The 72,089-nt window shown below is 39.0% G+C and overlaps 1 protein-coding gene across 1 annotated transcript; it reads right to left on the minus strand.

The window, feature by feature from the left end:
• Positions 1 to 945: 945 nt before the first annotated feature.
• On the minus strand, positions 946 to 57,649 carry SEL1L (SEL1L adaptor subunit of SYVN1 ubiquitin ligase). The gene is made up of 21 exons (XM_081226905.1): positions 57,465 to 57,649; positions 52,298 to 52,335; positions 51,225 to 51,456; positions 34,799 to 34,966; positions 33,305 to 33,410; positions 32,119 to 32,281; positions 29,302 to 29,355; positions 29,152 to 29,211; positions 26,782 to 26,863; positions 26,261 to 26,415; positions 23,012 to 23,068; positions 20,639 to 20,707; positions 17,830 to 17,907; positions 16,716 to 16,778; positions 15,314 to 15,401; positions 14,842 to 14,990; positions 13,582 to 13,747; positions 12,979 to 13,053; positions 11,717 to 11,889; positions 7,966 to 8,094; positions 946 to 5,144 (listed from the first exon to the last, which is right to left on the minus strand). The coding sequence occupies exons 1-21, from the start codon at positions 57,532 to 57,534 to the stop codon at positions 4,935 to 4,937; spliced, it is 2,385 nt and encodes a 794-aa protein (XP_081083031.1). The 5' UTR covers positions 57,535 to 57,649; the 3' UTR covers positions 946 to 4,934.
• Positions 57,650 to 72,089: the final 14,440 nt, after the last annotated feature.

Genomic DNA, 72,089 nt, shown 5'->3' on the forward strand with positions numbered 1-72,089 from the left:
TGCTCCCAGAAGTAAAATTTGAGACCCAATTTCTCCACTTGCCACAATCTGCATCATCCAAACTTTTTCAAGGATCTGATGCTTCTAAGATGAACATTTTAGCTTGATTTCTTTTGAGTTGGCTGCTAGGAAGTTAGGGCCAGATTTGTAGCCTGGTTCTAACATGCATTTTGTGTACAAAGTTCACTCCTGATTTAACACTATTTTCTCCTTTGTTTCCCCTTTACTTACTTATCCTACATAAATTTCGTCGTGTTGCACTGTTATGTAGCTCTGTAAGCCCTCCTAAAAACTTTATGGGAAAAGGCAATGCACAAACAAACTTTAGCTAAGTTTTACCATCATCAGGATAAAAGTGAATACGCATACTATATATCACAGGCTGATTCAGGTCAAAGATTTCAGAGATTTAAAAAGGGAAACATTGGGGGCTTCCCTGGTGGCACAGTGGTTGAGAGTCCGCCTGCCAATGCAGGACACATGGGTTCGAGCCCTGGTCTGGGAGGATCCCACATGCCGCGGAGCGTCTGGCCCCGTGAGCCACAACTGCTGAGCCTGGGCGTCTGGAGCCTGTGCTCCGCAGCGGGAGAGGCCGCGATAGTGAGAGGCCCACGCACCGCGATGAGGAGTGGCCCCCACTTGCCACGGCTAGAGAAAGCCCTCGCACAGAAACGAAGACCCAACACAGCCATAAATTAAATAAATAAATAAATGGGAAACATTTCTTAGCAAATTCATATTCTGTAGGATAAAATTCAACTTACAGAAATCTGAATTTCAATAGTTAAAAGTAAATGTAAGATGGATTCAAACTTCCCCTAATGAATGCTTTCCAGAAGTTTCTGAATTTCCAAAAAGGTTCAGGAAAAAATTGAATGATTCAGGTTTTTAAAGAAGTCTGCCTGGAGAGGTGCCTGGCTATGGTACGTTATAGCATACAGGATAACCAGAGGTGGAATCTTTATTTCACAGGTTTCAAGATACAGTACAAAACGAATCTGTACATCTCTCTATTAACAGGATTTGTTTACACAATTATATTACACTTCACCAGCCTTTATACTGAATTTAATTAAATACAAAATAAATTTACAAAAAGTCTACCATGGCGTTCTTTCCAATGCCAGCTTACGGTCTTTTAAAACGTCTCCTAAATATCGATAGTGGTTACACCTTGATCGTATCAATATTATGATTTTTTTTTAAATCAAAGAGAATAGTGTCATCTTGTTATTCCAAACGGGAAAGCCGGTGCATGCGAGGTGACTCCCTGCACACAACCGAGACATCCTTTTCACGCACACATCAGGTTTTTACTTGTGCAAATAGTCACTTTAAAAATACGAATCATTTTTACTTGGAATATTTTCAATTTTCTTGAAATACCAAGTGGAAGGAGAAATTTAGCTTCTTCTCGAGGACTACTACACATTTAAAAATCAGGTAGTGCCTCTGACAATAGGATATTCAGAAATTTTGTATTTTCATTTATATTTGAGAGCAATGACTGATGAAAAGTATTTTCGTGAAAATAGAAGTTTCTTTTGCTTTATTTCTTGCACAGTTGTAGTCATAATATTGTATAACATAATTAAATTCACTTTCAAAACAAACACTAGCTGTTATTGGGACAAATGTAGCCCACGTTGCTCTTCTTGGTAGGTAAAGGGACTGTTTCTCTGAAGCATTTTTTGTTTTGAAATGTGCATGTGAAATGTTAGTCCAAACCTCTGAAAAAGGTTTTTTGCAGATGTAGCTAGACAATATAATACACATGCTACACACATGAAGAGCTGTGGTCTTCATTTATAGGCTCGCATGCATACTTCCGAAACACTGGTTTGAAGAACAAACATGAGGAGCAAAGAAAGGGAGGAAAAAAAAAGCTTATACAAAATACTTAAGTTTCCTGGAGGCAACAGCAGCTCCTTAATTAAATAAAGCAACAGATCATGGCCAGATCACCAGCAGAAGTTTCTACAACTTCCCAATGGTACAGAGATAAAATGGTTTAGCAGTAAAACTCTCACAAATTAACCTTATATGCAGAAGGGTAACACATCCTCAACAGTATTAAGATAAATGACTCACAAGTTCATCTAAATGCTAAATAATAATGAATTTTGAAAAAAAGAAACCTTTTGGTTTATTTTTCTGTGCCATTGGATATTAACCAAAAATAAGATAAGCCTTACCCAGAATACAGAAACAAAAGCTCCAAAAACAAAAAGGAAAAAAAAAAAAAAAACCCAAACCCCAAACCCCAACGCTACCTTTGTTAACATAAAGCAAAACAGTCTCAAGACTCTGGAACAGTTGACTAACCAAGAAACCAAATGCACAAGAGCATAGAAGCTAAGTAGAGTACTATTGTCATCACCTTGGGAGGCAGGAAGACAGACTATAAAAGGGATCGGGAGAGAAGGGCTACCACGGAGAAACGAAGCCGTACTCTATCTGCTAGCTCTAAATTCTAACATTAAAACTCCTGAATCCTGGAGTTAGTTTAATGTCACTGACATTAACTAGCTTTAGTTACTGTCATTTTATTCAAATGGATGCCATTTGATTAGGTAGGTATTGAGCATTATTTTAGGAGAAACACCAAACCCAGTTCCTATTTGCTTAGGTATCATGTCCCTTGTACAGAATGAAAAAGGGAGCAAAGTATTTTGAGACAGTCTTTAAATGAAGCCATAGGAACGAAGTTATTTTAAATTTACCATTCAAATTTCCAGTAGCAAATGACCCAGGGTAAAACAGGAGGTGGACAAAAGCCAAGAAAAAGATCTATTTGGGAGATTAATAAAAAGGACATGCCTAGTGGTACACTAACGGGAAGTTATTGCCTGGAGAACAAGACCACACTTTCCCATCTGCCTCTGGGTAGTGCACACTGCTTTAAGAAATGTTTTTTCAAAGTACTAACAGAAGGAAGTAAAGATAGAGATAAGAATGCTGCTAAAGGAAAAATTAGGTGGATGGTAGAAAAACATGGAAGTTTAGTTGTTCAAGTTTTAAATAAATTAAAACAGTTCCTTCGAAATGAAGCGTGGCTGCTACTGTGGATCATACTTATTTTGAAGGTTGGGGGAGAACAGGCAGGGGTGAAGACACCAACGTACTGTACCGACTGTACTCAAATCTCTAATGTAAGAGATCAAACAAGTCTTAATATTTACATGAGCTGCCCAAAGCAACATTACACTTCTGAGGGTAAAATTTCTTACCTTTCAGATCTGCATTTATACATATGGTTCTCGCTGTCACCACCTCTTCCTATTTAGAAGCAATTATCTAGGAGGAAAGTTTGCTTACCAGGTTTCTCATAATACTCTAAACACCAAAAAAGAACACTACTTCACATTTAGAGCCTTCATGTTCATTACAGACTAATTCACTCTAGTTCTAAATACAATCTCTACTTCAAAAACCAAAGTCTTACAACTCTTCAAGTTTTCTGGCAGATAAGGGGTTATGGAAAAAGAGTATAAAGATTAATATAAACAGATGAGGTCAGCAGGCACGGAAAGCCTGCTCACACACTAAGAGAGCCTCACACCAGATACAGGCTGGTGAATGCTACCATCCGACAACAAAAAGGAAGACAATTTGGTTGAAGTTTTAATTTTGTCATTTGTGGTATGTGACCTTCTCTGTTTTCTTTGTTGTTGCTGTCGTTGTTGTTTTCTGTAGTACTTAACCAGACAATTCTGAAGTGTTATAGCCTTGATTTTCCCGATGTTACCAGTGGGAGGGTGGTGAATACGAAAGCTAAGCAAGTAGTTGATCTTCTACTGTAACATCAAACTGCAGAAATAAAAATCTCCCTGAACAGTACAAACAGGCTTTGGCTTTCCTCAACCACTGATTTTAATGCATCTCAGATTCTCTGAGTGTTAGTATTGCAATGGTAGTCACTGTATGCCATAGCTTGGCAACAATATTTCATATTTTAAAAATTCAGGAGGGTGGTCTGTTCTTTTGCAATAAGAAATGCAAAGTAAAATAAATCCTGGGAACAAATGCTTCAACTTTTGGGAAAGTGTGTCTGTGTTCTTGGTACCCCACCCAGAGTTCTTCAATATTGTTTTCTAATCTCTCCCCTTTAGTCCATCCTCTGGCTTCCAGATAAAGGCTCTGTATACTCAAAACAAGCAAGCAAATTACATTGAGTAATTTGGGGCAAGTTCACGTGTTAGCTCAAGAAGTCAGTTCACAATGTTTTCTATATATTCCATTCCGAGGAAATGAAGTTCACATAAAACTCTTTAACATGGCCTTTCAGTCTTTGAAGGAGAGAAGTATGGTGTAAAGTATGACAATCACCAACAGTAAGAAACCTCCCAACCTTGCCTTTTAACGTAACAAATATGCTGAATATGTACTTGCATGTGGCCTGGTAAAAATTCCTCGGTTATCGCAGCTCTGAAACACTTTGAAGATTTTTTTTTTAACTTAAAAGGCAAGTTCTATTTTCAGACTTTCAAACATGTTAAGGTTAATTTTGCAACTAACTGGGTTTTCCTTTTTACATCGATCAGTTTTTAGTGTCGACGCATGAGACCTTAGAGGTGGTTGACAGAACTTATGCACATTGAAAGAATGACCAAAAGGACCCAAGAAAGACAGCTGGACAGAGCAGACATTACCTTGAGTGTCTCACATGTTTCCAGGAAAAAAAAAAGTGGGGGCAGGGGAGCCACTGAGAGTTGTTATTCCATACGGCACTGAAACGGACATTCAACTCAGTTTAGGTAAGAGTTACTTATCCCTGAAAATAAAGGCATCAGATTCTAAGCAGCTTTAGGAATTCAATGCTTCCTTGTGCCTCTTCCAGGAGGTGGCCACTGATCCAAAGTCCTAAATCAAATGCAAGTGTTCTTGGTAAACGATTTCCTTGTTTGTCACTGGTCAAGGCTGGCCACCGTGGGTCACTGTGGTGGCTGCTGCTCGGGCGGCCCCTCCTGCTGTGGTGGTGCTGGCCGTGGCCCGGGAGGCCTGGGGACAGGCATGTCCTGGTGCTGTCTCTGCCTGTAAGCGATAACTGTCCCCAACAGCAATGCAATGATGGTCATGAGGTAAAGGTCCCACTCAGGTCCCAAAAGCTGGTCCATATCAAGCTGGGTGAACAGATCTCGAAGCTTAATGAGAAAAGTATAAAAATCATTATGATCATTAAAATGTAATAGAAGGAGCTAGGAAAGTTACATCAGAGATTAGAGATAAATACAGAATTTATTAAATCAATTGGCTTTAGTAACGTTTTGCAATGTGTTCCAAAAAAAAAGGGTTTTACTAAACACAGAACTACCATATGACCCAGCAATTCCACTCCAGGGTATATATCCGAAAAAACAGAAACACTAATTCTAAAAGATACCATGCACCTCAATGTTCATAGCAGCATTATTCATAATTGCCAAGATGTGGAAGCAACCTAAGTGTCCATCAACAGATGAATGGATAAAGAAGACCTGGTACATATATACACAATGGAACATTACTCAGCCATAAATAAGAATGAAATTTTGCCATCTGCAGCAAAATGGATGGACTTGGAGGGCATTATGTTAAGTGAAATAAGTCAGACAGAGAAAGACAAATAGTGTACGATATCACTTATATGCAGAATCTAAAAAATACAACAAACTAGTGAACATAACAAAAAAGAAGCAGGCTCAGATACAGAGAACAAACTAGTGGTCATCAGTGGGGAGAGGGAAGAGGCGGAGGGGCAATATAGGGGTAGGAGACTAAGAGGTACAAACTATTAGGTACAAAATAAGCTACAAGGATGTATCATACAACAGGGGAATTATAGCCACTATTTTATAACTATAAATGGAGTATAACCTATAAAAATTGTGAATCACTACATTGTACACCCGTAACTCTATAGTATTGTATATCAACTATACTTCAATTAAAAAAATAAAACCCACCAGACTTTAACAAAGGATCCAATCTAATAAAATTAAGGACAAAACAGGACAAAAATATAAAGACAATGAGTTCAACTGAAAAAAAAGAAAGTTTTAAAAGCCTTCAACTGAAACTCAAAATAATGTCTGAGGACCAGAGCTATGGTTCCTTTCCATTAGTAACCTAATGCACTGATTTCCAACCATTTTTCACAGGAAATATTTGAAACAAACACTGGGGACAATGGAGGACCAAGGGGGAGCAGAAATCAGTATCTTGGCCTCACCTATAACCTATTTTTAGTGATGACACACTAGCTAAAAAGCTCTCTTCTAATGAAAGCAGGGCTGTTTTACTACTTCTCGCATGTAATTGAAGATGACAGGAATTCAGAAGTTTAATAGCTGAACAAATAATGCTTTTTAGTTAGGATTTAACTAAATATTTAACAACTGAAATTGAACTTAAAAGTTATTTTCTTCATCTATGATATTTTAATTGTTTTAGTGTCACTTAAGTTATTCCTGGTATTTTCTGACTGCTACTTACCCACAAAGAAAGTAAATATGGGGCATAATCCTTTATGTTTAAATAAAATTACATTTAAAAGGTCCCCATAATATAATATTTGTAGGTACAGGTGCTAAAATTTTTCTGGAAAAAAAATTATAACAAACTATTAACTGTGTTCCCTGGGGTGGGACCCGCAATAGGAGACTTTGTTTTTCTGTATTTTTTTACTTTCTTACCATCAATACTTATTACTCTTTTTTTTTTTTAAGTTGGAATATCTAGGTGGTAGGATTATGGGGCATTTTATTGTTTTCTTGAAACTTCTGTATAAAACACAACAACTTAACATGGTGTATTACATGACCAAATCCTAGACTGTAATCAGTAGTTTATTAGTAATAAAAACTGTGAGAGACAAGGGTCTGAAATAGTCCTGAGAGAAAAAGAGCAGGCGGCTACACTATTAGTTTTTCAGTTAAAGGAACAAAGATCCTTTGAGTTAATGGAGCGTACAGCATATCCTGGCTCATGCTATTGAACAATTATAAATTTGACATTACAGATGTATAAGCAATCGAGAGGACAGAGGCCAACATCTCCAGCCCTCTGGAGCCCTATACGTGGAGGACCTCAGTGCATGGGCTAGGGTTGCAAAAGGGAGAAGTTGTCGAATTTCTCTTTATAGATGCTGAAGCATTTACATCTGTGTAACAAAGAGGAAAAGCCCCTTCCGGAATCTAGTGCTGAAATGGTGCATCAACTTGTTCTAAAAGATATTAACAAAAGGTTGAAACATCATCCTTTTCTGGTCTGGTGTGAATTAAAGTTAAATAGCCCTTCTTTCTGCATACATTTTAGGACTTTCAGAGTTAAATGCTGCACCAGTGAATCCATTAGGAGGAATGACAGGTACTGTAAACAAAACAGAAAACTGGAGAACCCAAGAGCACCAACACTGTGTTGGTAACTAGAGTTGGTAGTTTTGAAGAGAATGGGTAACCCACCCATCTCCTAGCAAAGTTCTACCATTAAGCATATTTAAATAATTCAAGGTATTTTTAGAAAATATAGTTCCAGTGGTATTTTTAACATGTTCCACTATCAGAAGAACCTGAAGTACAAGAGCCTGGGCAGGTTCTCCTTCTTCCCATGTCTTAAATTCTCTTTTTAAGGGGCTGGTCTGAGTCACTGCTAGGCAGTCATCTGATTTAATGTTTACTGGAATTAGTTAACTACTATTTCAAATTGCCATGGTTTAGTCTCAGTTTTCCCTAAACCAGAAAACATCTGCACCAATGAAAAATGCTTTAGCACTGGGAACCATTGTCAAATGTTACCTGGGAACTGTTAAGTGCTTCGTGGCTATACTCATCCCTCACCTGATGAGGTCCCTTCATCTGGGAAGAAGGAAAGAGACCAGACAGTTGCAGGTCCTTCCTCCCCTCCCCCAACTTTGCAAAAACGAAACTGTGTACTGAGAAGGTTACATCATTTGTATTTTAGTTAAAAGAGACATGGACCACTTACATTTGTTTCCCGTATGTACTGCAAGAAATAGACAATACCCAATTTGCAGAGTGCTAGGAAGACTGGTACTTGAGCATCTGGGCTGGCTTCCGCTGCCATGTCATAAAAACGTTTTGCAAGGTGAATATCCTATAATACGGGCAGTAAACCAAAGTTCATTTCTTGCTAAACTAAGTAAAAATAATTACTATTTATATATTAGGAAAGTTTATTTTACCTTTCAAGTTTCATTTTAAAATTTCCCTTACCTAAAGAAAAAACCCCAAGCTTTAATTAGGTAAAATTTGTTTAATTATCTAACTGCTTAATTTTGAAAAACTTAGTTGAAAAATTTTAAAGTTAACTTGTGTTCCCCTGATCTGACATCCCACTTGCTGCGCAGATACGGTGGACACAGCTATATACCTATGCATAACACTGCTAACCTGGAGACTTCCAGGGGTGACCTGTAAGTCTCAAGTTAATATTTTCCTACTTATAACCAGTCAGTGTAAGCAATTCCTGGTTTCAGTCTGCAACAGTGATCTTCAAACTGGGGTAGACATACTCAAAGTTTTCCAAGGGGTGCATGCACGGACAGTGTTAAGGGACTTGCATCCTGTGTTCTCCTGTCTTAGATGTATTTCTATAAAGGGCGAAACAAGTCTTTACTAATTTTGGCCCAGGTTGGCGTGCTCTGCATTCAGATAAGTGGTGGAATGGGATGGTGGGAGGTGCAAAATCCTCACTTAACAACCGCACTTCTCCCATCCCCTGACTACTGTCAAAGAATACCAAACTCATAGGTAAGAAGTCCATGAGACATGGGAAAGAAAGGCTAAACATCAAGACTGACTTTTTCTACATATTTAAATATAAGCAGTTACTTTCAGCTATTCTCTATACTTGTCCCTAAGGTGAATCTTTTTAGTTAAAAAGAAGAGCACCTTCAGATAAAAGTAACAGTATGGTCAGTGTCTTTGACTTTTTAAAAAATGTAATAAATTTTATTTGTAGTAATATTTCAGAAGACTGCCCTGCATCTCTCTCATCCTCGAGCACATACACATACTGATATCTACACTGTTATATTTAGGATATTGAGCCAAAGACAGACTCATGAAAATGGAAAAGTATATTTTTCAAGATCATGCATCAAACTTTATGTGATCCGCAGACTCTGTGTGGATGATTCAATAGGGTAATTAAATCTTATCTATCAATCAAATCCTGAATTATTTATTCCAATTATAACCAATCCCCATCTTGTTTAATACTTAATATTTTTCTATCTATACTGGATGCTGGACTGATTAGCTTTTAGAGTATGAGTATCTCTTTTATTTAAAAAAACAGAAAACAAATAAGAAAAGGTGATCATAATATCTTATAAAAACTAATGAAATTATTGATTTTTATACATGATTAATTATTCTTAAAAGCTGAATCCCAGGGTTCCCTCCCCTAATGCTAATCAAAGGAATTCTATCCCTTTTATCAGTCTTTATTCATAAGAATTTGTATAAGCTTTACATTACAAATTAAATTATGATGAGAAAAGCACACTGATTAATTTTCTTGTTTTACAGCCTATTATAAAAACAGACTGATATTACTTTAATTGATTGTCTTTAGCAAATTATTACTAAGCATATAAAAACCATAACTTATGGGTAATCTTTACATTAGGCATCAAACCCATATTACTTTTATTTGAATTAACAAAGTCAGACTTTCTGATAGAAACTAAGTCTGATTTGGCTGACTGATCTGACAATGCAGGGAGGCTTCAACAACTATGTTACATGGCAGAGATTGTCCATGAACTGAACGCACTCAGCCTGCAGCTCCAGATTCTTGATAAAACTATATTCAAGTATCTAATATTAATATAAATGTAAAATACCAAAACTTACATATTGGAATTAAAATACTGAAGTGTAATAAAATAAAAAAGCACTTTGACAAAAAACAGTGCATTGACAAAATGAAATGAACAACCTTCTAGATTTAAAAGCACATAAGGTCACAAAGTGTCTCTAAGTGACTGAATGAGCAAGGAGTGTCATTAGCTATTGGTAAGCCTTGGGAAAGCCTTTTAGACATTACTCCCAGAAACTGAGAAAGTATGAGTCCAATGATCAGGGAACACCTTCTTTTGCAAGTCTCTAGTTTCCAAATCTTTGCTTTCAACAGAACTGAAGAGAGGCTTAACCAAGTTATCAAGTGACAGATCATTAGAAATAATTTTAATGACAGATCAGTCTGATTTTTGGCCTATGTTATGGACTAAATGTTTATGTCTCCCCAAAGCTCATATGTGAAACCCTACTCCCTAATGTGATGGTATGAGGAAGTGAGGCCTTTGAGAGGGAATTAGGATTGGATGAGGTCACAAGGGTAGAGCTCTCATGAACGGAGTTAGTGTCCTTATCAGAATCCCTAAAGGGCTTGCTGCTTCTCTCTCGCTTTTTTCCTCTTGAGAGGACACAGAGAGAAGAGGGCCTTCACCAGACACCAAATCTGCTGGCACCTTGATCTTCAACTTCCCAGTCTCCAGAACTGTGAGAAATAAATGTCTGTTGTTCAAGCCACTGTGCTATAGTATTGTCACAGCAGCCCAAACTACCAAGACAGCATATAACTCTAAAGCAGTTTAAAGAATTAGGTGACCTTACTATAATAAAATTCTTCCCATTCCCATATACTTATTTATGTGAACAAGGTTCCAGTCATATATTTATAAAATGAAAACAAGAATTAATGGTAAACCTGTTCCATGATACTTAGGCTAATTTTTAAAAATGCTCTATTCAACTCATTAAAAGATACATTTTCAATAATTACCACAAAAAGTAAAATTTTATCAAATTTTACAATATCATGAGGTTGATGAGAACAATAGTATATTAATAACTGACCAACTATGGCTAATAATATCTCGAGAATTTTTCTTAATACTTAAGAGCCTATCATCACAGGAAATAAAATTCAAATTTGAATTTATACACTTTTTTGTTTCAGATAAGCATGATCAGTGATCAGTACATTACACTGGTATACAATTCTGTGGGAATAATGGACTAAAATATAAATTCAGGGAGAAAAGGAAAAGATACTGTTTTCATTTAATGAATTTGCTGTGTATTTTTAAAAAATTAATAATGGGGTTATCAAATTATTTTGGTATTTAGAGTAATTTAGTCATTTTATTTATAAAAATGTTAGTGGTTAAAATAGCTAGGACTTAGACCCTTTGAAACTTATGATGAGATATTTTAAATGTCAAATTAAAAATGTGCAAGAGGATACACAGTTTTTCAAAATTATTTTAAGGGTACACAGGCAAAAGCTTAAGACTGTGGGTCTAAAGAATGTTAGACTTCATTAGGAAGGTAAAAGAATGAAGATAAGTTCATCAGTAGCAAACATTAAATTCATTTCAAAATAATCTAGAAATGATAGAATTTGGCTGTTGATGGACAGTTTCTCAAACAGCAGTTATCAACAGAGGCAGCACTGCTTTTCCGATTTCATGAATCTGTCTTTGGCTTAATATCCTAAATACAACAGTGTAGATATCAGTATGTGTGTGTGCTCGAGGATGAGAGAGAGGCAGGGCAGTCTTCTGAAATATTACAAAACTGTCTCCTAACTTAGCACCTAAAATCTGAGCACATTCTAAAGCAAACCTATTTCCTATAAAAATGAAGATGCTTCCCCCCAAATCACAATTACATTATTCATACATTTGTTTCAAAGTCACACTCACCTGTTTAATGCCTAGTCCTTTCTCATGCATATACCCCAGGTTAAACATAGCTTGTGCACTGTGCTGCTGCTCAGATGCTAGGCGATAATGAATAAACGCCGTCTCATAATCTACGTCAGTGCCAAATCCATAGAAATGGTAGTCTCCAAGCTTAATTCTAGCCACAGTATAGCCTGAAACAAAAGGTAAATGCAAAACTGCCAATAAATAAGGTGTGTTGAAAACAGACCAAACTCTTATTTCTCCTCCTGCTAACATGTTTATATAAAATAAATGTTAATCTGTAACACACAAACTTTATAACAAATTCTTCAGCCACCATAGAAATTCAGTAAAAATTTAACTAGAAGCGTTGCTCTTCTGAAGAAGGCTTTTGTAATAGTCAGGGAGAGGTAAAACAAAGTGGGTGTAATCTCTATTTCACTAATAATACTCCTTAGATGATCACTCTACTCTGTCATTTAACATTTTAAAATAATTCAACTGGGGCTTCCCTGGTGGCGCAGTGGTTAGGGGTCCGCCTGCCAGTGCAGAGGACATGGGTTTGATCCCTGGTCTGGGAAGATCCCACATGCCGCGGAGCAACTAAGCCCGTGCGCCACAACTACTGAAGCCTGCATGCCTAGAGCCCACGAACCACAAGAGAAGACACCACAATGAGAAGCCCGTGCACAGCAAAGATGAGAAGCCCCTGCTCACAGCAACTAGAGAAAGCCCACACGCAGTAACAAAGACCCAAGGCAGCCAAAAATAAATAAATAAATAAAATAAATTTATTAAAAAAATAATAAAATAAAATAACTCAACTGGACCATTGTTTAGGGTTAGAGAAAGGGACAGGGAGACGATGTTGAGAGTAGTATGTGTGAGAAAGAACTATTCAAATAAAAAGGAGTGGGGAAAGGCTGAAATCTTAGGTTTTACACCTATAGTCTATTGCTCATTCTATTCAGTTCTCATTTAGTACAACATACTAGCCTCCAACTAAAAACCAAAGAGTAAAGCATAGCATGATATAAACGTCCAGTACAATAAAGACCTTGCAGTTCAACTTAGAAATCCTGGGACTGGAACTTCCGTTTTAAGAATGAATACCAATCATGAATGCAAAGAAGTTAAGCTATAGTTAGTATCTCTGCTTAATTTTAAAGTGGTGAACGACATGATTTAATCTTTATGTGAGATTAAAAACAAACAAACAAAAAACAATAAAGAAAGGCCCCTGGGTGAAATTCTTATCCTAGAATTAACCAACCACTCACCTTGTGAGGCGGCCCGGTTCCAGTGTAGCAAAGCTCTGGGATAAGTTTCATTCTCACCTACGATGGTTGCTTCTCCTACAAGGAAAGTTGAAATACAAATCAGGTGTTTAAGGAAAGGCCCTAGACTTTTAGGCTTTATCTGCAAACCAGGGTGGATACATGGAGCATAATTTAAATAAGAACTGGGATATAACAAATATTAAATGAAAAAACTATTGAAATTAAACATGTATGGGAATAAAATACTCTGAGTTCAAAGGAATCATTGGATTCAAGGCAACATTACTTCCTGAGACACATTTTCACCACAGAACTAATAACGAGACTACTGAAACACTAGATCTACATACCACTGGAAAAACAATGTTTCTGCATCTGCTGTAGTTTGAAAAATGTATTTACTGAAAGCAGTTAATTTTTTGATGGACGTCAAATCCATTTTTATCGTCAACTGTATAAAACTAACTTTGATGGCTTAGAGATCTGAGGTAAAATAACTTGAGCATGTGTGCTGTTATGTTCTAGTTATAATAATAAAGAAGTATCTTTGTGGCTTTCCTTTTTAAACAGGTTAACCCAAGGCAGGACTAAAATGAACCTTACTCTGATCGAGAATGAAGGCTGCGTTGCTTTGTGCCACTTCATAGCCTTGCTCTGCCAGCAGGAGGTACTGGATCACTGCGGCATTGTAGTCACCATCTTTATAGCTGTTATAGGCAGTCATGAGCCTCTCAGACCACCGGCCCCGTTCACATACATTCTTAAACAACTATGAACACAGGAAAAAAAAATCAATACAAAATTAAGAAAGATATGTTGGAAAATCATTTTTGTACTTTGGCTATAAGCAATTGTTAAGCTTGCTCTCTCAATCTCTGGCGGTTTTACTAAGTATATATATAAAAGTCTGGGGGGCCTCCCTGGTGGCGCAGTGGTTGAGAGTCCGCCTGCCGATGCAGGGGATACGGGTTCGTGCCCCGGTCTGGGAGGATCCCATATGCCGCGGAGCGGCTGGGCCCGTGAGCCATGGCCGCTGGGCCTGCGCATCCGGAGCCTGTGCTCCGCAACGGGAGAGGCCACAACAGTGAGAGGCCCGCATACCGCAAAAAGAAAAAAAAAAAAAAAAAGTCTGGGATATTTATTTGAAGCTTTCACCTAGTCTTTAGAACAGGTTTATAAAAGTAATAGCAAACAATTATATACCATTTACTCTGGCCAGGCACTATCCCAGTGATTTATGTATAGTATGTATATTGACTCACTTACTCCTCCCATGAGGGACCACTCTCTTATGAGGTAAGTCCTAGTAACAAACAGCTCCATTTTACAAGAGAGGAAACTGAAGCGTAGAGTGGTTTAGAAACTTTGCTAAGCATTTAACAATGTCCCTCTAAAGTGCCAATTACGAGAAAGCTAACAACGTTCATTTAACATACACTTTTTGATGCTGACTATGTCTCAGATACTGTCTTAGGTGTTAGAGAGACTGTAGACAATAGTATCTGCCCTTATAAACGCTGATTCCAGGAGGGAGAGACAAATGGAATAAGTGTGATTCTAACACACAGACCCTCAGAGCCTTCTTTCAGTATACCAGTGCTAGTTGGCTAAGTCTGTTTCTACTCTAGAAGAAATCATGCAAAGCAAACCAGAATTAAAACAGTAGGACTGGGTGTGGGGCAGGAGGGAGGTCCAAGAGAGAGGGGATATATGTATACATATAGCTGATTCACTGTGTTATACAGCAGAAACTAACACAACATTGTAAAGCAATTATACTCTAATAAAAAAATAAATAGAACAGTAGACTTTCCTATGGGGCAAATTAATTTCCTACATACAGGTTGGTAGAAAAGCCCTTACCTCCACTGCAGTGTGACATGATCGCATTACACCTGTGCCGCTGGCATGCATCTGAGCTAGGTTATAGAAAGCCAAGATATGGCCTCCCTGAGAAGCTAAATTAAAATACTTCAAGGCCTGTTTATAATCCCTCTTGACTCCAATGCCATCTGTAAGGAAAATTACACGAGAGGTTAGGAATAGTCTTAAATAAGATATAGCTGAAGCGTCAGAGAAGCCTTACATAGGACTAAAACTAAATGAAATTCAGAATTCTTACTCTGGAAAGATGTGAATCTTATTAATATAGATTTGTACATCAATACAGATTAATATACTCTATAATGAAACACAAGATGCACACATCATTGAACTGGGAGGACATCAACCAGCTAGAAATTCGATAGCTCTCAGTTCCATATCATAGTGGCATCTAGAGGAAAATAGGTAATTTAGATTTGGTGTGTCCATCATTAATTCCAGCATTACTTACTATAGTACATGGAGCCAAGCTGTAGCTGCCCATCCACCCAACCTTGTTCAGCAGCTTTCTGGAAATACTTCAGTGCCAGATCATAATTCTGTAGAAAAAGAGGTCATATGATCACATGGTAAGAAAGTTCAAAAGGCTGATATACTCAGAAGCCAGGAGATTCATTCATAAAAAGAATTAACAAAGCACACAGAAAATATTCTTAAAATCATTAAAAGGATGACGTTCTAATTTTTTATAATACAAAGATGGTAATATTTTTTAAGTCATGGGGGATTAACATTTAGGACTGTTAAAAAAAGCAAATATACTATTTTGTGAAACAATTTAGATGTCTGCTCTCAGAAAGCATAAACAACACTAGTAGAACAGCAGGCCAGAAATTAAGAAACAGTCATCGTATCTTTTCGATTAACCAACTAACCCTTTTAAACCTCAATATTTCTAATATTAAATAAGAAAAATTCTCTCCTTATTTGTTCTTCCCTGGGTAGCTTATCAAACATTATATGATTATTAGATTTCAAATATCAGACATATCCCCAAAGAAAAATTAAAACAAAGGTCACTACTGGATTTCAGTACCCTAAAATGACTAGAAGGAATCAAAATGAGACCACATTACTGTCTTTTGTGCTAGGAAATACCTACAGATTAGAATTCTGTACCTAGCTCTTAGTTTCGGGCCCAAATTAAAAGAACATATTGCTTGGAGAGATCACACAGAGATGAGGACAGCGATGAGGATCCAGGAGCATCCAATGAGCAAGTACCACAGAAGAATGAAGAGCAATGGCCCAGGAAAACCAAGACAGCCCCCGGGAAGAAAGAGTTCAAATAAGGTAGAACCAAAAAATGTCCTGTGGGGTTGACATTGAGGAGGTTACTGGTGAGCTATGTAGAGTAGTTACATGAGGTAAAAGCCTGACTGCTGAGAGCTGAAGAGTGAATGGTAGCAGCTCACACAGTTCATTCTTTGGGGAAACCTGGCTTTGCAGGAAAGGGCTGGAGAGAAGAGAGGTGGTAGCTAGAAGGGCAAGGGGTAGAACAGAAGGCTTTTCTCCCTCTACATGGGAGGACTTAAGAATTTTCTTAGGCTTGGGTGAAGAAATAGCAGGGAGATATTGAAGTCTGGGAGAGATGGCAGAGTAGGTGGGGTAGAGGGCATAGATGGAACAATGAGAAACAGCTTCATACCTTGAGGAGAAGGTGCCAGAGACACAGCCATTCTAAGAAGGCAGCTGCTATGGTGGGGTGGGGTAAGGGGTGGTAGGGAACCAAACTCAGAGTTTCAGCTCTAGTTATAATGAAACGGCCTCACCTGGGCTGACTGGGAGCTAGTTAAGGAATACCTCCCTACCTCACCAGCTCATTAAAGTCAGACGTCAGATTGAAGACTTACAACTTGAACTCCTCTCCCGTAGAGGTAAGCCATTCCAAGCCCACTCTGTCCAACTGGGTTGCCCTGCCAACCAGAGACAAAGTGAAAGATTCATTACAAAATAGTCAAGAATAAATGACTGCAAAAGAAATAATTTACAAGCATATTCAAAACATGTTTTAGTACTTTTCAATTTAAAACAAAATTTTCTCCTTCCCATCAGACTGAACATGATATTGAGTTTTAGAGATTTGACTTTCAGTAATTGCTGAAAAAGAGTAAACAGTAAATTCACTTACAATTAAATTTTGGTGACTTGCCTTATGACTATCTGTTTCATGAATTTATGATATAAAACATGACATGTATTTAATCTTTTCAAAATTAAAAGTAGGTCATTTTTTTTGGTAGTTTTTCACTGGTAACCTCCCACCCCAATAAAGAAGATGTTGCCATGGGGCAGAATCAACAAATTAATATTGGGATCAGGTGGCAAGGATATGCTTAAGATTGTTGCAATGTTGTGGAGCAAAGACAATCATTGTTTTGAGACCGAAAAGAGAAAAATCTAGTATTCACCTAAACTCAGAAGGACAGAGACATCTTTAAACAAGTGTCACAGTGCCCCTTTGGGAAACACTCCACTGACATTTGGGACTACAGTAACATGCACTAGTAGACAAAGAGGTCAGTGTACACACTGGAGCCAGAGGGTCTTAAATATTCATAGGCAGCTTTCTCTGGGCCAAAGAAAGCCTAACTTATGTATCATGGTTATCAAAACTACCCAGTCATGTAAGCTTTAAACCTCAAGTTGCAACACAAATAGGATAAATTATATAACACTCAATTCCATTACTAAAATCAGTATTTCCCTGACCAGGAAACTTCTCAATGAAATTGAAACAGAGAATTAATATTCAATAATCTGGTCCCTAAAAAACATACATACTGCTTTTTACCGAGTAGGTTTTTTCTAGCCAATTCATCCATATGAATCATACTTACATAAGCGCTTCCAATAATTTATGGAGTAAGTCGATTATGACTAATCCCCTTAACACAATAAACTTTCTTATTAAAATAATAGTAATATGGTACACATTTCAATATATACTGAGTCATGAAGTCTTACCATGTCAGCAGCTTTTTTAAAGTAGTGAAGAGCTGTCTCATTACTCTGAGGTACAATATCGCTTCCCTCTGAATACATCTGGAAAACAGACCCTAATTTCAATATGAGCTGTAACCTTCTCTCCAATTACATTTTTCTCCTATCTCAGCTCTTTCTTGGTTTTGTTAGATTTCATGGAATCTTTCAAAAAAGTTTAAAATTCCCCACAGGATATTTTAGAATTAAAAGCAAAACCTTAAAAGTAGACATTTTTTATATATTCTATGTCATGTCAAATTAATGACATCTATAAACATGAATATATAAAATCAGTTCACTGATCAACCTCAAAAGAAGAAATCTTTTTTTTATTAACTACAGTTATTTGATTTTTTAAACATCTTTATTGGAGTATAATTGCTCTACAATGTTGTGTTAGTTTCTGCTGTATGACAAAGTGAATCAGCTATATGTATACATATATCCCCATATCTCCTCCCTCTTGCGTCTCCCTCCCTCCAACCCTCCCTATCCCACTCCTCTAGGTGGTCACAAAGCATCAAGCTGATCTCCCTGTGCTATGTGGCTGCTTCCCACTAGCTATTTTACATCTGGTAGTGTATATATGTCCATGCCACTCTCTCACTTCATCCCAGCTTACCCTTCCCCCTCCCCATGTCCTCAAGTCCATTCTCTACATCTGCATCTTTATTCCTGTCCTGCCCCTAGGTTCATCAGAACCATTTTTTTTCCCTTAGATTCCATATACATGTGTTAGCATACGGTATTTGTTTTTCTCTTTCTGACTTACTTCACTCTGTATGACAGACTCTAGGTCCATCCACCTCGCTACAAATAACTCAATTTCATTTCTTTTTATGGCTGAGTAATAGTCCATTGCATATATGTGCCACATCTTCTTTATCCATTCATCTGTCGATGGACACTTAGGTTGCTTCCACGTCCTGGCTATTGTAAACAGCACTGCAATGAACATTGTGGTACATGTCTCTTTCTGAATTATGGTTTTCTCAGGGTATATGCCCAGTAATGGGATTGCTGGGTCATATGGTAGTTCTATTTTTAATTTTTTAAGGAACCTCCATACTTTTCTCCATAGTGGCTGTATCAATTTACATTCCCACCAACAGTTCAAAAGGGTCCCCTTCACTCCACACCCTCTCCATCATTTATTGTTTGTAGATTTTTTGATGATGGCCATTCTGACTGGTGTGAGGTGATACCTCATTGTAGTTTTGATTTGCATTTCTCTAATGATTAGTGATGCTGAGCATCCTTTCATGTGTCAAAAGGAGAAATCTTAAACCCTGAGACAAATCTTTCTTCTCACTCTGTCCCAGCGCAAATGGTTGAATAATTGCTTGGGATAAGCGATTAAACAAGGAAAAGAAGAGCCGAGCGCAATGTCCACCTTCCTTTCTCCTCTACCACTGCTTTCCCCATGATAAGATGCAGGGTATGTCTTAAATTCAGGAAAAGAAATAACTAAAAGCTTATCTTAAAAGGTTTCAAGCACTGAATGTCTATATAGTACCAGGTATGGGAACTGATAAAAGGGCCAGGAGAAAGGAAAACTGAATGACCAGTAGTACTGTCTTTATCAATGTAAGTATTAAGGAAATAAGTAAAGAAAATCTTTTTATGAGATAAGGAAAATTAGTAAATCAGAGCAAGAATCGAGAGGGCTGAAATGAAAAGTTGTTAAATGCCAACAAAAATAGATAGGCAGTGACTTCCCTGGTGGCAAAGTGGTTAAAAATCCACCTGCCAATGCAGGGGACAGGGGTTCGAGCCCTGGTCCGGAAAGATCCCACATGCCGCGGAGCAACTAAGCCCATGCGCCACAACTACTGAGCCTGTGCTCTAGAGCCCGTGAGCCACAACTACTGAAGCCCACGTGCCTAGAGCCCATGCTCCACAACAAGAGAAGCCACCGCAATGAGAAGCCCGCGCACCACAAGGAACAGTAGCTCCCGCTCGCCACAACTAGAGAAAGCCCGCGCACAGCAACAAAGACCCAACACAGCCAAAAATAAATAAACAAACAAATAAATAAATAAATGGGGGGGAAAAAAAAGATAGGCAATACCAGTTTCTATGCTGTAATAGGAAGTCTAAATGTAAAGTTCTCAGGTCCCAAATGACTAGCTGTGGCAAATACTGGTTAGATCTTCTCTTTGTAAAAGCTTTTGAGATATAGTCTATCTGAGCCTCCTAACCTTAAGACTTGGCTATAGATGAAAATATCCATTGGTTTATAATGTGTTAATTTTCAAAATAATGAAAAAAGGAAGTTTTGAGGTTATGCCATGACATATGGAATCTATTCATTAAGTCTCTAGACTTAAAGGTTCCCTTGCTTGAGAAGAGAACTGCATTGAGAGGTGGGTGATGGCTATCATATTTAAAGACAATTACAAGGTCTGCAGACACATTTCAACACACTCTAAATGTCTCTTATTCAGCATGAAAGTAAACAGGTAATTATGACAGACTTAGCAAAAAACTGCACAGCATAAAGAATAAATCCCTTATTACTGTGTATAATACACAAAAAGTAGGGGTGCAGACAGTGATAGTTAACTTCGATGGAGAATTAACATACTGACAAGCAAATGCTATGTTACCTTTAAGTTACTTAAGAAAATGCCTCAGAATAGCACTTATCTTAAGACAAGATATAATATGCTTGTATTGGAAATTTTATTTCCAGCTTATATTTGGTAAATTGTAGATGATGAATACAATACGTGCTTACTATGTGAACACCTCTTGCTATTACAGAAAATGTTCACAGGATGTACAGTACCTTTCCCAAGAAGGCCATGGCATGAGAATTGCCAGCATTAGCTGCTAAATTGAAGTAGTCAAATGCTCTCTGTGAGAAAGGAATTTATGAACATTATTAGTTGTTAATAGAAACTGCCCTTGGCTTTTAACCAAAATAATTACCTCAGGAACATTTTAAAAAATCTGTTATACTGCAGTACCTCAGTTTAAGTAAAAGGCAACATGTCTCCTGGTTGTCTGAGGTACCCACCCCACTTCCCTCTCATATCCAATCCATCACTAAGTCCTATTTCTTTCACCACCAAATACTGACACATCTTGAATCCATCTACTATCCTCCATTCCCATAATTCTAGTGTAAGCTGCATTATCTCTCAGCAGAACATCTGGAACGCTCCACTCCCTGATCTTTCCACTTTTATTTATTCTTGGGGTCATCCAAAGCGACTGTTCTTAAATCTCAACATGCCTTCCAGCCCCTTGAAGTGCTGCAGGGAATACACTGACGTTACCAGACACTGTTTATCTCAGTACTGTTTCACCTTGCTCCCTGCACTCTGGGTACACCAGCCATGTTCCTTCCTGCCTCAGGACCTATACACATGATGTTCTTTTTGGGCTGGAATGATCTTACCTCCAAGGTTCAACTTAAATGTCATCCACGTCTCTTCAGAGACAAGTGCCACCTCCCCCTCATTAACCTATCATTGGACTCATTAATTCTCCTTTGTAACAATAATCACAATTTATTACATATTCGTTGGTGTGATCATTTAAACATTACCTAATGATTCTATTAAACGTGAAGCTCTGTAAAGGTAAGGACCAAGGGTAAGGTCCAGCATTGTATCCTGAATGCCTTGCAGTGAATGGGACAGGTGGTACTCAAATATTGGTTGAATTCATGCAATTATATATTGGGAACTCCTTTTCTTCTGTGAAAATTTATCACTGTGTAATTGTTTCACAGGTAGGCAGCATACACCACCAAGAATGTCCCAAAACTTGTTGTGTAATGCTATGTAGCAAATTCTTAACCAGAATTCTGTTCTCTCACCTGACATTTTAACTAACCAGCTCATCTGATGCTTCACTGGCCTAATGACATGTAATTTTAATGACCTAAAGACACTTGAAGTTGTCAAAATGCTGTTTGAATAATAATTTTAAAAAGCATCAATATTTGGTATAGTTTTAGCGATAAATGTATTCTGTTACAAACTAATTCTTAAAGTTGATACAATATAGTGCTTGAAATAACCTTAATTAGAATACTTAACTGGTGTGGTAGAAAAACAGTTTTATTAGTTTGAAGAACATTTATTGAGAACTTAATATTATACATGCTAGGCACTGCCAGGTGCTGGGAATGAAGTGGCAAACAAGGCAGACACAGTTCATGCTGTTTTGGACCTTATATTCTAGCAGGGGAAACAATTACATAATTAACTAATTTATAATGGACAAAGGCCACAGGGAATACAGATTTTCAGAAGTCATAACTGTGGTCCATGACCTAGTCTTGGAGTGGGGCTGTGGTCAGTGGAGACATTCAGGGGAAGAGATCCTGGAACTGAGTTCTGGAGAATGAGTAGGATTGTTATGTGAAGAAAGGAGGTGGGATGATAATAATATTCACTCTAGTCAGAGGGACTGGCCTTCCAGAAGTCCTGAGACAGGGAGGTTCTTAATATTTTCAAAGACCTGAGAAAAGGTCCGTGTGCCTGTGACTCAGAAAGCAAGGGGCTGGTGAGGTAAATAGGGACTGGTACAAGGCCTTGGAGGTCATGTTAAAGGTTTTGGTTTCCAAGCTACTAGAAATCACAGACCACTCAAGAAGAGTTTTAAGCAATGGAACTGCACGATCAGATGCACAGTTTACAAAGACAGGCTATTGCTTAGGAAATGCAGGCGGGCAGTTATTCACACAAGTGATAGGTATATTGATGGCAGATGAGCAATACACAGGACAAAAAGCAGACCAAAGTTGGTGAGTGGATATGGATCTGACTGCTATAGTTGTACACTCCTAATTTCTCACAAACTCAACACTGAATTTTCCTCAGTGCTAGGAAATATTTTCCAATAGGAGTTTTTAAAGACATACTTCTATCACAATACCTATAGAAAACCAAGACATTGTTTATGCATTTTCGGCCGTATTGAGAACTAGGTTTTGGAATTAATAAAACCTTTCCCATTGCTACGAGGTATGATCACATTTTTGTTCCTCAGTTTCCTCAGGGGTTAGATCTTGAAAGCTCATTTGTGATGTTACCAACATCCATTAATCACAAGGCTTGATATCGTCACTGACTTAGCAAGAAATATATCTGGAGCATCATTTCTTGCTACAATATGAAATGTAAAGCCCTAAGAACAGGCAGGTTACCTGATGGTTTTGTTCTACTCCACGGCCTCCGTGCAGATGCAGCTGTCCCAGACCAACCTGAAAATGAACAAAAAGGAGGCAAGAGTAAATGGCAGCACCTGCCTCTGACATGTAATGAAATTAGACCAACAAGAAACCATTTGGTCACAAAAAGGTTTCTGTTCATAACACAGAAAATTAAACATTTAGTCTTAATTCCCTAAGATATTACTCTAATTTACATTTTTTTTTGTTTGTTTTAAAGACTCTTTTGATGTGGACAATTTTTAAAGTCTTTATTGAATTTGTTACAATATCGCTTGTTTTATGTTTCGGTTTTTTGGCTGAGAAGCATGTGGGATCTTAGCTCCCTGACCAGGGACTGAACCCACACCCCTTGCACTGGAAGGCGAAGTCTTAACCACTGGACCGCCAGGGAAGTCCATATCCTACATTTAAAAAAAAACTAAAAATGTCTGCTTTTAGTTGCAAAGTATCCTGAAATAGAGGTGAAATAAAGGCATTTCCACATAAGCTAAAGAAAAGTTCAAATCTTTTGAACTAAAGAGTATTCTTTAAGAAGAGGGAAAATTATCCTGGGAAGCTTGGAGATGCAGTAAGAAATACAGAACAAGAGAAAGGTAAATTTGAGAGTAAATCTAAATTGGATGGACTACATAAAAGAATAGTATCTTGTGGGGTTCAAAAACATATAGGATTAAAACACAGACAAACTCAAACCAAAAGAGGGTAAGAAAGGAGAGAAAAAGGAACTTGGAAAAGCTAAATAAAAGTGAGATAGAAAATTGAAACTCAAATATATCACTAATTACTCTACTTAAAAGACTGAATGGATTAAGAAAAATAAACAAATAGTCATATGATGCTTGCAAGAGACATACGTTAAACATTAGAAGGTTGAAAGTACAAGATAGAAAAGATATTCCGGGTAAATACTAACCAAAAAAAAGTAGTGTAGCTATGCCAGTATCAGGCAAAATACAACTAAAGTAAAAAAATATTTCTGGAGATAAAAGAGGTCATTTCATGATACAAAAGTTAGCTCAACAGAAAGATAACAATATTATGTTATGCATTCAACATGGCTTAAAATATATAAACCGAAACTGATGAAACTAAAAGGAGAAAGAGACAAATCCACAATCAGAGTGGAAAAATTCAGCAATATTGCCTCAGCATTTGACGGAAGAAGCAGCCAAATTCAGTAGGGATTCAAAAGATTTGAACAGTAGGATTAAGAAACACGACAATTGACACATATCAAACACTACACTCAACGACTGTAGAAATTCACATTCTCTTTAGTGCACAGAATATTTGCCCAAACTGACCAAGATGGGGCATCAAGCAAGTTGCAAGAACTCTCAAACAACTGAAGTCATACAGAGCATATTCTGACTACAGTAGATTAAGCCAGATATCAACAACAAAAAAGGTAATCAGAAAATTCCCATATACAGTTGTCCCTTGGCATCCATGGGGGACTGGTTCCAGGAACCCCACAGATACCAAAATCTGCAGACGCCAAGTCCCTTATATAAAATGGCATAGTATGTGCATGTAACCCATGTACAACGTCCCGTACACTTTAAATCATTTCTAGATTACTTATAATACTTAATGTAGATGCTATGTAAATAGTTGTAAATACAATGTAAATATTATGTAAATAGCTGCCAGTGTGTGACAAAGTTTGCTTTTTGGAACTTTCTGAAAAAAAATTTGTTTTAAAATTTTTTGATCCACAGTTAGTTGAATCTTTGGATGCAGAACCTGCTGTTACAAAGGGCTGACTGTATGTGGAAACTAAGCAATTCATTTCTAAATTACGCACGGGTCAAAAGAAATCACAATAAAAATTAGAGCTAAATATAATGAAAATATGATAGTGGAAGAATGTATTATACTAGCTATCAAATTCTATAAAGCTATAAAAATTTGAGACAGTATTTGCACAAGACATGTACAAGAAAATGCAGAGCATTATTTGTAACAGCCCAAATCTGGGAAGAATAAAATGGATGAACTGTGGTAGTTTCATACAATGAAATACTATATAGCAATGCAAATGAATGAATTACAGCTATGTGAAAACACATGGATTGATTTCACAAAAACATAATGCTGAGTAAAAGAAGTTGATACCAAAAAAATGCTATATGATTTATTTTTACATAAGACTCCTTCAAAAACAGGCCAAACCAATCTATGGTGTTAGACGCCAGCTCAGTGGTTACCCACGGGCAAGAGGGAAGAAGAGTTCCAAAGAGGGGCTTCTAGGGTCCTAGTTACACCACAAAAGAGGTTCCCTTGCTGATAATTCATTGAGCTGTACTTCAGTTTTGTGTACTTTTCTGTATTCATGTCATAACTCAGTAAGTAAAAGAAAAGAAAATGATATACTGTACCACCCACTTTTTTCTTTAACTTGAGATTTTCATTTAATACACTGAAATCAGCTTTCTACATTAAGCAGTATTCTACATAATATTTAATGACCACATAGAATTCCATTATATTGGAGTGTCATATTTGAGCCAATTCCCTACTGTTAAGCATTTAGAGTGTTTTGAATTTTCACTGGTGTCATATAAAAGAAAGATGTGTAATCAGAAGAGACAAGTTTATTTTAATTTCCATGAGCTAAGATATGGCTTAAGTTTTTTCTTTATTTTTAAAAATATTCCCTTCTGTTAGTCTGAAAATTAACTGTTCTTAAAATGGACAGCGAAGTTCTCCTTTTTAATACCATCAAAACAACCCATGAAACAGCATAGTATACATGATACTTTGATGTACTGAATATATCATACAGTTTACATTAAACAAGCCTACTTCTGTCCTTGACCTTGAGAAAATTATAGTCTAAGATAAGGAAAGGAAACATGGATAGCTCTGAAGAAATTCTGAATTCCAAATGCGCCAGAGACTTTTTGTCTGGGGGAGGGGTGACAGTTTCCATCCTGGGTGACCCCCAGAAGAGCCTTCATCACCACCGCAACGCCGCTCCATTTAAGCAGCAGTTTCCAACAGGGGTGCACAGCGGAGTCACCCCGGCCAGCTTTCACGGAACCATCAATATGCCTGGGCCACATCCCAGGTGAGTCCGAACAGAAGGTCGTGAGAGTGTGGTAATCATGTAGCTAATAACAGCTCCGTGAAAATGTTATAGATATATCAGTGCTTTTGCCCCCAGAGGCTGTCACATGCAAGGCAGTAAGATCTCGCGGGAGATGTTTAAACACGCACCTGTGCTTGCACATCACCTTTTTCCGCTAAGAACTGGTAATACTGAATCAAATCTTCTTCAAGCATTCCACTGTTCATTCCTGGGTTTTCCACCTCGTCAGGCAGCCGTATTCTCTGTACTACGGAGCCTCCCGTCAGTGAGATATCACTAGCAACTGAAATGTGGACAAAGTAATGATGGGGATGAAAGTCAGAGGGACTGTCCCACAGAGGGAAGTACAACTGCAGCTGCCAAATGCTGACAGACACTATGTTGAAGGAAACTGTTTCCATAGTGGTCTACAGAGTACAAAATAGTAATCTAAATTCAGGGTTTTTTTTTCCCCCACATAATAGTAAGAAGTGGAACCCAAAGCAAATTTTTGAAAAGTACTTCTTAATCAACTAGTGTAAAGATGATTCTACTTGAGAGAAACAGTCACAGTATTTCAAGTAGTACAATGAAAATAGATGTATTTAAAATTAATTGTTTGGATTTTTTGGGGGGGTTTGGTAAGGGGGAAAGGCAAAAAGGTAGATACCATGATTAGCAACAAGACGATAATGAGTCAGTGCAGATTCACAGCTCTGGAGGACCCCAATGCCAGCCCAGTATCGGTAACCCTGTAATACAACTTCAGGTGAGAAGAAGGCAGTTTCACATGCTTCAGTGGCATTCTTGTGGGAACAAATAAAGCTAACTATAAGCAGAATGTAATTTTGCTGTCCTTTGATCCAAGTACTTGGCTACATCATTTATCCTGAGTTTTACGTTGAGGTAACTTACTCAGCAACTTCAACAACCAGGCTAAGAACTAGGAAATAAATAATAACGTTCCGAGAGCAATCAAAATAGATGTGATCAACTTTATGTTTGCAGTGTGCCCGTTTACCTATAAGAGAAAATTGCTTGGGCTCTTGCTTAGAACAGATTTCAATTTTACTTCAGATACAATTTTAACAAAAACAGGTTAATCTTCCAAAGTAGCTCTTAAAGAAGGAACAAATTAGCGAAATAGGGAAGACAAGAGACTACTAAAACAGGCACAGTAATACCAGCAATAAATGACTTCAGAATAAGGGGGAAGATAGTTAATTATAAAGAGCAGAAGACAGAGCTCTCTGGAGCCATTTAGCACAGACTCAAATAGCTTTACCAATTTTAACAATCCTTAGGTAATGACTGTATAATAACATGTATAATATATTTTTTAATTTTTTTAAAAAAATAAATGTATTTATTTATTTTTGGCTGCGTTGGGTCTTCATTGCTGTGCACAGGCTTTCTCTAGTTGTGAAGAGTGGGGGCTATTCTTTGTTGCAGCGCACGGGCTTCTCATTGCGGTGGCTTCTCTTGTTGTGCAGCACGGGTTCTAGGTGCGTGGGCTTCAGTAGTTGTGGCACGCGGGCTTCAGTAGTTGTGGCTTGCGGGCTCTAGAGCGCAGGCTCAGTAGTTGTGGTGCAAGGGCTTAGTTGCTCCGCGGCACGTGGGATCTTCCCAGACCAGGGCTCGAACCCGTGTCCCCTGCATTGGCAGGTGGATTCTTAACCACTGCACCACCAAGGAAGACCCATAACATGTATAATATTCATACTTAATGTTCTTGTTTTGTAGCCACCATTTAAGGAGACTGATAAGTAGTTTAAAAAGATTTGTGTCAAATATATCTAATATTTCTTGAAAATTCATCTAAAAATAACTTTTCAATTACTGTTTGAGGAATAAACGTTCCTGGAGATTAAACGAACAAGTGAAAAAGACTTCAAAATTAGTAAGGAGTGTTTCAGAAACCTAGAGCAACACCCTTGTTTTTCACTTACTGAAACTCCTTCAGCAGTTTACCTCTGTAACAGGACTAAGCCCAAGCTCTCTGGTGTGACGTACAGCTGTTTACATGATCCCTGTCTACCTGTCCTGTTGACAGACTACCTGGCATTCTATTTTCCAACGTTTTAGTTGCTCCTTTCTTCAGAAGTATCTCCTTCCAATGCCAGTATGGGTGAGGTGCCTTTTAGGTGATTCCCTGACATTCTCATGCTGTATTGTAACGACCTCCTTACTCATGTCTCCCTTTCTACATTAAAAGCTTGTTGTGCGATGGTATTATATCTTACTGATATTTGGAATTCTAAGGACAAGTATTCAGTAAATAGTTTTGGAATACACACAGGGAAAATTATCCAGGATCTACCCAACTGGCCAGAAAACTACATTTTCCTTCTTTGTTAAGTTTCATAATCCCATCAATGACCAGGCCTATAGCCCCCTCCAGATTTTGGACTGGTTTCTCTGCTTTCGATCTCATTTCTGCTCAATCTGTTCTTTACATTCCTGCAAGAACTTACATATTCATTTGGAACACAGTAATATGGGTCAGAGGTCATGTGGACTCACCCAAAGTCAATTTATAAAGTAGAAGGCAGATTAAACACCTCAGCAAAAAAGAACGTGGTGGAAAGATTCTATATTTTAACACTAAGCCGTTTAAGTGATCAACACTATCAGGTAATACATAAGAGATACTCTGTAATGAACTTTATAGGACACTGGTTATTTGTATACTTAGCCCTTCATCTATTTAAATGTAAAATCTGTCATAACCCAATCTAAAAAATGATTCTGACAAACAATTCCAACTTATAGAAAACTGAGAAAGAACCATTTATCAGATTTCTATTTTAAGGGAAATCAGCCAAACTAATCATTTTAAAGACAAACTGTGGACTCTACCAATTTTCATCCACACGTAGATTCAATTGCTGTATCCATTAACAAGAAGCTGAAGGACATTCAATTGAATATTGGGTCTTAATGAATATAAGTAAATTTCAATCATGAAATCTAGAAAAGTTGTGGCCACTTGTAAACCAACTATTCAATGTTATTAGCCTTCCATTTAAGTCTTACTTACCAAAACCATGTGGGCTATCAGGTTGCCCCCAAGAGCTCCGAAAGTATAATAAACAAGGGCCTGTGAAAGAACAAAAGATGCTTAACTCAACATAGTTACATATTTACCCAATTCAAATTGTAATATACAATAAAATTTTAATAATATTACCTTTGCCTGACTTGAATTAACACCAAGTCCAGAAGCATAGAGAAAGCCAAGAGCCTGAAACAAAATGATAAAAGGCAGACAGTTTTATGAACCATGAAAAGATGCAAGAATCTTTAAATGCTAAAAGATTTGAACAGTTGCAAATAAGCACAACTGTGGAATTAAAAAGCCTCAGAAATGCATTCAAGGTTTTACAAATTACATAATGAAATATAACTTTAAGCAACTAAAAAAGCTTAGCTTGAAGATTAAAGACAATTTAATAAAACATCAACTAGAAAACCGAAGCTGAACACATTTAAATATGACTTTTACTTGATTCTTGATGAACAGCTATTATGAAAACAAAATGTCTCCTGTATCATTACATCAACATATTATCTATGTGAAGGGTGATACACAATGATAGTGGGTAAGAGATTACTAAATAAGCTATCGCAGGAATAAAAAGAGGCAGCAAGGGGCTAAGTTGAAGGGGTCAAGGGAGAAAGGTCACTTTACAACACTAGAGCATACACAGTTTTCTTAAAAAAACCCAACCAGCCAACCAATGTTTTGGTAAGGTTCTACCCTCTGCCCTCTGAGGATCATCCCTGATGACATGAAAGCATAGGCTAAAGTTGTAAACGCAGGTGCTATTCTCATCAAAAGCCACAAGCTCTTCTACATTTCCCAGCCTCCCTTGAAGTTAGGTAGGGCCACTGCCTGGGACGTGACCAGAGGGGATGCAAGCCATTTTCAGACCTGGCCCTTAAAAACATCCCAGAGAATCCTCCAGTCCTCCCTTCTCCCTTCGTGATGGCTTGGAAGCCCCGTGTTCCAGATGGTATATAGCTATATGACAGAGGCAGCCCCTGACCCTAAGTCACCATATGAAGAGTAACTCAGGCAGGAGAGCTGCATGGGACCTGGCATAAACAAGAATTAACTCCTTGCTGTGTGAAGCCACTGTGATTTTGGTGCTTTGCTTCATCAGCTAGAATTAATTATGGTGGAGAGAGTGCTTTGCAGTGTGTAAAGCACTGTGGCATTGTAAGGTTCTATTATTAGAGGGAAAAGATGCTTTAAAAGTAAAACCGTTCCTCAGAACAGAATGTGTCTGAAGATAAAGAATGTATGTGTGAATTTTACATAACCTGATTTATGTAAAAAGGGAAAAAAAGCTTTGAAAACAAAGGGGAGCAATTAAGATATAACCTGTTTATAAACCAAAACCAAGACTACATAAGAGTTGCATACTGATCAGGTTATCAGTCCTGTGGAAAACAATGGTCCAAATGCCTTTACTGTTTACATAGTCTGAAAACAGACTTCCTCTGTGACTAGAAATTTTGTTTTATCTTTAAGCAAATCCCGCACCATTGATAAATCTTTATTATTGAAGACGTTTTTTTTTTAAGTGGGCAAAACACCTTTATAAGTAGGACACAAAACCCAGAAACCATAAAAGATGAATAAATTCAACTAAATGCTTATTTTACATGAAAAAACTTATACACAAAATTAAAAGACAATATAAAGAATACAGATAAACAGCCAGATGCAGAGGTACAAAGGGCGAGGTCCGTAAGAGTCCTGAGTGCAGGAGCTTCTGTCCCCATGGAGTTGGAGTGTACCACCTCCTGCCACGTGGATGTATTCACCAACCTGGAGGCTCTCCAAACCCCAGAGTTGAGGGATTTGTATGGAGGCTTCTTCACATAGGTATAATTGATTAGTAACTCAATCCCCAGCCCCTTTCCCTTCCCTCTATTGAGGGCATTTTAAATAAATGTGGTGACCCCTAAACCCAGGCATCAATCCTACCATTACTAGTGGGGCGTCAAGCAGATATTATGTATCAACTGGCTCAAAGGGCAATATGGAATCGGAACATCCGCTACACAGTAGCCTAACTAAGAACATATTACTTGAGTTCATCAGCCTTTAGCTGTGTCATTCAGTTTTAGGAAACATAGATGATGAAGAAACAAACTAAAGGACACTATGAAGAAACAAGTAGACAAACTGAGGCAGAACATTCTGTAGAAAAACTGGCCCTATCTCTAACACAGAAAAAAAAAAAAAAAAAAGGTGCGGGCTATGCTAGAAGTAGCAACCAAATATAAGTATAGTCCTGGACCAAATACTGATTTGGACAAAACAGATATAAGGAAAATGTTTTGGCTCAACACTGTACGAATATGGTATGGGTGTTATATGATGTAAAAGTTTACTGGAAGTGGAAGGGCTAAAGGCTATTGATTGAAAAGAGCAAGTTATGGAACAGCAGGCGATGACATTTTATTTTAATAAAGAATTTACATGAAGAGAAAGGTCTAGAAGGGTATGCATGGACTAACATATTACCAGTGCCTATGTCTGGGAGGTACATATGTGATGTTTATTTTCTTAGCTTTTTTAGTTTGTATTTCTAGTTTCCTTATAAAGGACATGTACTGCTTCTGTAACAAAATATTTTTTTACAAAAATACCAAGATTAACAGGAGCTGGAGCACCTGACCTTAGGGAAAAAAAATACAACGGTGAGTAATTTCAGATAAAAAACAATTACCTTCGTTTAATTCTCTGAAGATTTAAGTTGGAAAACTACAAATATAATTTTGGCAAGATGCAATTGCAAAACTGCCTGAAGTGACTATAAATGTTCTCAAACTAAGGAAAAAGACTGTCCAAGAAGACTGGGAAAATGATCTGTCACAAAATTAATATTTACAGTATTACTTGTTAAAGGAAGTCAGGGCAACGAAGAGTACCACGCTGTTAAAATAAACCAGTGCTGTATGCGGAGAGATCCTCCACGGAAAGTATACTTACAGTTTGTCCCTTGGGAGAACCTTCCTCAGTCAGTTTCTCAAACATCTCTTTAGCTGCCTGGATATTCTGTGTCAGGTAATCACCAAACAAAAGAGCGTAGGACACTCTCTCCAGGGCCTTGGTATGGTTCATGCTTGCTGCCTTTTGAAGATACCTATATGCTCTTTAAACATAAGTAATGAAAAAACAAATTAGCAATATTTTGGAGCTGACATTTTTTTCAAGATCTCCTAAAATGCAGCTTAACTTCCTTATTCTATAGAATCCCTCTGATATTTTATTTTTACTAAAGTAGTGTTACTTACAAAACTTACTTTTGTTTTTACATAAGGTACCAGTTCTGTTATTGCAATATCTTGGAATTCTAATTACACTAATAGTAATCCTAAAAAATTCGATTAAAAAAGTTAACTAGGGCTTCCCTGGTGGCGCAGTGGTTGAGAGTCCGCCTGCCGATGCAGTGGACACGGGTTTGTGCCCCAGGTCTGGGAAGATCCCACATGCCGCGGAGCAGCTGGGCCCGTGAGCCATGGCCACTGGGCCTGCGCGTCCGGAGCCTGTGCTCCGCAATGGGAGAGGCCACAACAGTGAGAGGCCCGTGTACCACACACACACACACACAAAAAGTTAACTAGATTTGCAATGTGAGAACTGTAATAATATGGTGTCCGGTAAATAATCTAATGAATGATAACCACCACAACTGTCTTCTTTGCACAGACTATAACAAAAATCAGCTGAAATTAAAGGGACACAAAATGTTACAGGACAATCACCTGTTTTATGTTCTTTCATTCCTAAATTCTAGACTTTGCAAGAAAATTACAAAGCGAAACGAAAAAATCAGAAAACACCCGACAACAATTCCTTTTGTTTGTTTTATGTCACTTTGAATTCTGGATATTGTATGTATTCCTGGCTCTGAGAAATTACTATAACTTAATCAAATATTGCCATTTGCTCACTGTTCATTCTTGTGACTGGTATTTAGGACCTTTTTACCCCAACAAGCTAAAATCTGATAAAAGTAATGCCCCTAATGTTCATATATCATATTAAGTTTTCTTGTAATGCAACTTAAGAAATCCTTTGTCTCTGGCAGTATATTAAATTTAAAAAGTACTTATCCATTTATCTCAGTAATGGCCTATCACAGGGTAAGAATGGAGTTGGCCGTGCTACCTACTCTCTTTTCTGGCTTTTCTTATTGCTTCCATTGAGGATTTTCATCCCAGTCTGGTACATCATTTCCGCTTCCTGCATTTGCCGTCTTTTGGCAGCCTCTTCTTCAGCTAAAAATAAAATTTACATTTTGCATTTACATGGATAATTCTGCACTAATTATTTATCAAACATCAGTATGTATTCTTTCTTTTGGGTGGTCATGCAAACACAATCCATGATCTTTCACCATTTCCAAGTCTGACTCTAAAGACACATGGTTTTCAGTATGGCCTTTATCTGACAAAAGATAAGACTTAGAAAAAAAAAAAAACCTCATTGAAATCACTTTCTTTCAGAGAAAGCAATATTGACCTGCTTTTGGAGGGTACTTTTCTGCTAGTAATTCTAACTTTTTATATAATTCAACTAAAATTTCAGTAGGAGCTTATGATTATATATGCCAAGGTCAGCTAAAATCAGGACAGTAAAAAAAACAGAAAAATACTGTTGTAGTCAAAGAACACTTCAGTCTCACCTGAAATGCTGTATATTTTACAAGGAGAAAGTACTTGATTAATTACATAACAAAAATTAGTAAAAAAATTGATTTTTATTAACTACAGATCCTGATTTAATGTTCAAGTTCTCCACTTTTTTTCCTATGCACTAATACAACCCTGAAAATCACAGAATTATTGCAGATTTCTCAAAAATTATTTTGTTACTGTAATATAGCATTTAACAGAAATACAGAACTCACCAAGAGACATTTGAGTATTTCATGAGGACTAATATTTACAGAAACAGAAGTGAGCTGTTCTTGCAATATAAAAACAAAATCTGATGTGTTAATCTGGAGTACTTAATCATACTGGCCTACATCCAAAGACGGACTGTATGACATATCTAGGAAAGCCTAAATAGTCTATCAGAGCCATTATTCTGAAAATGTCATTTGGTATCAAATGAGGTATATTCAAGGTTTTCCGTTGTTTTTTATTAGTTATAAAGTTTTTCCCCAAAACACAGCTTGCTTGCATTTAGAAGTCAGTCCCTTCGTACTGACATGAACACTTAGGCCAGTTAAATATACTATATTTGTCAAATGTTAACTTAGCACAGTGCATTTTGCTCAAGTATTTAGGAAAGGTATGATCTATCTTTCTTTTAACCACTATTAATTAACCTTCACCAGAATGTTCTATTTCCTTTATTGCCAAACAATGTTTCATTATTAATTTAGCAGCCTGCCTGAGAGTTTCAGAACAACCCGTGCACACCAATGGAAAACCACCTCTAAATAAGTCACAAGTGTGATAAGCCGCCTGAGTGACGGTCTGGAAATAAGTACACTGCACGCTTCCTGCGCTGACGTCCAGGCTTTAAGGCAACAACCGCGTCATCGATGTTGACCATTTCTCACAAAGGTGGAAAAAGGACGGCTACAAAAAGGCCTTTAAACTGTTGCCTGAGACACAAAACAATGTGGACGTGCCGCCTACTGAGCAATACTTACTTTCACAAAAGCCCCACTTTTCATCTGCCTTGTAGTCATAGGTTGTAGCACACCACAGTCTGCCATCTTCCCTCCCATCTGAGGTACACTCATCATATTCCTTATCCAGGAACAGAAAAGGGAAGTGACAGGGCTCCCCGTGAGCTGTGCCTTCAATGGCGGTCAAAGCTGGAAAGAAAAAAAAAAAAAATCTAAACATGAACAGCACCTCTGGTATTCATGGATTTAACACTGTCAATTTCAACTATGAGAATCCAAAGACACAGATACATGATTTGTAATGGGGAACATAAAAGACCCAGCACTGATTTTGCTCAGGGACGACGTGAAGGTGAGTCAACTTAGTGAGCATGGCTAGCTGACTACCCAGCTCTATATCTAGGTTAGAATTTTGGGAGGTCTTGAGATAATAACCTTAGAATATCAAAAGTCTACTGAAAATAGCTGCCCAACCAGTGAGCAAAAAATAAGGCAAATGCAACTGAATCAATTCCACTGCTCAGCACAACTCTCCTTTTTTTCCTATCTGAATGCTGTAAGTCAATTTCTTCAATAATATGAAGTTACACAGGGAAAATGCTCCCCCAGGCAAAGTTAATCACTCACATACTCCTCTGTGATCCCCCAGCATTTTATTAGAGTACTGATCACACTCACTGAGCTTCTTTCTTTACCATACTCTAGCTCCCACTAGACTTTGAGCTTGTTAAGGGTAAAAACCATATCTCTAATTTGTTCTGTAAGTTCTTTCCACGTATCTCCTAGGTGCTGGGAATTATGCCAGGTGCTGGAAATGAGGTGGAGCAGAGGTCTCTGCTACATGGAACTTACTGCCTAGCAAGGAAGAGAGACATTAAACAAAAGTATGATTGATGTTATGGAAAGGAAAGTTCCCCATCAGGAACTGCAGTTTACACTGAACCTCACGGATGTCTAGGAAGAGGTGGTGGATGAAATGCTTTGGGGTGGGGTAGGGGGACAAGCGTTGTAGACAAAGGGAAAAGTATGTGTTAAGAATCAAATGAAAGACAGCATGGCATATTAGAGAAAATAAAGTTCATTATCTCAGAACACGTAGTGTGAGTGTCAAAGTGGACAAGAGAAGAAGCTAAAGAAGCACGAAGAAGCCAGACTAGGGAGGTCCTGACAAGTCTTACTAACTCAATTTGGATTTTATCCTGACAACAATGGAAACTCAAGAGTTTAAAGTAGGAGTGACATGCGCATACTTATACTTTACTTAGAGAGGGGACAATGGAATGCCAGGCTGGATGCAAGGTGACCGGTTTAAAGGTTGTGACAGTGGTCTAATCGAGAGGTAATGGTAGCCTGAAGAAGACAATGAAATGAAAAAAGTGGATGAACTCAAGTGATGCTAAGGAAGGAGATATGGTACTACTTACTGACTAGATGTGCAGATGAGAGGAGAGAGGAATCAAGGAAGGCTCCCAGGTATTAGGCTTCAGGAAGTGAGTAGGTGGTTGTCCTTACTAAGATAGAGAACACTAAAGGAGGAGTAGGTTACTGGGTAGGGATGAAATGGATCAGGAGAGAGACAAGTTAAGCTTTGCTCCTGCTACATTCAAGGTAGCTAACAAAAAACAAAACAAGTGAAATGTCTTAGACATCTTTTCAGCTGTAGCCAAAAAGAAACTTCTCCAGTTTACAGATGTATTTGAAGCCAAGAGTATGCATAAGAATGCCAATTACGAGGTATATGAGAATACCAAAGGGCCGGGCCTGAGCCTAGACTCCAACCATACGGTAAGTACGAGTACATATATGCCAGCGTTCATTGGTTGCTTTTACATGGAGAATTTAATTAGGCAGCAGAGCTTAGTAAGTAACAGTATAGGTTCCGGAGTCAGAACACCTGACTCAAACCCTACTGACTATTAGCTGTGAACTTTGAGTAAGTTATTTAATCTCTCTCCTTACCCATAAAATTATTTGGAGATAACCTCCTTATCTACAAATAGGGATAACAGTCCTTGCTGCACAGAGTTACTCACAAAGATGCACTGAAATAATACATGTAAGGGACTCATCATGGTGCCTGCCCCGTAAGGTGGTAAGAGTCTAGGAGATGGCGATTGCTATTTTATTCCTGGCACTTCTGCTCTGAAAGGCTAGAAAATGTATGCTCTTTCTTTCCTGTGTAAAGAAGAATACATTCTAAGACTAATTTGAAAATTATTTTCAGTAAGTTATGAAAGGCAAACAAATTCAAAATGGTTTACCACCAGATAAATGTCATTCACCATCCTGGTAATCACTGACCAGAGGCAAATAACTTTTTCACCTTTGATTTGTCCACTTTTTAAGAAGTGATCTTTAATGCAACATATAAGCAAAGCATCCTTTATCACCAACCTCAGAGGCATCACTTTGACTATAGAATCTGAAAAAGGCGCTCCCATGCACTGCTACTAGATTCAAATTTGCTTTGGAAAGGTAGTATCTGTACAACTGCAGTTTGTAAACTTGAATTTCAACTTAAATAACATACAATGGTTTAAAGTATATTTGATTTTTCCCTATGATAACAGAAATTTCTGTTTTAAAAGCAAATAAGAATTGTCATAAGAATTCTAGTTTGCCAGAACTTATGTTTTCTAAGTGGTTCAAATACATGAAAGCATTCATTTTCATGTGATGGAACAATACAGCAGAAAAGAAACTGGAGAGAACCCAAAGATTTTTGGCAACAAAAGGTGTTAACCTACTACTGAGTCAGCACTAACTTAAGCAGGAAGAACTCCCAGGGTACACCTGATTTATCAATTTAGTAAAATCGAAATATCTTGGTCAAAATAATGTGTTTATTATTAAGTTAGTAGAAAGAAAATTTGTATCTCTCAGCTATCTTCTCCAAGCAAAATCACCACAGGGAAACTACTATTACCTTTTAAACTTATTTTAAAGTCTTCCAGAAGGTACTGACTGGGACTTGCTGGTTTCAAGTCAATAATCTCAAGTTGATATTCCTCACAATAGCATTGATTTCAGTTAATTTTCTTCCATGGAGAAATTCTCTAAGAATTTCGAAGCTATTATTTTAAAAACAGCCATGAGGGGCTTCCCTGGTGGCGCAGTGGTTGGGAGTCCGCCTGTCGATGCAGGGGACGCGGGTTCGTGCCCCGGTCCGGGAAGATCCCACATGCCGTGGAGCGGCTGGGCCCGTGAGCCATGGCCGCTGAGCCTGCACGTCCGGAGTCTGCGCTCCGCAGTGGGGGGGGGCCACAACAGTGAGAAGCCCTCGTACCGCAAAAAAAAAAAAAAAAGAAAAAAAGAAAAACAGCCATGAAAACAGTACCAGTTTAAAAAACAATGGTAATCACTGCTCTGGCATAATGAGGCTGACTGAATACGCAATTTGAGTTAATGATAGCCGGTAATCAAATGTGACACTTAAAATGAAAGGGAGAAAAATGTGTTAAGTCAACTCTGCACCTTCATGTAAAAATGACATAGTATCACAATCTATTTAGACCTTGAGAGTAAGATATTTAACTTAACAGTATTTGAGAACTTATAATAACGAACAGACTGGTCTATATTTAAACTAGTAGAAATTTGCTCTTGCAAAGTCAATTAGAATCATTTAGGAAACCTAGAAAGGTTTTTAACAACCCCCCTGCTCCCGCCCCAAACCCTACCTGAACCTGTAATCCTTCAGCGCTGGCCAGAATATAGGTAAATGGGAACTTCCATACTGTTGGCAGGAGTGTAGAGGGGCATTCAATAATATCTGTTAGAATTGAAAAGCTCCATACACCTTTTGATCCCATTTTTTCACTTTTGGGATGTTTACTTAATAGAAGTGCTCCCACGAAGATACAAAGAGGTATGTCCAAGAGAGCATTTGTGCATCATCATAATTTTAAAAACATAAAGCCAAAAAGAACTCAAAGGTTTATGACAAGTAGGTTGGTTAAATCAACTACAATGCAGGAGTTACATCTGGGCATCAACACAGATGGAATCAAAGGTCACTAGAGAATGGTGTAGACAGAGCAGAAGATAAAGGCTGAGTCTTGGGGGCAACCTTACGTTTCAACATCAGGCAGGTTCTGAGGAACCACAGCCAAGAGAAGAAAGCATCTTCAGAAAAAGGAAAAAAATACATGAGGGGTCGGTAAGGTTAAGGACCAAGAACTGACCAGGTATTCAGCAATTAGAATGTGCCTGGAGGAGAGTGGCTTTAGTGGTCTGGAGGGGACCAGGGCCTCGTCACACTCAGATTAGAGAATGGAAAGAGAGGAAGCAAAGTCAGTGAATAGAGACAACTCTTCCCAAGAATAATGCTATGAAGGGGAGTACAGGAGTAAGGCGGCTGTCGGAGGGGCACTGGGGGCCAAGTCTTGGTTTTTCTAATATTCAGATATGATACCATGTTTGAACGTTGGTGGAAAGAATTCAAGAGTGTGGGCAAAGACTGTCGTTTGCCATTCAGTAAACAAGGAATGTTGTCTGCCACTGAGTCACCAGCCACTGCAGCTGCGTCCCCAACAGTGCACCCTGAGGGGAATTCAGGATGGAGAAAAACAGGATACCGGCTCTATATAGTTAAGATGCATATCTAAGGAATAATTTCAGTGAGCCCAGACTCTTGCATCTTCCCAAACATAGAAAAGCACTAAAATCATTAACTTGAGATGTCTGATTTTTGGGATTAGCAGTAATATTTTGATGTCTGACTACATGCATTTTTTTTCTTCCCAGCAAAAACTATATATCCTGGCTCCCCCCTTACCTCTTAGGAGCAGGTCCTCAGAGCTATCTGAGAGGCTGTCTCCCACCATACAGTCCTCAGTAAGGTCCCCGAATAAAACATAATTTGCAACTTTTAGGTTGTATGTTTTTCTTCAGTTGCCAAGAGAAAACAATGTAAATGTGGCTAGAATGTTGTTATTTGTACTGAATTAAATGTCCTGGAATACAAATACTCATATCTTTTCCTCATTTTTAATTGTAAAATCAAAACAAGACAAAAACATCAACCTCTTGATCCATATAGATAAAGCCAAGGGATTTAGCTCTGTAAATTCCTCATTTTAAGAGCATTTACACTCTATTAAAGACTGATATTATATCTATAAGTTTAGATGGGTATTCTGTTAATAAGACGACTATTTAATCATGCTGCTTGTTTGAAACAATTTTGTACTTCCAAATATACAGCAGTAAGTAGCATTTTAGTCAAATATATTTAGAGTCAAAAATATACTTATAGTCAGGCTTCCCTGGTGGCGCAGTGGTTGAGAGTCCGCCTGCAGATGCAGGGGACACGGGTTCGTGCCCCGGTCTGGGAAGATCCCACATGCCACAGAGCGGCTAGGCCTGTGAGCCATGGCCGCTGAGCCTGCGTGTCCGGAGCCTGTGCTCCGCAACGGGAGAGGCCACAACAGTGAGAGGCCCGCGTATCTCACACACACACACACACACACACACACACACACTATATATATATATATATATATATATATATATATATATATATACACTTACAATCAAAAATTATATTTATAGTCAAATGTATTTATAGTCAAAAATTGAAACACAATTATTTAACGTTAAAAAGGTACCAACCTCAAGATAACTGTCATATAGTGTTCAGCAATTTTAGTAAACACAAAGATAAAAACTCAATCAACCAACCAATCAACATCAAACTTCCTAAAGTACTACAAACGGAACACAAATAACAGATGACTTGAAGCAAACCATACTTGAGATAAAGCAAATGGTATAGGCCAAATAAAGAGGTATTTACCGTTGACTGAGAAATACGGTATAGTAATCTTCTAGGGAAAATAACAATTTTATGTTATTTGCTACAAGAAGACTGTTTTCACCCAAGGTCGAGAATTGCTAACTAGAGTTGAGAATTACATTAATGAAGGACAGACAGACATGCAGACTATACTAAGGAAGGCACTGCTTTAAGGATTAAGATGTATTTTTCAGAAAATCAATGAAATGTAGTCACCTAGAGAATGAACAAAAACATTGAGATCAGAGTTCATATAAGCTCAGTTCTCTCTGTGAAAATAACCATTCAAAAGAAGAAAAAGAAGCAAGCACTGGCCCATGTGCCCAGAAGAAAGTGACAAAAGCTTCAGGACACTCAGGTGACAGGTAGTCAGAAACCAGAGTGAAACTTGCTCAGGAAAACTGCTGCTTAAGAACAGTGAGTGTGGGGACTTCCTGGTGGTCCAGTAAGACTTCACGCTCCCAATGCAGGGGGCCAGGGTTCGATGCCTAATCCCACATGCATGCCACAACTAATAAGTCTGCATGCCACAACTAAAGATCCTGTGTGCCACAACTAAGACCCGACGCAGCCAAAATAAATAAATAAATATTAAAACAAAACAAAACAGTGAGTTTCACTAAATAATGGTTGTAAAGGCATTTTGAGTTCAAAAGCCCTGGTGGGGTGCTTTTCCACAAGGATGGTCTCCCAAAGGCGTTTCCTTCCACAAATAACTTCTTGTACAACCAAACAAAAGAAACAACGATAAAAGAAAGCTCTGCATTAAAGTTAGACCTGTTGTAGGTTATGGCCTATGTTTCCTTAACCATTTATCTTCTGTTTAGTCAGAGTACTAAGGTTTGTTTATTCCTTTCCACCCTCCCTCTTGCATGTGACAATGAAGCAAAAATGCTATCCTATTATTCAACCAACTTTCCTCAGAACCCAATTTTAAGCATGTTTAGTTAAGTTTAAGCTCAGTGCCATTCAAAACAGACCAAGATACTGGTTATTTGATTTTTTTTTTAAGACTATTAGGGTAGTGTGTAGAAAAGACAATCCAAGCAATGGGAAAGTATACAAAATTAAAGAAAAAACACTGTCATCTTTAGTTACCACTGAAAATTATCTTTCTCCAAAGGTAATGACTGTTCCTAGAAAAGAGGTTCATTTTTCTTTTCAAGTGCAAATGTGGGGGGACAAATGGCTTTCTTTCCCATAAGGGACCTGTGATGGTTAACTGTGTATAAACTTAGCTGGGCCACAGTATCCAGATGTCTGGTCAAACACAACGCTGGGTTTCTGTGATGGTGTTTTTTGGATGAGATTAACATTTAAATCATGGACTTTGAGTAAAGCACATTACCCTCCACAATGTGGGTGGGCCTCAATCAATCAGTTAAAGGCCTAACAGAACAAGAGCAAGAAGGAATTCTACCAGCAGAGGGCCTCCAGTTCTACTGATATTTCTCTGGAGCACCCTGAGTAATAGAGGATCAATGGGGCGAGAGCTGGTTCCTTATACGGGGTGAGGGTAGGGGTGTGTCCAGGGGCTGGGCCGGAGCGGTGGCTTAAGTGGTCTGCCCACCCCTTTATGGTGGTGTGTGCAGGTGGCATGCGCAGTGCCCTGCTTTTGCTCCCGACCCGCTGCTTTTGCTCCAGGCTCTTCAAAAGTGGCTCTTCAAAAGTGGCAGTTGGGTTTTTTGGTCTCTGTTATCTTTTGTCCATCATTTTGCCCCACTGTCCCATGCAGGCAGTTATTTTTAGTCCCATACAGTTTCTATATATTTGTTGCTCGAGGAGAGGTGTGCCCAGGGGCAAGCACTGCAGCACTGCAGCACTGCAGCAAAGGGTCCCGGGTCCCAGGTTTCTCTCAATACTAATTATTTACAATGTGACATTTTCACTTATCACTGACATTCCTTCAGGTGGCAGCCAGTGTAGACTGGCTAACAATTCGTAACCCCTTCCTCACCTCTATAGGGCTAGGGGTGGTCAAGTGATAGTTTTGGCAGTTCTACTAGTAACTTCTGAGGGAGGCTCCCGCTCCTCTGATGCAGGCACCACTTCTTCCTGAGGACCTAGGACCTGGAGATACAGCTACCACCAGGTGTGACCGCCTGGGACAAACATGACGATGAAGTCAATTTACTAAGGAGACTGAACAGGAGAGAGAGAAGGAGCTGGAATCCTTGATGGCACAAGCCCTGAACCACCTTATCTATGGAGTTCTGGTTATGTGAGGCAAATAAACCTCTGCTCCTGCCACTGTTGGATGGATTTTCTGTTATCTGCCAACAAAACATGTTCCTTTTAAAATGACTATTGAGCATTCTGTAACAGGGGAATACCACAGTGTAATCACTCCCCTCTTGGTGGCCTTTCATTCATTCTTTTTCAACAAACGTTTACTGAGGTGATACGCAGAAAACAGTTAACACAACAGACATGACTGCTATCCTTTGAAAGGCTGGCATCTGGGAACTTAGACTTTGGGAGGGTTCCTGCCACCCTAACCCTAGTGACTCACTGTACCTAAACTGCTTGTACAAACAGTGTGGTTTATGCTCAACATCTGCTTTTCTTCTGGGAGTCTGCAATTTTGGTAGATTCCAGGCGGACAGTGATTACATGACTAGTCTCCACTAAAAACTCCAGGCACTGGGTCACTAATAAGCTTCCCTGGAAGACAACATTTCCCATGTGTTGTCACTTGTGTTAGGGGAATTAAGTGCATCCTGTGTGACTCCACTGGGAGACGACCCTTGGGAAACTTGCACCTTGTTTCCTTTGGACCTCATCCCATGCTGATTTTGCTTTCACTACAATAAATCATAGCTGTGAGTACAACTATATCCTGAGTCCTCCCAGCAAATCGCTGAACCCAGGGGTGGTCTAGGGGGTCTCCCAGTATCAACTGGCATCAGAAGTGGGGTTCCCTAAACCAACCCCGACTCACTGATACATGGTGAAATTTTGGGAAAAGAAGAATAAGGGGCCTGGTGTGATGTATCTTTGGTGTCCAGCTGATTATGGGGTTATGCATGGTATGCAGCAGTAGCTGATCTGCTGTATGTTATGAGAGGTAAAAGTTACCTGTGGAATCTGAACATGATAGATCCAACTCCTGGAGAGCAGGCTTGCTGCACCCCACACTGCTTCTGGCCATGCTGGCTAAAGTGATGCCTTTGGGTTTTGCTCTCTCCTCCATGGGAGGAAAAAGTGGCCCCAAATGCCCGAAGATAAAAAGGCCAAAAATGTTAAAAATCTGCATTGTTCTCTTCTCCAAGTGGGCTGGGGGTGGGGTTTAAATCAGGTCCCAGGGCTGGAGCAACATTTTAGATAAAACAAAACAAAACAACAACAAAAAAAGGGAGGGAGGTCACACCACAGCCGTTTTTTCAGCCTAGCTGCTGCTGCAGTACCTCCTCCACTCCGCTTCCTCCCCTGCATTCCAGCCTGTATCTTCCCCGGCAGCTGCAATGTTAACCCTGCAAACACTGAATTTATTGCTAGGAGTTTAAGTAAATTGGCAATGAGGAAAAAAGAAAAAAGGAAAATTTTTTAGTGACTTTATATTTTGTGGTTATGACATCTGGATGTATGGTAAAAATGGATATAAAATGTTAAATGCTTGTAACTGCATACATGCCAGAGGAATCATCCTGATCAAGGGAAGCTACAAAAAAAGAAATGTGTTAGTGGGACACAACTTCCTTGCTTCTTGCCGCCAGTGGGCGGGTTGGAATTTAAACTCTCTGAGTATTGGAAACAGAACAAGTCTCTGTAACTGATGAGTTTTGCTATGGAAGATATGGATTTTTGTTTGTTGGAGCCTCTGGAAAAAGGGAGATAATAAGAAAGAAAGGTGACCTACAGATGGAGATCTACTTTTAGAGTTCTAAAAAGCAGGTTTTAGTTGGCTAATGAGAGCTTGTGAAAGTGGAGGTCTGTCCCTTAGAGACCGATGTGCATATTTGTGAAGGGGTCGATTTGGACTTGAAGAATGACAAAACCAGACGGTCACAGGAAAGCCTTATCTGCCACTTGGCCTTTCTGGCCTGTAGCATCTAGTCTTTGCTGCTGAAGAAAAGCCTCTGACTTTTTTTAAACTCCTGAATTCACAGATCCTAATTGCCTGTATCTGATTCTAAGCTGAGGCCTGATACTGTCTGGTATAAGCTTCCAGCCTAAGCGGGAGCTGTGTTGAACTGAAAGCAGGCATAGGCTCATAAAGAGAACTCATACTCTGTGACCTCTGCACATTAGGCCATCTCGCTGCGGGGTCTACCCTGTGAGGACATCATAGCTGCTCGGCTGCACTGGCTGGGTCCCATACAAATCCCAGCAGGAGAGGACTTGTTCTTTGATGGGACCATCTGAAATCAAGCTCCTGATTGCGTGTACAGTGCTGACACAGAGCCTGACCACATTCTTAACTTGTGGCTATAGCTGAAAGCTGCAATTTGGGAGAGGGTACATCACAGCAACTGTGACCTCTGATCACTCCTCACAGGCTGAGCCGACTCCAACCCCCTCCAGAGCATGTCTAACTGAGGTCAACTCCCTGTGCCTGCGTCGCCTGAAGAGCTGCCATTCGCAACGATGGACTGACACCTCTGACTCTGCTTCCCTCGCCTCTCTCCTGCTGCACACGTCTGAGTGCAAGCTGATTAGTCATGCAGCCATCCTCAGAAAGGGGCTGATCTTTTCTAGGCTGTTCACCAGATAAAGTCACCAGAGTGAAAGCGGTGGGAGGTTATGTAAAACTATTTTGAAATTTTTTGAAAATTCAGGAGTTTTGTCCTGACCGATTCGTGAATAGGACGTTTTTCTGGTTCGGCTGTATAAAGGGGTTTCTCTATGAAGATGTTTTGCACCTCTTTCACAGAACCCCTCCAGACGAAAGGTCTGGATGAGAGTAGGGGATGACTGTAAAAACATAAAATTATGAATGTTGAGTGGAAAACACTGATTTTAGAACCACCAAGGGAAATACACCAAAACCCCTGCAGCCGGAAAGGCACAGGGGAGGAGAGAGGGCGTTATGATCTTTGTTCTTCGAAATTACTTCTGGAAGCTTCTTCCTTTTCCTGAAGGAAAACTCTCTGTGCCCCTCTCCGAGCTGTTGAGAGCGCTCTGAGTTCAGACAGCTGAGCTATGATCACACCCGGCAGCGCTGACTGGGGCAGCAGGAGCTGACCCAACCCCTGCACTTCCCACGCAGAAAACCTCCCGGTGCTGACCACACTCACGAGGTGGATGAACCGCTGTCACAGGCAACAAAACTGTTTGGAACTGATTGCCAGTCCCCCTGAAACCAAGCACTGAACTAAACTGTTTGCACTGGACTGGGATCCCCAGGACAAGATACCCATGGTGGGCAGCCACATCACACTGCCTAATTTAGGTCTTGCTCGGGGTGCCCAACGATTGTAAACGCTCCGTTTCTAGAGATTCTCTGGGAATCCCCAACAATTCCTTCTGGGATTGTACTTCTGTATGTGTACCCTGACTATCACGACACTGCCTCAGCCCTGGAAGGCTTTCAACTCAGCTTCAACTTACCGGCCAGACTTGTACTGGGCCTGAACTGATGCTTAGAGCCAGGTAAAAAAGGTTAAAACAAAAACTTAAGGAGGAAGCTACCTGTTTTTCTAAGATAGACCTTTATGATTAATGGGATTTCTTATTTGGCTAAGACACGTGAAGAGCACAACTGAAATCAATACTGCAGGTGGGTCTCACTCTGCTGTCTGGGTCATATTGATAATACTTTTGCTGTAAAGACAACCTGGCCAATGACCAAAGGGGTATGCTACGTACAGTAGAGTGAACATAGCAGGCCTAAACTTCTATCCTTGAGAAGGCCTGCTTACAAGGCTGGCCCTTGGCTTGTGCCTGGGAACTTAAGATTTTGGAAGGGTTCCCACTACCCTAACTGTTATGAGTGACTCACCCCAACTGTACAAAAAATATGACTTATGCTGAACACTTGCTTTCCTTCTGGGAGTCTGCAATTTTGGTGTGTGCTAGGCACAGAGAACCTATGTGACTAGCCCTCTATAAAAACTCCGGTACTAGGTCTCTAAGGAGTTTCCCTGGTAGACAACATTTCACACGTGTTGTCACAACTTTTTCCTGGGTAAATTAAACACATACCGTGTGACTCTCCTGGGAGAAGACCCTTGCAAGCTTGCATCTGGCGTCCCCCAGACTTACCCCATGCACCATTCCCTTTGCTGATTTTGCTTTGTACTCTTTTTCTGTAATAAATCATAGCTGTAAATACGACTATATGCTGAGTCCTGTGAGTCTTTCCAGAGAATCATCGAGCCCAGGGGATGGTCTTGGGGACTGGGAATAAGTGTGAAATGTTCCAACGAACAGCAGAAAGCAAGTGTGACTGGAGTCCTGTGAATGACAGACGAGGTCAGAGAGGAGAGGCTTGATCACATAAAGCCTTGTTTGGATTTTATTCTGAACTTGACAGAAAGCCATTGGTGGCTTGTGAACAGGAAGTAGGATCAGTCTGCCTGTTATTAGATAACTGGCATCAGGGGAAAGGGTGAAAACAGGGACACTAGATAAGAAGTCCTTACATACAAGAGATTCATAACTACCCCTGGGTGGTTCAGGAACTACTTTAGAAACCTAAGTTTCTCTTTAAGGATGAGCAGAAATGAGATACATGGATTGGGGCAAGGGGGTGAGGAAGGTATCCTAAGCAGTGGGGTGAACTTGTATATGCCTCTGAAGAAGAGTGATAGGTTTAGCATCGCTGGAAAAGGGCAAATGGGGGGAAGCTTTGGGAGATGAAGTCACAGAAGATGGCGGCCATGTGCACACAGAAGGCTTTGTGAATCTTGCTAAGGAGCAAGCACTTCATCTCATAGGCAAATGGAAGATAAATAGGGGGTTGTAAATAGGGGAGTTATAGGATCAAATTTGGGTTTTAGGAAGATCAATATGCAGAGACATGGATAAGAGGCTGACAAAGGAAGCAAGTCTAGAAGTAATTGTCATATAACCCAGGTCTAATGTAGCTGGGAGTACACAAAAAGTCATGCATATGCAACTTATACGTATGTACATAAGCCTTTTCATGTATTAATAATACATTAAAAACAAGTTTGAATAAAAAAAAACAAAAGCAATTATTGAAAAACTAAAACAAGTGAATCTGAATGTTTATAAAGTTGTTGGTATGACCACACAGAACATTACTGAAATGATTTTAAAACACATTATATTATTGATACAAATCACTAGTAAAATAAATACTAAGAACAAAAAGAACCACAAAGAAACCTTAAACTGCATTCAGTGGTTAGTGGTAAGGTTGCCATTGTTATTTTGAAATGATATATACTTTATTATTTGTTTGATTAAAGTAATATAACATTAATGTTGTTAGGTACCATGATTTTCAGCATCAGGGCAAGGAGACCCAAACATAAAAGAAGCAAAAATCCTGATGGGTGGAAAGGACTAACAGCAGACTTGAAATCCACTCTCTCTTTTTACTGCCCAAGAAACAGAGAGACAGAGAGGTGATGTGATCAAATCATCTGAGACACATGCTAACAAGAGGCCTTCTGGCAAATGCACTCAAGGTATTTACCACCAGGAGAGTCCTTACTTGTGCACTGCTTTACCGGGTTGGACCTGGTTTGTCCAGACTGCTCACTGTACATAAACCTAGGATGTAAGTATTTATCAGGCATGACTTCCTAGAAAATACCACACAAGCCATGCAGTTATCAGGGAATAAACTGGAGATGTTTCATCACCGAAATAGCTCCCTTTTGTGTAAGTGACACTCCGTATCAATCACTCAAAGGCCTCATATATTAAAAACATATGTTAAAATAAGCCAGAGCACATTTTAATTGAGGTAAGACAGGACCTGGGAGCAGCTCTGGCAGGCACAGATCTGTGACTTGTGTCTTGTGATAATTATATCTTTGAAAATATTAGTCAAGTTTGATAGTGGGTAGGATCTCTGATTCTTGTGAGTTTGTCACTCTGACCCTCTGTGTTAGCTCACCTGTAATATTTAATGTGAACTGGAATAATCAATATCAATGTTTTATGTCCTAACCCTACCCACCAAAAAGGCCTATTAGTGACAATTCAGTTGCAATGCATATCCTTGGTGTCTAGATTACAGTATCTAAAATAAATACAATTTCCCACTAAAAGGAATATGGATTCCCTGGAGAAATGGCTGAGATTCATTTTGGGGTAAGGAAAAGTATAAGATGAATTTGGGACATCTTGTCCTGCCTAAAAAGGAAGAAGTTTAAAAGTCACCTACGATTAGTCAAAAGGACAAAGGAATGAACTTAAAGGGACTCTCAAGAGACAAAAGTGGAATAATGTGAGCAATAAAAAGAATGACTGCAAAAGAGTAAAGCACAGCTGTATAAAACCCATGGATTTGTAATGATGCTCAAAAGCAAAGCAAAACAAACAGAAAACATATTCACTGGTCTCTTTTGGAGGTTGCTAGGGCACCAAATCACTATCTGAAAATATTTCAAGGGAAAGAATCAAGCATTTATCTTGCTGTGTGGATTATATTTCTGGGTAACCAAATAGTTGATGAGGGAAAGTTCTTCTTTAGAAAAGAACTCCAGATAACAAATGCAGGAGGAATGATAAGTTAACAAGTCATTATTTTGACTTTGAAACTCCTAATGAAATAATGCATCCAGACAACAAACGAAATGGTTCCCAAAAGCTCTGGGTGAAAGGTCAATGAGGAACTTTCGAATGGCTGGGTCAGGCTGACACCACCTGACCTTGCTGACCAATCACTAGGAGTGGGACAATCAGACACTATGTAACTCCCAGGTAATGTAATGGGAAGCATACAACACTAACTATAAATATTATCGATTAAAAAATAGAACTACATCTACCCAGGCCTTCAGAGCCAACTTCCAGTTCATAGACTAGACAGCAGATAGTGGAACAAGTTCAATTACATTACTAGCATATGACTAGCTAGATCTAGAATGAGGGAAATCCTATGGCACAAAGGATATTCTTTCTTTAACAAATAAAATGACACTTAAAAACAAGGAAGGGAAAATTGTTACAGATTAAGAGAAACCTAACATCTTAGTGTGGACACTGAGTGACAGAAACCAATTCCAAAAAGACATTTGAAACAAGTGGGAAAACTAAATGGAATCTGGGTACTGGGTGATAAAGGAATAATAGCTAATTTTGTGGGTGTTATAATACTATTGTATTTTTCATTTTGTTGAAAAAAAATTCTTACTTTTAGAGATATGTACACAGGTAAAACAATGTGGAATTTGCTTAATAATCTAGGGGAAAAAAAAGAGTAAATGGATATGGAGTGGCAAAGATGAAACAAGAACAAGAGTGTTGATGGCTGTTGAAGCTGGGTGACGGTGGGTACATGGGGGTCATTACACCCTCTACTTTTGTACTTGTTTGGAAGTCTCCCTAACAAAAAAGAAAGGAATGAAAATAAATATTTGGCAAAAATTTAAAAATGGTAATAATACACTTGGCTGAGGTACAGGAAAAGGAACAGACTTACTTTTCTGCAGAACAGTTTAGCAACATGACTCAAATGTCTTTTCAAATTTTATACTTTACTTTTAAGGTTTACTTTTAAGAACTAACTCTAAGGAAATTTTCATAGATGTGTACAAAGGTATACTTAAAATGGTCTCCCAGCAAAAAAAAGTATTGTTATGGTATATTTACATGTAAAATTTTTATAACCATTAACCATTAAATTGTAAAAGAATATTAAATAATATGGGAAAATGTTCAAGACAAACTGTTAAGTGCAAAACGCAGGCTGTAAAATAGTATATACATTTTGAACCAGTTTAGTCTTCTTGAAACCATGCATCTAGAAAAAAGCCTGAAAGAGTATTCTCCACTATGTTGACAACTGTTATTTCTACTTGATGGGATTAAGGTACTTTTAATCAAAGAAAAAAATGGTTTCTCTTTTTTGTATAAAATATTTGTAATAAAAATTATATTTTTAAAAGGTAAAACCTGGATCAATTCTCAAGATTGGCTAATAACAGAATAAGCAGATATGGTGGTGATCTTTGAAATAATAAACTAAATGACAGATGGGTGGTGGGACAGGGCAGAGTGGATACATTAATAACGAATTTTTAAAAGAATAGGTATTTAGCACACTCTACTGTGAGAAAGATCAAGCTGTAAGTTTAAAAATTACAGAGTGTCAAGAAAGCAAAAGTTAGAAGAGGATTAAAGTTTTTATGTAACTTTAGGATAAACAACTAAATCAAATTACCTAGGATGACTGAAAAGATTATTGTAGTAAAAATCCTAACACAGTTCTGAAAATAACCAAAGCAGCAAGTTAGACAACCCTTCCTGTCTGAGTTTCTATTTTGTGTACCACTCTGACAGATTGTTACATACTGGAGTCCAAAAAGAAATGTTCGAATACTAATATTATACAAATGCAATTATGACTATCAAATTCAGCTTCTGTAACTTATCCTGTAAAATTATATGCTATACATTATATGTGGTGAATATCAGTAAAATAGGACTACTGCACCTTCTATAATAGCTTTAAAATTTCAGTTGCCTCCTTCCTAAATAAGGCAAAAGTAAACAAAATGTCTAGACTACCTGGTTTCCGTACTTTCATTGGCTCTTCATAGTCCTTGTTTTCTGGATTTTCAGATTCTAGAAAGCTGATTTCTTCTGTGACACTTTCTCCTTCTTGGCTTCTGAGGCCGTCTTCCTCTTCTTGAATAGGTGATTCCAATTCTGATTCTTCTGAATCAAGGAATATCTGACCAGCGACTACTCTGCCTGCTGGGCTATGGTCCTCTACCGACTCATCTGACGGCAAAGAAGTCTGACAATATAAAGTATTTTTAGTTTCCACTACTAACAAGACTCCCTCCAACCTAATTTGACCATTTCTTTCACTAATCCAGATACACCTCCTTCAGTTCCTTGAATGTGTCATACTCATTCGCCTCTATACACTTTGGCACATGTCCATCACATGCCTTCATCACCTGCCTAAACCTGACTCTTCAGATTTCAGCTTAGATGTTACCTCCCCCCAAGAAGCCTTCCTTAAATTCCCCAAGTCTAGGTTAGGTCTCCCCCTACTTGCTCCCAATATATCTTATACTTCCCCGTATGACAGCCCTGTACTACAACTTCCTGTTTCTTATCTACATTCCTTCGAATCTAGAGATCAGGGATCATAACTGATTGGTCTCTTTGAAGATGTAATAATCAGCCTTATTCATTCAATCAACCAAGTTAAGTGCATTAACAGATTTTTTTTTAAATTGATAAGTGTAAACAAATGGCAGAGGTTAAATCTTCAAATTAAAAAACTAAAAAAAAAAGAATAAAATCAATCTCTCATTAGGCAGTAAAAAATGTAACTGCCTTCAGGCTCTTCAACACACACACACACACACACACACACAGAGCACATTTAAGTTGGAATTAAATCTAGTAACCAACACTCTTAGAAATATTTATTATTCTCTCCTATAGGTCAGTGATTTTTCCTCCCAGAAGAACTAATATTGGCACTAGCTATCTTTCTTTTCCTTTTTTTTAAAAATATAGTTCTGTTGCTCAAAAGATGCAGATTTCACATCCTTTTGAAGATACATCATTCATGCTTTTAAACTGGGCATCAAATACTGGTCAATGTAAATTTGAGTACACACCTTGGAATCTAAGGATTCATCCTGGTTGCCTTCTTCATCTGTAAAGAAATTTTAAGACAATTTAGTCATCTTTCTTGTTTGGAAATTGCAGGTATGTTAAATGAAAGCATTTGATAATACAACAAATAATAAGACACTGGATAAATAAATCTATAATTATCTAAAAATTGGTTGTATTCAACAACTGCTCAGAAAAGATTAAGTGAAAGGAAAAAAGGGCGTTGGGGGTGGTATTTTCTTCCTCTTTATTCAGGAAAGGCATTAGCTTCATCTGGTACACAGGTAGGAAGACCAAGACCACCACCACCAAAACCAGACATTTCTTCAGGTGCCATCCAGTTCTTTTGTATATAGTTAGTCCACTACTGAGAATGAGTTGCTAAATTTATAAAAATAGAGCCCTGATTTTGTGGTTCGGGATTCCACCCATTCTTCTCCTCAGCTCAGACTCTGGAGTAACTCTAGCTTATTTTAGTGATAACTAGCATTTAATTGTTCACTAAGACCACTAAAGATGGACATTAGGAATTATTATTATCTGACAGCAGAGTTGCCAAAGATAGTTAGAATTTGTGTTCGACTTTACTGAAGACATAACCAGATATGCATAAAAAGTAGCATCACACTATCATGTATTTACTCACATGAGATCTATTTATTAAGAAATCAATAGCTTATATCAACTATTTACATCTTTCTTCCAAATTCACACTGGCTGTTTTGGTTTTGTCCAATTACATTAAGTTTCCTTCTATTATTCTTTCTGCATTTCTCTGCTACTTCTATTCTGGCTGCTTGCTATTCTTTTTCCTGCTCTTATATAAACACATTCAACAACCCAATGGACATTCACAAATATTTGATCTTTGTATTCCCAGCCAGTTAAAAAAACAACTGTCAGATGATCTCTAAGTTTCCTTCTTACTATTAAAATTACCTGATTTTATCCAGGTGTGAGCTTCAGTATTGCCAGCTCCATAAATTATGTGAGAAATTAACCAGTAGACAAAACGCTATAAGACCATGTGATTTTTTTACTAGAAAATTTGGTGTTATGGTTGCCATTTATCTTTACTTCATATGGTTATATCCTAAATATGATTGGTGACTTGTAACTCTCCAAAGTACAACAAAAACATGTTTTGGAGTTTGTGTTACTAAAGTACTGAGCCAACCTTAAGAAGTATAACCAACTCATTATGCACCAAATACCCAACTCTATTTCACAGTATTTGTTTCTTTTGAATATTTGAGAAAAATCAGTCTACTGGTGAGGTTGTGCCATAAAGTGCTGTAAATTCAAAGAAAACTTAAATTATAGCTATTTTCACATTCACTACTTTTAGATTACCTTCCAAATATTTTATTTCTGGTGGGTGGGGAGGAGAAGGGTTTAGCATGTATTAGTCCCACAGTGCCCATAACATTTAGGTAGTGATGTCAATTAATGAACAATCATCCTTCATGCTCACTTCTTCACAAGTATTACCCAAAGCCCAAGTTCTAACATATGGTTTAAAGTCCATTCTCAGCAGATCTTTGGATAAGGAAAAAAAATTCATCTCTAATAACAAAGTTGTATGTGTGAATGTATTTAATTAGTCATAAACATTAGCTAGTTAATAAATCAAGAGCAGACATTAAATGTGAAATGTATAGGGTATATCCCCAAGTACTGAAACTTTAGATTAGTTGGAACTCAAATCACTAATCACTCAATTGAGTACCTTGTCACAATAGTTCACATATGTAGCTAATAAGTAAATAATATAGATGCCTGTAAATAAATTTTAAGACATGTACATTTGAGACACTACAAGCTGTTAGGCATTAGAGTAGCAAAATGTGTTTCTGAACTCCCAGAGACATGGGAACTTGTGACATCGGGTTATTTCATATGAATGGCATCATGTTTCTCTTTCTTTTCTCTCCACAAACTAGGAATATATACTCAGGTTACTGGTAAATAAGAGCTTTCCTTCTCATTTACTAAACTGGGAAAGCCTACTCCAGATGGTAACCTTAAAGCAAAGGTATTTTCTCTTTGAAACTAATATGTCCATTCACACAACACTTTAAAGAAGTTTCTTATAACCTAGAGACTTCTGACAGGCAGTCAGGTAAGGATTAAAAATACTGAAGTTACACATAAATAAAAAGAATATAGTAATGCTTTTATCAGAACACATACATCAAGCAACAAGAAAAATGCAAAAGGATTCAATGAAGAGCTATGGATTTCTCTCAAGAGTATCATATCCAAAATACCATGGTTTACATTACTTTGGTAATCATACCCCTTCCTTTGAAAAAGACCAATTTTCATTTTTATTATATCAGCTAACAAAACGGCAAAATACCGGGGATACTCTTTCAGGGAAAAGTGGTCATTACAAATTCATTTTCCAACTTGTCATGTAAATTAAACAGACTGATATATCTTCAAACACAGAAAGCCTTCCAAGTTTAGTGAAAAGAGACCAGATATCCTGTCTTTGGCTTTGCCATTGAATCTGTGCAGATCCTAGGATACTGCTGATTCCCAATTACTCCAAATCCAAGGCCTGGAGAGCTAGGCTCAAAACCTGGCTTTATTACATGTTAACATTACACACATGGTTCAATATAGCAAGTTTGCTCAGCTTCCTCTTCCTCAAGTGTCAAAAGGGAATAATATCATCTGCCTTGTTGACTCTCAACAAAGTTTTAAGGAACAAAAGAAGAGTGAAATGAAACATATTCTGCAATCTGAAATCTACTCTTTAAATACATGGTGTTAATTAATATAACTGTTACCTGAAATACCTAGCAGTGGACCTAATTTACAAGACTCTGTAATATTATTTGGCATAAAGAAAAGAAGTAAACCATTTTAACCAGTAAGCCACTTCCCGTCAAAAACAAGAAAACATGTGAGAAAAGTTGAAGCATTTTTCATTATTATCTTGAGAAAATGAGAGTAGTATCTTTTAAATTTCCTCCTTTAAATTTATTTATTCACAAGGAAAAGAAAACATTTCTAATAAAAGTATTATATTTTTACGTGCCTTTAAGACAAGATATTAGGTAACAGCTAGTAGCAATGATAGGATCATGATTCCTTTTGTTGGCTGATCAAGTTCTATCTGGCAATAAATGCAACTTTCTCTGGGTAACCACCAACACTCAAACATTATGTCAACACAAAATTATGACCCAAAACTTGATTTTTAAATAGGAGTAAATCTTTAAAATAAAAATGAGGCTGATATCCCGTATAAATAAGCAATTTAATGAATAAAAAAGTCAACTGAAAATCCATGTACTCAACTTATAAAACTTTATCTCACTTAAGCGTTTTATGATATTTGCACTTCATGTGAGAACAGTAGTGCCTTTATTACTGGTCAGCATGCCCATCTATATAGTTTTAGTTCTGGCTGAGTAAGATTTTTGCCTCTACCAGAGAAACGTTTTGGCAGTTTAACTATGATGGAAATCAGAACAGATGTTTTGTGAACATAGTCCTTTGCGTACATCAACACAACCCAAAGATTTAACACTTCTATTATAATATATGGAGAATCCCAACTGTTGATTAAAAAACATCTTCAAGCATCATCTCCACTGACATGATGCTTTTGATATGTGCAATCTAGTCAAAGGAAGATGCAGGAAAATGTTTACATGCTTTAATTTTAAGTCTGCAAACTGAATTCAGGGGGATATGCACCATATTCTTTAACTAGTAGTTCTTACACTTTAGGGTGAAGAATCACTTGTGGAGCTTTTTAAACTACAGATACCCCAACCTGTTCCAGACCTAAAACTGCGATTTTAACAAACCCTCAAGAGGAATTCTGATGCAGGTGGTTCATGGTCCATCAGGTACTCTACAGTACTGACTTCATACTTCCTTTGATCAAATAACTGCTAGCAGTGGCTTCAGGAGTTACACAGAGTTTTAAAGATTTGGTCATGAACACAAATCAACACTAGAAGGCGGGGGGCGGACCTCAGAACATGATGTTGGCAGTAAAGTAACTGGCATATGCTTGTTGCTTTTGAAATGGTATCTTAAACCACACTATGGATAGAGTTTTAGGTTTAGACCTCTTATTTTAGAAGCAGAATGACGTTACAGCATTGACTTACAACTAGGACGGATAATTTGAGGAGTCAGATAACCATCTGGGAAATTTTCTGTTGGGGGAAAAAAAAAGAGTTGACATTTATACCCTGCCTTGTTCCAAAAAAAATTTAAAGCCACAGAACGGCTGTTTTGTTAACTGAAACTGATTAAAATTCAAAAGCTTTATTGTACTGATTGTTTTTTTTACCAATACTCAGAAACACTAAATGCTCCTTTACCAACACTCTCAAAGTAAACGTTTTCAGATGTAGGTAGATTAAACTATTAAAAAAGAGAAATGATAATTTTCAGAGCTAGGGTATAAATCAGCTAACTGGAAAATCAAATCAAAAGCATATGAATTTCTCTATCTATGTAAAAATCCATTTTACATTTATAAGAACCAAGATTTTTTTCAAAAATCATAAAATTACTGTTAGCAAACATGGGGCGGCTCAGAAACACTGTGACACAGTAAAAAACACTTTCTTAAGAATATTTCTTTAAAAAGGGTACGGAGTAGGCACATTTACATCAAAAGTCTTCATTTTTTAAACAAAGAGACAGGGCAATCTCAGGTGCTAAGCAAACCCACCAAACCACTGTCAACATCCTGGTTTTGATGGACCTGGCTCTGCCCAGACAACCCCAGGTGTACCAATTACTTAACTTACAAATCCCAAAGCCAAAGTTTCAAAACCGATGCAGCACATAATCTACATGAGAGTCGTGGAAGCTCCGGAAGGGCTCCTGTGTCACTGTGGGTCTAAGCCAGATGTCAGGATTCATTCCCATGGAGTCACTGCTCATTTGGGAGGACTCGTGTAAAGTTTGTGAAGTGAGGAGAGGTGTGAGTTGGGGGACCGCCCCTTCTTTTCCTCCCCTCTCAAGCTCCCCTAAACACCCGCTCTGACCCAGGCCAACCGAAGCCCAAGAAATGACAGCGAGTGACAGGCTACTGCGAGGTGTGAGCTGGAGCCCCCACGGCCCTGCCCCGGGATGGAGGCCGGGGGGGCGGTGGCTCCTGGCCTCCAGTCCGAGGGGGCGGATACTGACCCGAGGACGCGGAGGCCGAGCCCAGCAGCACCGCACTGAGCAGGAGCGTCAGCCCAACCCAGACCCGCATCCTGCTCTCAGGGACGCTACCACCCGCTGGAGCTGTCGCTTTCTCCTCTGCCACCACCAACTCAGCCACCGCCGCCGCCGCCACCGCCGCCTCGCCGCTGCTCTTCCTGCTCTGGTTTCCTTCCTCCGCCCCTTCCCAGGCCTCCCTGCCCTAGCGTGCAGCCAATCCCCGCCCGCCGTCGTACGCTCCTCGCCCAATCGCCGCGGCCTTCCCGCCCACCTTATTTCCCCGCCCCTGGGGTCAAAAATTGGCCAATCATTATGCGAGATTCTCACACTGGCTTTCCCGGTTGGACCACGGCCTCACCGACATGGCCCTAGCTAATTGGTAGCTCCTGGGTTTAATCATCCCGGAATCAGAGTATGAGTCCAGGGTTGGACGAAAAGTCACCCAAGACTACAATTCCCACAATGCACTTCAAGGGCCTCTCTCTGTGTGTGCTCTTGGGAAACGTAGTCCATCGTGGGGCAATATTTAAAAGTCCAGGTGGTTGTAGAAGTTCAGAGAACTTAGCTAACACCTGGGCTAGACACCAACTCCAGGCCGTGAGCTCACAGGTTTTTTTTTTTTTTGAGCCAAATAAATATCAAGAAACACACATTATAAGGTTAAGAGTTTGTAATATGTTAAGTTCTTCCTCTTTGTTTTATTTAGAAAATTTGAATTGGACATAGTGGTATCAGCACTGAGGAAAAATACAACAGCTAGACTGAATTCGAGATATATTTTTTTTAACGTAAACGAAACAGTACCATATATACGGAAACCAGGGTGGAACTCACTACTGGTCCCCCTTTCCCCTACAAAACAAAAGGAAATAAACCCCACCTAGTACAGACTATGTCAATGCTAGTATTCATTTTTATGACATCCACCAGATAATAATAATCTGGAAAAAGGGGCAGACAGTCTTTGCAAAACCCTTTCAAACATTTGTCCTCATCCCTCTCCTTTTGTAAGTTACATTGTTTTCTTGTTCATTGACTACCTAGGTCTTACATGGACTAGGTTCAAGAGTCTACGTTGGTGTATTTGGAGATAAAGGTGACAGATTGCATTGCAGAAGTGGAAATAGTCTTGTGTATTAAGTACTAACCCCAGGCATGCTCCAACTAGGTAGCAGAGCGGTGGCTTAGTGTTCCTGCCCTTTCATCAAATTGTCATTCTGCTTTCCCTAGTAGTCACCCACAGTCAGCTCTTAGGTCTACAACCTAGATATTCTGAGTTCAGGATTTTGGTAAAGTCCACACTGGCCACATATCTTCATATCATCTGTGTTCCATCTTCTTTGCAGAAGAGTCCTCTTTTCTGGGAAGAGGATAAAAAACTATTGTGAACATTCACATTGGAGAGGATGAAGGAAAAATATTGTCCCATGAAAAAGAGTTCTCTTTCTACTCCTACCACACTCATCTCTATTTTTGTCACTAACAATGCTTCCTCAGAGTTCCTCTCATTTTAAATCATAGAGTAAAATCTAGTATACTATGTGACCATTTTTCTCTTTCTCACTGAAAACTTCCTTACTGACCCTCATTTTCCCTTACCTTCTTGATGCACCTGAGTTCTAGCCATACTCACCAACACCATTCTCTCTTCACTGTAACCTAAACTGCATACTATGGCCAGATGAATTTTCCTTAAACACTGCTTTCATCTTCTTTTTCAAAAATTTTTAATGGCTGCCTTAAAACTGACAGTTCTACATTCTTGTGGGAAGTATTGGGGAAGAAACTTCTTCCCTCCATAAGAGAAACAGTGATTATCTGACTGATAAGATTGGGGAAAGTTCACTGTTTGGTTGAGAGCCAACTTCTATTTTCATCTTTTTCTTTACTGAGTGCTTCTTATATCAAAGCCCTGTGCTAGGTGCTGCAATGACAAATTTTCAGCTTCTCTTTTACTACTTTCCCAATTTCCACATTCACACTCTCTTGCCTTCTCATGGGCTCCCCTACCCTCTCCCCACTGCCCTTGCTTCTTCTTCTTCTTAGCCACAACCCTGGCATCTTCCCAACTTCACTTCCATTTCATCTTGGCTGAGTCTTCTCTGTCCAGGCCAGTCCTCGTTAATCCTCATTTCTCTAAGTGTCTACAGAACAGTCACAAACTTGCCTTTTAAATGGGTGGTAGCTTGCTGAGGCCAAAGACAACTATGCAATTCAATGTATAGGAATATAGCATTGGACTTGTCACCTACTAGCACTAGATAATTATTTGTTGATTAATAAATACACCTTACTAATAAAGTGTTTTTAAACTATTTTCAAAGCACATGCTGTCTACCATAGTTTAATCTTAAAAAAATCTACCATACTTTTATCTTAGAGGAAATATTAAGGAACACTTGCAACCCTATTATACAGGAAATTTACTTCACTCCTCTTACCTCATCTGAAAAATGGGTATGTTAATAATACCCCCTTCACCAGGACACCAGGTCTGTTGTGAAGTTCGAGATATACAGGGAGGAAAAAGTGCTTTCTTCATTATAGAATCGTCTACAAGCATTCTTTCTTTTTTTTTTTTTACCACATTTCAATTGACAAGTTTTATTTTATTTTTGACAAAAAATCAGTATTTCCCAAATTGGTCCTGTTATAAACATTACAGGAATGCTTGTGAAAATACAGACTCCCAGCCCTCTTATTCTGAAATGGTGGGTCTGGGGCCTAGGTTTAATCATATCCCCATATAATTCTTTTTTTTAACATCTTTATTAAAATATAATTGCTTTACATTGTTGTGTTAGTTTCTGCTGTATAACAAAGTGAATCAGCTATATGTATACATATATCCCCATGTCCCCTCCCTCATGCGTCTCCCTCCCACCCTCCCTATCCCACCCCTCTAGGTGGTCACAAGGCACCGAGCTGATCTGCCTGTGCTATGCGGCTGCTTCTCACTAGCTATCTATTTTACAATTGGTAGTGTACATGTGTCAATGCCACTCTCTCACTTCATCCCAGCTTGCCCTTCCCCCTCCAGGTGTCCTCAAGTCCTTCTCTACATCTGCATCTTTATTCCTGTCCTGTCCCTAGGTTCTTCAGAACTACTTTTTTTTTTTTTTTAGATTCCATTTATGTGTGTTAGCATACGGTATTTGTTTTTCTCTTTCTGACTTACTTCACTCTGTACGAGAGACTACAAACATTATTTCTTATTGATTCTTTGTTTGAAGCAAAGGAGCAAAGCAAATTAAAAATTAATTTTTATCAAGACTAATAAATTAGCTTTATTCCCTTAATTTGAAAAAGATTTAGAGCTGCTAAAGCTATTGTCTTTAGCCAGCAATGAGTAATTGACATGTTCTGAGACCCTGACTCCCTGGGGGAAATTCCAAATCTCCAGAGCAGATCTAGAATATGGTGTGGGAAAGCCAGGTTTATTTTGTCAGGCTGCTACATTGCATTTTGATTAATTAGTGAAAAGGTTGTGAATTCTCCATGACCTTATCCAGTCTGAGCATACACTCCTCAAGGCTTCCTGCCAACATTCCCAGTTAAAGCTGTGTACTCATTCAATTTGTACAAAATGTTAGTATTATTTAATTCATAGACTTTTAAAACTGTTTGCTCAGCTGTCTGTACTCTGTTCTACTTGTTCATATCAGTGTTCTAGGTCATTGTCACAGATTTCCGAGTTGCAGAAAACCTGTTTGCTCTGCATTACAACACAGCATAGGACCCAATAGAGGTAGATAATAAGTGCCTTTTTATGCAGTTGACATTGATGTGACCTTATTCCATTGAAATGAATCAAACAATCGGCAAATATTGAGAACCTCCTGAAAGTGTTAAGGACGTGAATCCAGCTTGTTTTTCGTTTAAGGATGGTGAGATAACCCTCAGAGCCTTTTCCCGAGAATGGAGTGATTGTCACCAACTCTAGTTGAGTATCTTTGCCTGTGCTATTCTTAGAGATCTATCTGAGTTGGCAATGTGTGAAGGCTGCCAGCACTTGCATGAACATATCTGCCAGGGCAGGATAAGGGAGAGACAGTCAGGGAGCAGGATATTTTCCCCTAGGGGCTTGGAGAAGAATGTACAGAACTTTCTTTGAGGTAGATGAGGTGAATTAAAGTCACTATTTTTATGTTTCTTTTTCATGGATAAATGAAAATATAAAACCTTGCACCATATTGTGAGATAGAACCTGGCATCTCTTTGTGTACATTCTGCGCTCCTTGAGTAAACAGACAATGTTTTTATACCTTATCGTATACCTAGAATTCCAGGATTGTATATGGCAGGTAGATAATTTAGTAATCAAAATAAACAAGCTTTGAATATTCCAGTCACTTCCTATGATTATAATTAAGTCTTGTAAAAGTCAGGATGTAGATCCCAGATTACGGAGAAGTGTATTTGATATACTACCTAAGTTTGCAGTAATAGAATGAATTGGGTCGGCTGTATGAGTGTAAGGCTCTATTTACCAAGTGTCATCCTGAAGTGACATTTACTTTGGAGATGTGTAGTCTTTCTGAGCAGTGTTGGCTCACACCAGATAAAGGAAAAGCCAGGATACCTTTATACCCTGAATAAATGGACAGGCATCTTTTGACCTGACTTTTTCATAGATTTAACTACCAGTTCTGGAGAAAGACTGGATTAAAACTAAATTTCAATAAGAATTGGATTAAGTGAATTTTAGAAAATGGAAATAAACTGCTGGGAGCTCCCATTAGATTCAGAATACTTAACTCCTGTGTAGATGGCAGTGTGTTTCATTTGTGAATGTTGGATTAGGGACATTATATTCACAGGATAATCCTTCCTTTCTTCCTTCATTGATTCAACACATATTTTGGGGGCACAGTCAATGTCTTCCAGCCAAAGACCACCAGGAATACACCAGTAGTTGAACACATTAGGTTTAGTACTTATGGCAATGAGGAAGAACACACACACTGTAGGGTGTTTCAGGAAGGGGGCTTTAAATAGAACCTGTTATAGGATTTGGGCTTTGGTTGTGTTATTTGTGGGAGGATCCAGGAAAGCCCGTTTTGCTCTGGATTGGATGCTATTAGAAATACCCCTGATTTCTATGATGTCGTAGAAATCAATCAATAAACCTTATCTTAAGGGAGAGGAGGCTAGAAGGAGGATAAAACTGTCATTGGTGAAGTAGCCATTGCTCATTTTGGCCAAGAGAGGAAGTGTTGTATTTTGTGGGTGGTACAGGGAACTTGTTTTCGTCTGTGCTTAGGTAAAATTATGAAACGGCCTTGCTTTGTCTCATTTTATCTTGGTCTCAGAGTAACCTGTCTGTGGTTGGTATTCTGTGACATTATGTCCGATAGGAGAATAACATGGCCTGAGTGTGGATGCCAGGCCAGCTTCTGGATGTCACGGGCTGCTGTTTGTTTACCTTTCTCAGCACCTCCGGTGAAGCTCTTGTTGCTTGGGATTTAGCAATCCACAAAACACACAAAAGTCATGGAGCTTACATCCTAGCCAGGGGGAGAAAAAAGAATAAAGTAAATAAGTAAGGGCTTCCCTGGTGGCGCAGTGGTTGAGAGTCCACCTGCCCATGTAGGGGACACGGGTTCATGCCCCGGTCCGGGAGGATCCCACATGTCGCGGAGTGGCTGGACCCGTGAGCCATGACCGCTGATCCTGCGCCTCCGGAGCCTGTGCTCCGCAACGGGAGAGGCCACAACAGTGAGAGGCCTGCGTACAGTGAAAATAAATAAATAAATAATATATTAGAAGCCGATAAGTGCTCTAGAGAAAAAACATAAAGCCAGGGAAGAGAATAAGGATACTAATGGGAGGGTTGGGACCATTTAAATTTAAAGCAGGGAAGTCAGGAAAGGCTTCCCTGTAATGCACACATTTGAACGGAGACTTAAATTGATGAGGGAGTGAACCATGAAGATGTGAGAGTGAAGAGTCTTCCGGGAATAAAGAGCAGGAACCAAATGAAGGTTCCAAGGGAAAACCTCACCTATTAGGGTCTAAGAACAGCAAGGAGGCCTGTGGCTGCAGAAGAGGGGGAAGGAAGGCATAGCAGGCGAGGAGGAGCAGGGGATGTCAGAGAAGAGATTGGGGCCAAAAGGTTTACGGATTTGGGGTCAATATTAAACGGTAATCAGAATGCGATTTTTTTTTTTTTTTTTTTTTTTTTTGTGGTACGCGGGCCTCTCACTGTTGTGGCCTCTCCCGTTGCGGAGCACAGGCTCCAGACGTGCAGGCTCAGCGGCCACGGCTCACGGGTCCAGCCACTCCGCGGCATGTGGGATCTTCCTGGACCGGGGCACGAACCCGTGTCCCCTGCATTGGCAGGCAGACTCTCAACCACTGCACCACCAGGGAAGCCCAGAATGCGATTTTTTAATATTCTGAGACTGGCTATCTTGAAGTGTGGCTTGAGTAATGGCCTGGAGATTTCCCCTCTGCGGCACCGGAATGACCCAATTAATTACACAAACCTCTTTATTAATTGTTTGGACATAATGTGAAAGTAACCAATTAAAACAATTGTACTCAAAAGTTTGATTCAGAGGAGGTTTATACACTGGTTAGGAATTGAGATGGATAAGTGCAAAATAGCCATTATCAAGAGAAGGATCTTCAAGTAAGGATTTTCAAAATATTCAAATAATATTGTAAATGAAAATCCCTTGGAAGTAAAATAGGGTTTTTCATCATTTCCTATACTTGAATAGGCTCCCACCTATACCGTATAAATCCAACTCAAAGGGGTGCATTGACAAAAAAGAAATATGAGTTATATATATTAAAATATACATTAATAAATATATATCCATATATGCTTGAAAAATGTGTGTATACACAGGCACACATGTATGTGACTAAAACAACTGAGAATAAATTGCAGACATGATGCCTCTTTATCACTAAATATGTTAGTGTGTATTTTCTGAAAACAAAGAATTCTCTAACATAATCACAGAACTGTTACCAAAGTTAGGAATTTAGCACTGATTCAAATACTGTTATCTAATCTACCAACGTTACTCGGGTTGCCCTAATTTGTCACAATGATGTCTTTTTTAACAATGGAAAATCCAGGATCGTGAGGTGTATCCAGTTTGTCATGTCTCATTAGTATCCTTTAACCTGGAACAGTTCCTGAGGCTGTGTGTGTGTGTTTGTGTGTGTGTTCCTGAACCTCACTATACTGACATTTTAAAAGTGTATAACATGTTATTTCATAGAATGTGCCCTAATTTCAGTTTGTGTCATGACTAGATTCAGGTTATGCACGTTTGGCAAGAACACCTCAGAAGTGATGTTAAATGCTTCTCAGGGCATCACACCAGGAGCCAAATGCTATTGGTTAGTCCAAATCCTGGCAATGATAATCTTAATCAGTTGTTAAGGAGGGATGTTTCCACTATATTTACCTTTTATAATTAATACGTATCTTGTAGAGGATGCTTTGAGACTATGTAAATATCTCATCATCCCTCAAACATTCACCCACTAGTTTCACCATGTGTATTCATGATTCTTGCCTGAACATATAATGACCATGATGGTTGCCAAATGGTTATTTTCTAATTCCATCATTATTTCTATATTTCTTTTTTTTTTTTTTTTTTTTTTGTGGTATGCGGGCCTCTCACTGTTGTGGCCTCTCCCGCCGCGGAGCACAGGCTCCGGATGCGCAGGCTCAGCGGCCATGGCTCACGGGCCCAGCCCCTCCGCGGCATGTGGGATCCTCCCAGACCGGGGCACAAACCCACGTCCCCTGCATCAGCAGGTGGACTCCCAACCTCTGCGCCACTAGGGAAGCCCTATTTCTATATTTCTTATTAGCTTTTTCGTGTAGGCAGAGCTTTCTCTTCTTATTTATTTATTTAATTAATTTACATTGGTGCAAATTCATAGATTGTTTATTCAGTAGTTTATAATCTTCACTATCATTATTATTTTGATATTCAGATCATCTCAGATTTGGTCAGTGGGTGCTCCTTCAAACTGAGTCCTGTATCTTTTTGACATTTCCTCATCATTATTTGAGCATCTCCTTACATTTTGAACTATTTATTTTCTGCTTTTCCTAACCCAGCCCTAGAATCAGCCATTTCTCCAAGGAAGCCTGCTTTCTTTCAGTGGAGAATGGTGTTTATATTCCAGGAATACTCATTGCTACTGTGGGTTTAATGCTTCCAAAATGTCTTAGTGGATTGAGTTGGAGAGTGTGTGTGTGTGTGTGTGTCTGCATATGCATATAAGCATGTGCATACATATGAATGCATACACACACCCATAATATACATATGCACAGCCACACCCATCTATACCCATTTCTATATCTATTTATCTCTTTCTCTATATTAAAACCTTTGAGGAAATGAATGAATGAGCCATAGAGAAAATAGAAGAAAAAATTTTTTTTTCTTTTTTTTTTTTGCGGTACTTGTGCCTCTCACTGTTGTGGCCTCTCCCCTTGCAGAGCACAGGCTCCGGACGCGCAGGCTCAGTGGCCATGGCTCATGGGCCCAGCCATTCCACGGCATGTGGGATCTTCGCGGACCGGGGCACGAACCCGTATCCCCTGCATCAGCAGGCGGACTCTCAACCACTGCGCCACCAGGGAAGCCCAGAAGAAAATATTTGCAGTACATATATTTTAAAGAGAATACAACTGGTGGGGCTGTAAAGGCTTTCAACTGTTGAGTAAAATTTTTCTTATACATTGAAACATACACCTACTGTATAACTCAGGAGTTTCATTCTTAAGTATGTACTCAAGAGAGATGAGATCATGTCCACAAAATGTCTTGTGCAAAAATGTTCATAGTAGCTATATTCACAGTAGGGAAGATCTTAGAATAACTTAAAATGTCCACCTTCTGGTGAATAGATAAACAAGCGGTAGTATATTTATACAATGGAATATTACTCAGCAAAAAAAAAAAAAGGAAAGATGACTGGTTTGTACACATCATGGATGAATCACAAAAACATTATGGTGAGTGAAAGAAACCAGACACAAAAGAGAGTACGTTGTTTATGATTCCATTCCTATGGAGCTTGAGAACAGGTGAAACTAATTTATAGTGACAGCACTCAGAATAGCAGTTGCTTCCAGGTGAGGGTAGGTAGGGCCACTGGAAAGAAGCAAGAGGGAAATTTTGGATAATGGCAATCTTCAGTAGTCTGATTAGTGTGTGGTTCACATGAGTATATCTATTTGTCAGAATTCATAGAACCATGCCCTTAACACCCATGCATTTAACTGTATGGAATGATACCTTGGGGCAGGCAAAATAATGACCCCCGCCAAAGGTGTTCATGTCTTAATCCCCAAACCAGTGAATATGTCACCTTGTAAGGCAGCGGTCCCCAACATTTTTGGCACCAGGGACCAGTTTTGTGGAAGACAATTTCTCCACGGGGGGTGGGGGGATGGTGCAGGCAGTAATGCAAGTGATGGGGAGCCATGAGGGGCGATGGGGAGCGGCAGATGAAGCTTCGCTCACTCGCCCGCCGCTCATCTCCTGCCGTGCAGCCCGGTTCCTAACAGGCCACAGACTGGTATCGGTCCACCGCCCAGGGGTTGGGGACCCCCCGTTATAAGGCATAGGACTTTGCTGATGTAGTTAAGGGTCTTGAGATGGGGAGATTCTCCTGGATTATCCAGATGGTCCTAAACATAATCACAAGCATCCTTACAAGAAGGAGGCAGGAGGCTCCAAGTCAGAAAGAGAAGAAGTGATGATGGAGGCAGAGGTTGGGGGGATGCTGTTGCTGAAAGAGGGTCATGAGGAATACAGACAGCCTCTAGAAGCCTCTAGAAGCTGGAAAAGGCAAGGAATGGGTTATCCCTTAGAACTCCAGAAGGAACACAGCCCTGCCAAGTTGGCGATTTTAGCCTTCGAAGGCCTATTTTTGGACTTCTGACATCCAGAACTGTAAGAGAATAAATTTGTGTTCTAAGCCACTACATTTGTGATCATTTGTGATAGCAGTAATAGGAAACTAATATACGCCTCATTTATAATATATTTAAAAAAAACACTTCTTAAAAAAGTAGTCTCATGTGCTATTAAGAAGAAAGCCATGTTGTAGAACAGACCTGGGTCCTGCTCTGGATTGTGTCATCTGCCAGCTCAGCCAGGGAACTTTTGTCAGTTGATGCAACCTCCCCGAGGCTCAGTTTCTTAATCTACAAAGTCAGAGTCACTAAACTTGCCTTACTTCTCAGACCTGTCATGAAAATTAAAAGCAATAAAATAAGAAAAGATTCTGTCAACAGAAGACCAAAGAGTAAGGCCTTATTATTGTCAGACTTTTATCCAGCACAAATGCATTAATGACCAATTGTGGTCGGGCAGTTTGAATTCTACCTCTTGTGTGAAAGATAACGAGAGTAGAGGGGCAAAGGTCACAGGGAGAACTTCTTATCAGGCTGTCCTTGTTCACGTTTTTAAAAATAGCTTTTTATTTTGAAATACTTTGACTCATAAGACATTGCAAAATATGTACCTATTCATTTTCAAAGGGTGCTTATTATTTCTCTCTATTTATTCCACTCTTACTGGCAATCTGGACAGATCTTAGGTTTGCTGAGCTCCTAATCGTAGTAATTAAGCTTTGCTGTGCACTCGCAGTGTCCCTAGCACTGTGGTAGCACTTTACATATGCAGTTGTCATTTAAGCTTGATGTTAATAGTCATATGAGGAAGGTATTTCAATTTTCCCTATTTTGTAGACAGAGAAACGGAGGCATAGAAATGTTTAGTAACTTCCCCAAGCTGAGTGTGGGCCCCAGTATTTCAACCTGGAGACTGATTTCAGAGGCCAAGAATGAAGAGGAAGAAGACATCCATCCTTGTATCACAGAATCAGTTAGAGACATTTCTATATTTTGCACACAAATATACGTGCAAAAGGAGTGCATGTACCCATACGAGGGAGCGGTGTTTGTGCTAAGTCAAGGAATAAAGGAAAAAAAGGATTTATGATAAAGAAGGAGAGGGGAGGAAAAAGTTGGAGACCATCTGGAAACTGTAAACATTTTTAGCAATTTTTTTAAAGCACCGATTAGGTGGCGACTAAGAAAGAGGGTCACCTAGGTATTCTGTCCTTGAGCAGTCTCACTAAAGGTACCAGAAACCATTTTTAGTTATTTATGGATTCTCCAGAAGACCTTGGGAGTTTAGCCAGGGAGTAGACAGGACAGGTACCTCCAGTAATGAGGGCCAGGTCCCTACGTCAACTCCTCCATGCTAATTAGCCAGGCCTCCACCATTTTCCTCATCAGAATTTCTCACTTGTCAGGCTTAAGAACGGAGTTCATAGTTTAATAACAATTAAATTCATCTCCAAGTCCTGGCAATTCTTGTCCCCTAATGTTTCTTGAAAGTTCTACTTTCTTTTCTATTTCCATGGTCACCATCCTAGTCATAACCCTTATTACTTCATGTCACATAAACTTGCTGATGGGACCATCATCAGACTCATTTTCCTCAAACTTGCTCACTTAAAAACTTATAAAGATTTCCTGTAACCATGGGTAATGAGTTAAAATTTCCCCGTGTGACCACCAAACACCTTTTATTCTCTCCTGGCTTCTACAACTCCACTTTTATATTTTTCCCCCTAACATATATGTATTAGGGCAGCTTGGGCTGCCATAACAGATTACCATAGACTGGGTGGCTTAAAGAACAGAATTTATATCTCACAGTTCTGAAGGCTGGAAGTCTGAGATCAAGGTGCCAGCATGGTTGTATTCTGGTGAGAGCTTTCTTGCAAACAGATGTCTTTTTGCTGTGTCCTCACAAGGCATGGAGAGTGAGTGAGGGTGCCCTCAGATTCTGATGTCTCTTTTTATAAGGACACTAAATGTATCACAAGACCCCACCCTCATGACCTCATCTAATCACCTCCCAACGGCTCCATCTCCAAATACCATCACATTGGGGGATCTAAGGCTTCAACATATGAATTTGGGGGGAGGGTGCATACAATTCAGTCCACAGCACATACATTCTGCTTCAGGTGCAATTATACTGCTTGGACACTCCTGCACTTTCCTGTATCTGTCCTCTAGCTCGACTGCTTGCACTTATTTCCTGATTGTCTTAAGACCTTTCCAAAAACCAATTCTAGATTCGAAGAAGCGTACATCCAGTTTAATCCGTCTTTTGTTGGACTTTTTCCCTTTTCATAAAATATTCCTTTGTGCTATTTTAGTTTGTATGTATTTGATCTTAAGCATTTTGCTACATATTTTATTCCAAAATTATAATTGGGTAGTAGTGAGGCAAGTGCCATGTCTTGCAGAATAAATAGTGTTATAAAGAGAATCTCTTTATTATGAAAAGATTTTGACAACCTAACTAATGGGCTACTTATCTTTAGCACTACAAGACTCCATTACCAGCAAGACAGGAAAAAAGCACAGTAACTGAGGGTTTATTGTGGCAAGATTTAGAATCATAAAAGTTTCAAGCTTTTATCTCTCACATTACATATTTTAAAAACCTCATGCCTTAAGAAATGACTTGTTTAAGATCATATAGCGGGTTAATGATGGTGCTATAGACCCTGATCGCTTTGTTTCCAGTCTAAAGTTTATTTATTAAAATGTATGTTTTTCATTGGCTGTTGTATTAGTTTTCTATCGCTGATCAACAAGTTACAACAAATTTAGCAGCTTAAAAACACATTTATCATCTCATAGTTTCCATGGGTCAGGAGTCCTGGCACAGTTTAAATGAGTCCTCTGGTTAGCGTCTCACAAGGTTGCAACTGAGGGGTCTCAGACCTGGGTTCCTTCTCTGAGCTCATGTGGATATTGGCAGAGTTCATCTCTTTGAAGCGATAAAACCCATGGCAGCAAACTCACTGCTTCTTCAAGGCCAGCAGAAGAGAGAGTTTGTTGCTTCAAATCTTTGGATGGTAAACAGTCTTTTAAAGGGCTCATCTGATTAGGTCAGGCCCTCCCTGGATAACCTGTCTTTTGATTAACTCAAAGTCAACAGATTAGGGACCTTATATTTGTAAAAATCCCTTCATTTCTGCCATATAATGTAACCTAATAATGGGAGTGACATCCATCAAAATTAAAGGTCTGTCCCCCACTCTAAGTCAGGGTATGTACACTGTGTTAATTTTTAAAAATTAGGAAAAACACCTACAGAGAAAACAAAGTCACTTCTTGTTTGATTTCCTAAACAAAACATCATATTGATGCATCAATATTTCTTTCTAGTCATTTGTTCTTATTGCTGTTCCCTGTGCCTGTTAGGGTTTTTTGTTTTTTGTTTTTCACTTTAAAAATAAAGTCATACAGTGTATACAACCAAATTTGATACTTTATTCATTTGGTATTACTTTGTAAGAATTTTTACATGTTGTTATATATTTCCCCTCCTCCCAAAAGACATACTGTTTTCCTCTACTAAAAATTTCTTTCCAGTGGGGGGAAAATGAGAAATATAGATAAGCAAAAAAGGAAAACAAGTCAACTGAAATTGCAAGATTTAGAAGTCGCTTTGCTTAGGAAAAATATTTTGATAACTCTTTGAGGTGTAAGATGGAATCCTGAGTTTCAGGATGTTGGAGGATGTCAAGATTTTAGAGAAGGGGAAAACTACTCTGAAGCTAGAGGGGAAGAATATGGAGCTCCTGGGATTGTGGGAGGGGGGAGTGAAGAGCAAAGGGAGGAAAAAAGGAGAAGCAGAAGAGATGACGGTGTGCCAGGCACTGTGCAGCCTGACTGTCCACGCCCCACTCCCCAGCTCAGTCTGCATTACGTCTGCTAAGACTTAGAAATCTTGGTATGGGACTTGCCTGGTGGCACAGTGGTTAAGAATCTGCCTGCCAATGCAGGGGACACGGGTTCGAGCCCTGGTCCGGGAAGATCCCACATGCCATGGAGCAACTAAGCCTGCGAGCCACAACTACTGAGCCTACATGCCACAACTACTGAAGCCCGCCCACCTAGAGCCCGTGCTCCGCACAAGAGAAGCCACCGCAATGAGAAGCCCGTGCACTGAAACAAAGAAAGCCCGCATGCAGCAACAAAGACCCAAAGCAGCCAAAAATAAATAAATTTAAAAAATAAAATAAAATTTAAAAATGCAGTAAAAAGGAATCTTTTTTTTTTTTTTTTCATGGTACACGGGCCTCTCACTGTTGTGGTCTCTCCCGTTGCAGAGTACAGGCTCCGGACGCGCAGCGGCCACGGCTCATGGGCCCAGCCGCTCCGCAGCATGTGGGATCTTCCAAGACCAGGGCACGAACCCGTGTCCCCTGCATCGGCAGGCGGACTGTCAACCACTGCGCCACCAGGGGAGCCCCATATTTTTTTTAAAAAAAGAGAGTAATAGGAAATGATGGATAGGTACTTAAAAAAAAAGAGAAAGAATTCTTGGTATGAAGGACTTGTTGTAAGGCAGGGTTTCTCAACCTTGGGATGATTGGCATTTGGGGACTGGATAATTCTTTGTCATGAGGGCTCCAGGTATTGAAGAGAGTTTAGGAGCCTCGCTGACTTCTACCCACTAGATACTAGTAACAGCCCCACCTCTCAGTTGTGACAGCTAAAAGTATACATAGACGTTG

The sequence above is a fragment of the Mesoplodon bidens genome (assembly GCF_964165515.1).
Source record: "Mesoplodon bidens genome assembly, chromosome: 3".
NCBI lineage: Eukaryota > Metazoa > Chordata > Mammalia > Artiodactyla > Ziphiidae > Mesoplodon > Mesoplodon bidens.

What these genes read in the sequence shown, in the direction of transcription:
- SEL1L (XM_081226905.1), bottom strand. Translation starts at nt 57,534, where the DNA reads ATGCGGGTCTGGGTTGGGCTGACGCTCCTGCTCAGTGCGGTGCTGCTG. An exon ending in AATGAAAGTACGGAAACCAG is followed by an intron (nt 34,967 to 51,224) that starts GTAGTCTAGACA and finishes TTTTCTTTCCAG; the next exon opens with CTTTGACCGCCATTGAAGGC. An exon ending in TTAAAAAAGCTGCTGACATG is followed by an intron (nt 16,779 to 17,829) that starts GTAAGACTTCAT and finishes TCTGGTTGGCAG; the next exon opens with GGCAACCCAGTTGGACAGAG.